We start from the raw sequence: 70,133 nt of genomic DNA on the forward strand, positions 1-70,133 counted from the left end.
TCTCTCATAGCCTGAGTCGCTTTGGGACGTTAAACCCCATAAACCAACCAACCATAACAGCCTGATGACACAGGGTAGACAAATTTCAGTCCGCCCAATCAGGTCGACGCTACTTGTTAGGCGAGTTTAACATTTTAATGATTTTATTGCAGTATAATTAAGAATTTCCCACCCCAAACATTAAAATAATAACAGTAGTACGATCTTAGGCAAACAGAACTTGGACATCATTCAGTACAGTTAAAAACGCGGCAGCAAAGGCTTATGGAGGCAAAATTTCCATTTGTAAACAACAGCTGCCTTGGACATGCATGGCTTTACACGAAGAGAAATATCTGCACAATATATCAAAAAAATGAAGCGACGCCCAACGTGGGGCTCGAACCCACGACCCTGAGATTAAGAGTCTCATGCTCTACCGACTGAGCTAGCCGGGCGACTGGCGAGCATTAAGGAAAACATAAAAGTAGAAAAGAAGACCCTGCTGTGAATGATGAATATATACCAACTCGCCCAACTTTCTTCTCTCACGAGTCCTTAGTACACTTTTCTTTTTCTTTTTTTGTTTCATTGCAGTAAGTGGTTAAAAACATAATCGTGCAAGATCAAAATGGCATCTATGGTAACGAAACTACGGAGCTGGTAGACAGTTAGCGCGTGATACCAGCCGCGCTGTCAGCAGCAGCCTATAGCTTTATTTGGCACGACCTAAAAAATCAGTAAGCAAAACGCAAAGAATGAGAAGCAAAAAAAAACAAACGCCCAACGTGGGGCTCGAACCCATGACCCTGAGATTAAGAGTCTCATGCTCTACCGACTGAGCTAGCCGGGCTTTTTTTTTATTTATTGCATGGAAGAACTTCCGTAAAAAGGGGGAAAACTTCAATCAGACTGGTTCGCGTCTCAAGTTACCGGGCTGCTTAATAGCAGCCTGCCATAGCCCTAACTCAATACCGCATCCCCATCAAAACATCAAAATTCAGGGAGGCACACACATGCGTCTAGGCACGGCAGCCAGCTTGGAGGTTCTTCGCGTGCAGCATATACACTCCTCACCAAAGCACAGTGTTCACGAAACAGATTTGGACGATCTTGGTGGCTCGGCATGTCTGTCCATCATACGGCTCTCCCAAAGACTGAATAGTCCCATCAACACAAACAGATCATAAGGCACAAATGAGTTTTTGCCAACAGGCAGAAATCTAATAGTGTATGGTGTAATTTCAATGGCCTTCTTAAGAGTTCGTTGTAGTATGTCCCAAAAGAACATGGCATCACGGCACAGGATGAAGCAATGATCAATTGTCTCAGGCACGTTACACAGACGGCAATTCACATTCCAGGGTACAAACATCCCCTTGTCATTAAGAAATGTCTTGACAGGCAGCGTCGCTGAGTGTAGTTTGAAAAAGAAAGTTTTAACGGCTGCCTGAATGCACATCCGCCTAACACGCTTTAGAACACTGATGTCCAAATACCCCAGATAAGGCTGCCGGGAACAGGAACACGAGCCGCTTTCTTTGCTCAAGTGTGACGTATGCAGGGAAAGTAGCATGCAGGCTTTACTTTCACACGACAATGGGTTCAGATGGCTTCTGCTCTCAACCTGGGCTATTTTATTTTTCCTACGATGTGCTTTGAAGGCAGCTTCATTACTTGCGTCTGGTTGGCATTGTATTCGCTTCATTTTTTCTCTTGCTTTTTCGATATCTATTGTTCATTAAGCGTTATTGGCGAGCTCCCGGCGCATGTCGCGATTCAGAATTCAAAGAGAATGCAAGTGCTCTCTCTAGAATCGTTTCCTTCTTTTCGTGGCATTCGGACCTCTCCATTCATTCTGCTTTCATTTCCTGCTCGTTTTCAGGTTTCAGCTAAGCACACAAAGAAGCCGCAGAGTAGGCACCTCTAGTACTCGTCAAATGGAGTCTCGAGGATAGAGTTGGATATTTAGATGCAAGACGTCCGAATCCGGACACAACGATAACCAAGCCCATTTGCATGAGATTAGCTTGTGATCAATTTTCGTCCAGTATGTACTGTCGTGGGGCATGTCGCTACGAGGCCATTAACAACAGAATAACAGCTATTACAATATCTTAAGAAAAGTACTAAATAGAATACAATTATCAGGTCAGTGGTGCGAATAATAAAATAAGTAAATGAAATACATTAATCGCAAGTAGCAATTCGTGACGAATGAAAGAGAAAAAATTGTTTAATTCAAATCCGTAGAAATGTCATAATAGCAACATGACACCAGGCAGTCAAACTTCAATTAACGCAATAATGTCGATATGCTACTTGTTAGGCGAGTTTTACTTTCTTATTGATTTAATTGCAGCATAATTCCAAATTTCCCACGCGTGAGATTAAAATAATAAAAGTAGTCCTGTCTTCGGTAATAGAACTTGTACGTCACTGTTATGTGACGTTACGTCGTTCAGTATAGTTAAAAACGTGGCTTGGAAAGCTTACGGAGCCAAAATTTCCATTTGTAAACAATAGCTTCCTTGGACACGGTGTAATGATCGGAGGCCCAGCCCGCAGAGAACGGCGAGCCCAGACGGGCGCCATCAGGCCACTTCGGGAAGCGCTGCTGTTTTTCGGAGAAGACGCAAGGAAAAGGGTGCCTGGGGACGGCTTCCGGCGACGGCGTCGGCGGACAAAGGCTGTAATCCCCTTCGCCGGCGATGCTGACTGCGGCTCTGGTGCCGAACTACGCTGCTGGGGACTAGCAGCGGAAACCGGCGAGCCAGTCAGCCGCCATCAGGTATGCGGCCGAAGCGCTGCTGCTCGGGGGAGACAAAAGAGACACTGCGTGGGGCAGCTACTGGCGACGGCATCGGCGTACACCAAGGCGTCTAATCCCTTCGCCGGGGAGGCTGAGTGCTTCGCTTCTCCCGGACTGCCGTGGACCAACAGACGAGACCCAGTGGCGACGTCGGCGGGGCGACGGCGCCGTTAACTTTTCCCGCGTACGCCCTGGGCAGCAGACAACGCGGATGGGCGACACGGCTGATTTGTCCCTTCCAGCGAACTGAAGAGGTCATCGGTGTGAGCGGTCAGCGCTCGCCTCCCCATCGATCACGATCGTCACTCAGCAGCGAACGACCTTTTGGCCTGGTCAAACAGTTCGCGACTCAGAGACGCCAAGTTCCTCCTTTCCCGTGTGTGTGTGTCTGTGCGGTGTGCGCGATCACGTGGGGAGGGCGGAGCCTAAGAAGACGCTAGCAGCCCATTGGACGCTCAACCAGAGATCAGATTCTCTAGCTGGGTGCCTGGGGAATGTGATCTGCATATAAGCAGCAGTCTGTGGGGTGCCAGAGCATCCTCCCCCATTTTCTGACTTTGGTCTACTTGCTACTGTACAAAATGTAAAATAAACCTTCAAGCTTTGCTATTCCTCCCGAAGGCTTCCCTCCGTAGTCTGCCTGCTTCGCCCTATGCGGTGAAGACCCCCGGGTCCGATCCCCGAGCACATCAACGGGTTTAGAGGGAAAATATTTTCAGAAAAATGGCAGAAAGAAAGGTGACGCCCAAAGTGGGGCTCGAACCTACGATCCTGAGATTAAGAGTCTCAAGCTCTACCAGCTTAGCTAGCCAGGCGAGGATCGGCGCAGGTGAATATCAGGTATTCATGCAGTGATTAGGTCGACGCTGTGCAGGGTATTGTTGCGAAGGTTTCTGCGTTTGTGGCACGGTGTGTTGCGTAGCGAGTGGTCTACCGGATCCTAGCAAGCGGCTCCTGGCTTAAGTTGGATTATAATGAGGGCGCCAAGCATACTTCGTCCGACGTAGACAGCACAGTAGTGTCCACGTTATTATCTCCGCCGAAGGCGCAGGCCAGAAGAAAGGAAAGGAATCCCAAACTCGCTACAACTTCCCGGTAAAAGCCGCTGATTTTCAAATGGCTTTCTGTCGACTGTGAAACGGAAGAAACTGTACCGTGCTTTGTGCGATATACCTTTCCCAGTGCCCTTGTACAGGGCCTTGTACAGTGGAGGCCCAGGCATAGATCTTTTAAAGAGGGTTAAAAAAACGCAGGTGCCGCTAGGACCAAAAACCTTCTTTTTTAAGCTGCACACCGGAACCTTACCGGATAAAAACTTTTAGAGGCAAAGGAATTTTTTTTACCCTGGAGATCTCACTGTTTAGGTTGCAGAAAGCCGGAAACAATAGACCACGTTTTTTTACCCTGTTGGGAGGAGGTTTATTTTTGGGATGTATTGCAGCGAACCCTAAAGAAAGAATTACCACTAGATACGTATGGCATCCGGTACTTATCTGTAGAAAATGAGGATGGGATACCGTTTGACTTCACGATGCTGATAGGCCTTCAGTGCATATGGCGCTCCAGAATGGCAGGCTACCATTGTGACAAGGACGCAAGGCCTGCTAGAACTTACTTTCGGGAAAGCATGGACTGGTTTCTGGCCATCCAGAAAGAGACTAGAGCAGCTGTGCAATTTGCGTGAATTTTAATCTGACGAAGCCAGATTCATGCTGGCTGACCACGACAGCGCCGTTTGTATGTACATAGCGTTTAGTGTGTTTTGTTGACTGTTTGTTTTGTTGAATTTTACGTGTCAAAACCAGGGAATAAAGAAAAAAAACGAGCAGGCTTGAATAACTGTGCCTCTCTGTTCATACGCATTTGGATTTATTAAAGAATTATTTTAAGGATTAAGAAATAGATAACACACATGACGAAGCTACGAGGGATGGAAGGCATGATCAACACGGGCGCGGACTTTTTTTTATAATAATTCAATGCAGGCAATATATGCAGGCATTCAGTGATTATCTCGCCAAATCTAAAGTCGAACATTAAGTGTCCCCTACAATTTTCCTCTAATTTCTGTCAATTTTCCACCTAGACGCTTAAGCAGCAAATTTTATAGTGCAATCAACACGACACGAAAGAAAACAAGTACATTCCCCAATGTATTGCTTGGTGCCAGGTACTGTTGGCTTCTTTCATTCACTGTTGGCTTCTTTCAAAAATTAATCGGGCAGTTTCTCTTACAGTCCTTAGTATACATTGGCTCTTCGATTGTTTTGTTACTGCAACAAGTAAAAAAAAAACGCACGAATTCAAAGTGTCACCTTTGCTAAAGAAACTTTCGAGTTGCAAGCAGTTAGATTTTGCAGCTAGCGCCGCTGTCAGCAACGGCCAATTATTTTATTTGACAGGACTTTCAGAAAGTACAAGAAAAAAACGCAACGCCCAACGTGGGGCTCGAACCCACGACCCTGAGATTAAGAGTCTCATGCTCTACCGACTGAGCTAGCCGGGCGCCGAGCGACGAGGGAGAGTAGTATCAGTTACCTGCACGGTCGGGAGGCAATTTTTTTGGATCTTTGCCAAGGTCTGTCAGAGTTCACTGGCCGATGTCTTAGCGGCCGCCACAGAGCAGCGGTACTACTGCAGCCCCGCCGAGCAAATGTGTGCAGCACCTGGAGCTGTGCCAGCTGAAGGAAGGAAGGGAAAACTTTATTTACACTAATGGTTTTTCCTGCGGTTTGGGGGCATCTTCAGAGACGTCTTGGTTCTACCCCCAGGAGACTTCTCTGCCGAAGTCGTCCGCCTCTAATCAGTGGACGGTTGCCCTCAGTCCAGAGCTCCGCTGGCCACTGCCGCCCGTTGAGCTCGCTGCACCAGACCTTGTTGGTCTTCACAGCGGTCGCTGGACAGCAGAGTCTCCCACTGCTCCGCACTCGGGTTTTGTATTTTGGGGACCACGTGTATGTTTTGGCAGGCCCATGTGATGTGGTATAGAGTAGGTTTTTCGTCGCACCAGGGACATTTGTCCGTGTATATCGTAGGGTGCATTTTGCTTAGTATATGTAGGTTTGGGAAAGAGCCTGTTTGTAATTGTCTCCAAGTGACAGCTGAAGCCAGAAACGCAGATACGGCTCAGCAGAGAACGAAAGAAAATAACAAATATTCTCGGTGGCTGGATGAGGCAACTAACCTGGCTCTCGCGTGCAGTCCGATGTCGCGGGCACACTTCGCGCTGATTTAGATTAGGATCGCGGGTGTTCTGCCTCGACTGGATGAAAGGAGCAGCGCAACCGCGTCCACGTTAGCACCCTGTAAGATGAGCTCAGGGAGAAGTGTGCCTCCAATTTGCACAAAATATTTGGTTTAGATAAAATATTACTGAGGCGGATGAAGAAACAGATAATCGCGATTGACCACGAAGTTCTTTGGCACGGAAGCCTCGAGCGACAAAGATACAACTTTCTGCGTATGCCAGGGAGCTAGGTGGTTGAAACCGTAAATCTTTTCGAAAGGTTACGAAGGAAATTAATTCTGGCTAAGGAAGCCCTATGCAGAAACATCTTTGCGCATCTAGTTTTCAAGGCGTAGGATAAGGCTTGATGTAAAGATTCTTGCCCCGTTCTAAAGGCGTTGTTCATATGTGTCATCCTTCGTTGAAAGCCAGTGTTAAGTTAACAAATGCTTCGTTCGTTCTCACACTTATGATTCTAGCTTACCATGCCTTCCTTTCTCAGGTTCCGCGGTGGCCCAGTGGTTATGGCGCTTTGCAGCTGACCTGAAAGACGTGGACTTGATCCTGGCGGCGGCAGTCGCATTTCGACTTCACGGAAATGCGAGCAGCCTGTGTACTGTGCCACGTCGGGGCATGTTAAAGACCCCAAGATGGTAGAAATTATCCCCAGCCCTCCACTACAGTGTCCCTAATAACCTGAGTCGCTTTGGGACGTTAACCCCATAAACCAAACCAAAACCACGATTGTTTTTTCTTCAATTCACCCAAGAAACCAGCCAGCCACGCATAATTTTTCCCTTCTGCTACAACATCGAAGCACAGGGTGCTTGCTAAGAAACATGTTACGACATCTCGCGGTAACGATGACGACATCGTCGAATTTCACCAGCGGCGCGTCCTTCGTTCAGATCCTCCTGCTAGACGTTGTAGTGAAGGAAAATTTCCTGCAGTGTTGCCCATCATTTTGTCTCTCAGTTTACTTCGAGCGCAGAGAGCTTCGCTTGAGGCAGTATTTTTGCTTCGACAAATTGACTTTTTAATCATGCATTTATGTCCCCGGCCGCCATGCAGAGAGTCACTTCAAAAAACTGTAAAACTGTGAGTGCTGCTAGGCGGCGCAACAGAACGCTGTTTCATTCGTGGGGAAAGGGCAGCGTCAAGGGAGCCGCAACAGCAGTCCGCCATAACTGACTATAAGGTGACAGCGTTACATTGCGCCCTTTTTATTTTACGATCATTTGAACGTGCGGTGAAGACCATGCTACAGATTCGTTTTTCGTTACTTCTACATTACAGACCGCTTCAGATAAGCTTTATTACGCCCCTCTGCCTTCAGGTGCTAACGTGACCGTGTTCCGTGAGCACGATTTGTGGAAAGCTATATAGCTTGCGGCTGCCTTGGTACTGCACAGTTACCGGGCCTTGAACTAATGTGCGCAACCAGCTTCAAGCGGTATAACTCTAAAAGGCAACGCCCGATGATGATGAAAACTTTATTTGTAACAAGGGAGTTTTGGACACGTCGGTCCTTGGGCCCCCGCACGGCCCCACTGGACTCAAACGTTCATGTCCCGGAGGCTCATGACGCTGGCAGCCCGGCCGGTGGCGATGGCTTGCTTGGCCGGGTCCTCGGAGCGCAGTAGGGTCTCCCAAGCCTCCCATGAGGTAAGGTGCTCCAGGCCCCGCGGGGGAGGATCCGCCGGGCAGAGGAAAAGAATATGGTCGAGGGTGGCTTTGGGGTGGTGGCAGAGGGTACAGGAAGGGTTCGTGTGGACTGGGTGATATCGCGAGCATATATAAGGGGAGGGCAAAGTGCGTGTTTGGAGCCGCCTCCAAAGTGTCTGATGGTAATTGTCGAGGGAAGGATGAGGTGGGGGGTAGAGCCGACGCTCGGCTTTGTAGGCCTGCGTCATTTCACTGAATAAGTGCATGCGCTCCCGCGAGAACCCCAGGTCGGAGGCCACCGGTGCCCGGTTGAGAGAAGCTCGGGCTAAAGCGTTGGCGGCCTCGTTTCCGGGATTCCCGGAGTGGGCAGGCACCCATATCAGCTCCACATGGCGGGGCGGGTGCGCGGCGAGGGAGTCCAGTATGTGAAATGCAGGGACGTGAACTCTCCCGCGAGCAAAATTTAGTATGGCAGTTTTGGAATCTGACAGTATATATCGCGCCTCCGTGCGGGTGATGGCTAGGGCAATGGCGGCCTCTTCGGCCTCCTCCGAAGTGGCAGTAGGGGTTATGTGAAGTGTGGCAATGGGTTGGAGGGAGGGGTTCGTGATGGCGACAACCGCGTCCTCGCCCGTGCATGCGGCATCCACCCAAACGGCATACGGTTCCGTGCCATAGTATTTGTGGAGTGCCCGTGCGCGAGCTCTGCGGCGGGGTTCGTGGTAGGTGGGATGCATGTTTTTGGGGGGAGGTTTAATAAATAAATCGCGGTGAATGAGGCGGGGGACCTGGAGCTGTGTGGGATCGGTAACTGGTAGGCGTATACCGAGGGTGTGTAGGATGTGTCTCCCGGTGGTGGTTCTCGCGAGACGTATGTATTGTGTCTGTCGGTGGGCCTCAATAAGCTCCCCTATCGTATTGTGCAGGCCTAGTTGAAAGAGTTTTTCGGTTGAGGTATTTTGGGGTAGGTGTAATGCTGTCTTAAATGCTGTTCGAATCATGGCATCCAGGGTGGAGATTTCCCTAGCCTGGAGTTTCAGGTAGGGGAGCGTGAAGATAAAGCGGCTGAGGACGAAGGCATGAATGAGACGACATAGGTCATGCCCCTTCATGCCCCGGTGGTGTGCAGAAACGCGGCGGATTAGGTGTGATATCGACACAGTTGTCTGCTTGAGTTTTCGTATGGTGAGTGTGTTTTTCCCGTTGTTCTGGATGTGGAGGCCAAGTACCCGGAGAGTGTTTACCTCCGGGATGGGCCGGTTTTCCAGTGTCACGGTGATGGGGGCTGTGGGACAGTTTCGTGTTATAGGGCGGATTATGAGGAGCTCCGACTTCTCCGGTGAGCAGGAGAGTCCGATACTCCGCGCATGCGTTTGGGTGAGGATAGCCGCGGACTGTAGGGTGTTCTCTATGTCTCCATCACTGCCATGGGTGGTCCATAGCGTGATATCATCGGCATAGAGTGTATGCCGAAGGTGAAGGATGGTTTGTAGCTTGTGGGCAAGGGGAATGAGAGTGACATTGAAGAGGAAAGGGGAGAGGACGGACCCCTGGGGGGTTCCGACCCCACTAAGGGTGTATGGGGGGGAGATGTGGGGACCGAAGTGAATTTCGGCCGTGCGGTTAGTAAGGAATGTTTGAATATAGGTGTACATACGTTCACCTATGTTCAAGGGGGAGGAGCCTCCATGATCGCTTGATGGTCCAGGCGATCAAAGGCCTTGGAGAGATCCAAGGCTAAGACAGCTTTTGTGTGACCCGGAATGAGGGGGTCGAAAATGTCCTGCGTGAGTTGGAGCATGGCGTCCTGTGCTGACAGATGGGGACGGAAGCCCACCATGCTGTGCGGGTAGAGGTCTTGCTCCGCCATGTGTTGGGTGAGTCGAGCGAGTGCGACGTGTTCGAAAAGCTTGCCTAGGCATGAGGTTAGTGAAATGGGACGGAGATTTGAGGGTGTAAGTGGTTTGTGGGGCTTTGGTATGAATATGATTTTGGCGTGACGCCATGATTAGGGAAGAGTGCCCTCCTGCCAGCATTTGTTGAAGTACTCCGTGAGCTGGGCGATCGATTGATCGTCCAAATTGCGGAGCATGGCATTAGAGATCCGGTCAACTCCTGGGGTAGAGTTAGAACGGAGAGTCAGGAGGGCCGCTCTGACTTCTGTCTCCGTGATCTCTGCGTCGAGGTTGGCATTCGGGGCGCCTGTATAGGGGGGCAGGGGGTTTGAGGTACCGGGAGTTGTATGTGTGTTTCTAAGTATATTAATGAGTGCGTCAGGAGAAAGGCCGGTCTTGTGTATAAGGCGTGTGACGTGGTGTTGTGTGGCTGTTTTGGATTGCGTGGGGTCAATTAGGTGACGGAGGAGTTGCCAGCTACGTTTGGAGGACAGATTGCCAGCCAAACTGTCGCAAATCTGACCCCAGTTTGATCGGCAGAGCTCCTCAGCGTGCTCAGTAATTTGTGTTTGCAGCGCGGCCAGCCGCTTTTTAAGGGTCCGATTGAGCTTTTGCCCCTTCCAGCGCTCTAGAATGCTATGGTGGGCCTCCCAAAGGTGGGCCGGGCGAGTGTCGAGGGTGGGCGTATCTGATGTTGTGACAAGGGTTCGCGTGTGTGTGGAGACATCGTTCATGAGTGATGCCACCCACTGGTCGATGTCTATAATGGAAGCGTCAGGGAGGGCCGCCCGTGCGGAGCGTACAACATCCCAGTTGGTGATTTTGTGTGTTAGGTGACGGGCCTGTCTTTGCTTGTACGGTACTGTAACGGAGAGGATGTAATGATCGCTTCCTAATGTATGACGCGTTGTGGCCCACGTAATACCAACAAGGTTGCGGCTCAGTGTCAAATCCGGGCTGGTGTCCGCGCTGACACTGTTACCAATCCTCGTGGGGGTGTTAAAGTTGTTGTGTATTGTGAGGCGGAGCTCTTGTACCAAGGACCAGAGACGCCGGCCTCGTCCAGTGGTGGTGCGGTAGCCCCAGTCAGCATGCTGAGTGTTGAAGTCTCCTCCGATAATCAATGGATGCTTGCCTGCAAGACGGTGGAGATCTCGCAGTAGCGTTTCCAACGAAGCCATCGGGTGAGATGGTGGGTGGTATATATTGGCGACAAACATCGATGGTAGTGAGTGTGTATCTTGTATGATTTCTGTAATTACGCAGGGCGTCTCGGAGGTGATGTAATGGGTTTGGTGTGTAATGGAGCGATGTATGAGTGTGGACGCCCTGGGTGTATTCGTGGCGTCCGAGTGAACAGATGTGTAGCTAGGAAGTGTGGCAGGGCTATGTGTGTCCTGAAGGAGAAGGATGTGGGGCGTGGGAAGTGTGGGGAGGAGGAGTTGGAGGGGTGCGCGCTTGCCCCGGAAGCGGCGGCAGTTCCACTGAAGAATTGATAAGGAATTAGGAGGGAGCCCCGCCATACTGGAGCTTTGGTGGGGTGAGTGCAAGTGGGTTGTTTGGGGAGTTCTGTGGGGTAGGTGGGCTGGATTGATGCGGCGGATTGAGGTGTAGCGAGGGAAGGGCCTGCTCTATTGTTTGGAGGCGGGCGTCGTACTGTGCAAGGCTCATCTCTAGGGTGTGCACCATGCGCGTAAATGCCGCTTCAATTTGTTGCTCGAACCGCTGGGAGAGGTGGTCGATGAGGTGATTGAATTTTGCCTCTATACGCGCCTCCATCTCAGCGAGTTTAGCATCCAGGCGGGCCTCGAGGGATGTCAGGTCGGTCTGGGTAACGGGTGGGGGCTCTGTTGTTCGTTTTTTTCTTGGGTGGGGGTGAGGGTGGGGATTGGGAGACGGACTCTTCCATGTTTTCTGTTGTTGTTTGAGGTAGTGGAGTGTGCAGGGCGGGAGGGACGGTTGGTGTAAGCTGTGGAAGGACGGAGGTGGGGGTCTGGATAAGAGAGGTAAGACGACTCACCTCGTCTCGCAGGGCCTGGAGCTCCCGGTCACGGGGATCCACCTGTGTGGGCGGAGGGGCCGGGGGCTTGCCGGCATTGTTGACTCTGCCGGCCACTCTGTCCGCCCAGGAAAGTTGACGAGCCTGGTGGTCTTGGCGGCGACGTGATGATGAACGCGACTTGCTGGAGCGACGCACGTCGGTGCGGTCCGCGTCTCGGTCCGGTGTGCGGGAGATGTGCTGTTGCAGTGAGGCGGGTGGTGAGCGGCGTCCCCTGCCTTTGCATCCTCTAGTGCCGGTCATGTGGGCGCCTCCACATAGTATGCAGGCTGGGGTGCATGTCGGAGTGTCCTCTCGTGGGTGGGGGACGCCACACCTTGGACAGTTGTGTGTGCGCTGAAGGGTGCACACGTCCGAACGGTGTCCAGGTTGACGGCAGTTTGTACATGCGTCGAGGTGTCCTCTGTAGGGGGTGCAGTTGTGGAGGCCGCCTCCGTAGGAGATGGTTCTGGGCACCGGGCCCCCCCGGAAAGTAATGAGGATTGAACGGGTCTGTCCCATGCGGCGTGCATCAATGATGGGGGCCGTAGGGTTGCCCACGATGAGGTCTTCTAGAACCTGTGTCGGGGTTTCCTCCCAGTAGGCGTTGGTAATAACTCCCCTTACTGCACCATCCGGGGGGGCGATGTAGGCACTGACAGCGTAGGGTTGGTTTCGAATTTTGAGCTGTTGAATGGCGACCAGGCGAAGCGCGTCAGCTTGGTGAGGGGTGCTCATGGTGCATGCGTTGTTTATGGGGTGAATGCGCAACTGGGTGGCGTCTGGATCTTGGATGTCCTTGGCCGCAGCTATCAGGGCGAGGCGAAGCTGGCGCAGTTGAAGGTCGGTTAAAGAAAGGCCTCCGTTCGAGCGGAAGACAATCTTGTAATCGCCCGCAGGTAACGGTGGCTGGCGTTGCGACCTTTGCGCCGCGAGACGCGCCGCTCGCAGCTGGGACGTTTGGTGTATGGAATGTGTCGGTCGTGAGCCGGCGCTGGCGTTCGCCTTGTCCTGGATCTTCGGCGCATCTTTTTGGCGGGTGGGTAGGTTCAGGATATGAGTCCAGTCCCTGGGATTGTAGTCCTTGGGGTTGATGGTCTCCCCGAGCACCTGGACCTCCATGCTCTCGCTGTGGGTGAGGTGGTAGGTGAACGCACGGTGGCGCGAGGCCTAGTGCGGCAGCTGGTCGGTTAGGGGTGGTTTGCGGCCCGTGGGCCCACGTAGGAGAGACCGTCGGCCACCAAAGTAGAGCTGATCGTAGTGCTCACCTTTACGAACGGTGTAGTGAAGAGGTGGGCACTGCGGGGCTCGTACTTCGAAGAAATCGCCGTGTTTGCACGGAGCCGATGCGTAGCGCGTTCGCACTCACCGGCCCAGCTGGTCGGTTCGCAACGCCCGAGGAAACTCAATATTCATCTTCGCGGTTTGCGAAGACGACAACTTCGCCGTTTTGTTCCCCAAGATGAATTTCGCACCTTAACACTAACGTAAAACACTTTATAGCAGGATGCAACTTTAAACAGCAGTTTCTAACACTGGGCCGCGGTTCGCGCCCTCCTGTATTACTCCGGCGGCCAACCGCACTGTAAACTTAATCAGCTTTTAATGTTCGACTATATAAAACAATCCATGTATCAAAATTGTAGAGCTCATAATATTTTGCTTGCGATAAGCTTCTTTTTTACGTAGCAAGAAACGTTTAAGCAGCCGACTACTTTTTCGTCGTGGAGGAATTCTGTGCGCGGAGCTTCACTGAGTCTGAAGTTGTATCCGACTATGATAAAAGTTTAGATTGGACGAATATTGTACCTGCTGAAGGTAATCAACGTTGTTCACTGCGCAAGAATGATCGGAATGCTAGGGAAAAAAATTTCCTCCGTCGAGCCGGATTCGAACCAGCGACCTATGGATGTCCATAGTGCGCAACCTCCTACAGTCCACCGCTCTACCAACTGAGCTATCGACGGGAACGAAGGCAGAGCCGGCTTTTTTTCCTCAAGTGTGCCGTGTGTAGTGGCACTTGCAGGAAAAGCCATCGCGGCAGAGTACCGTTTTACTTTTGACGGGACAATGGCCTCGAGCTGCTTGGGCCGCTATTCACTTTCCTCGCTTTCTGCACTGAGTATTTTTGTTTTGTCTCGTTTTGTTTTACCGCCAATGTGACTGCTTTTAGGAAAGAAAATGCACCGCAAGTGCCTCACTCTCACTGGACCACTTAACCTGGCCAATGAAGGAATTAAAGGAGAGGGTAGAAAGAAATAGGTAGAGGCGCCGTATTTGTGGTTCCCGATTAATTACGGCCACCCGAGGTTCTTCAACACTCGCTTGTACTTTGAATTTCGGCTCCGTCTGAATGCGGCCTCCGCAGCCGGATTTCTTTTTTTTTTTGCACTTCAGTGATCACCCTTATCCGTCTAACCAGCCGATTTTCATGAACTTGGTAGCAGAGCCTTTTCTAATTGAATACCAACGAAAATGGCTGGAGTTCAATGTGGTTTGAAGGCTTGAACCTAGTTATACGAGCGAAAGCTCTGTTAAGCATGATCTCAAATCAAATTTGAATGTCTGGGTCAAGGTCAGGAACTCAATGTTCATGTCATATGATCACCCGGTCATACTACCGTAGCTACTATCATAATTTGGACCATACCACCCCGCAGTTAAGTTCGGTTAGATTTTGTGAAGCATTGAAAGTCATATTCGATGTGGTGCCCACTGTCTCAAATGAAATTTCATGGTCAAGGTCAGCGGTCAAGCTTCAGTGCCCAATGGTCATAGTCATATGATCACGTGGTGCTACAACCATAACTTGGGCCATACCACCACGCAGTTATGTTCGGTTTCACCATGTGAAGCATTGAAGGTAATTGTCAAAGTGGTGCCCACTGTCTCAAATCCAATGTCGAGGTCAAGGTCAAAGATCAAGGTTAGTACCCAATGGTCAGTCATATGATCCCGTGGCCACACTACCATAGCTTGGGCCATACCACCAAGCAGTTAATTTCGATTTGACCTTGTGAGGCATTGAAAGTCGTTGCCGATGTGGTGCCCAGTGTCTTAAATCAAATGTCAAGATCAAGGTCAAGTTAGATAAGCAATCGTCATAGCACGGCCGCTAGATAAAAAGCGCAAAGCTTTGCACTTTGCATCAAGCGGCCGTGGTCATAGTCTTATAATCACGTGGTCATACTGCCATAGCCTGGACCATACCAACACGCAGGTAAGTTAGGTTTGACCTTGTGAGGCATTGAAGGTCATTGTCGATGTGGTGCCCACTGCCTCAAATCAAATGTCGAGTTCAAGGTCAAGGTTAGGTAAGCAAGGGTCATAGTCATGTGACCACCTGATCATACTACCACAGCTCGGGCCATACCACCACTTAGTTAAGTTCGGTTTGGCCTTGTGAGGCATTAAAGGTCACTGTCTCATCCACATCGAAGTGGAAGTTGTACCCCGAGGAGTAGAACTCTCTCTCTAAAAGAACGGATAAGTGAAGCCTCCTCCCATTACAGCCTTTGGCTGTGTCCAGCGCCTGGCCCTCGTGCGTACCACGCGCATACAGTGAGGAACTAGAGTACCCCATGACTGTCGTCATACCACGAGACGTGGGTGAATAATTTTTTTTGCCTTGTACATCGCGAGGCAGCACCTTTTGAAGGAGCATGATGTAGCCACCTCTGGCCTAAGCTAGAACCGCCCGGTGATAAGGAACTGTTTGTTTTTTTGTTTCCCTTATTCTTCGTCCCCTTATTTTTCCACAGTATATATTCTGTTAACCCTTCCAATAAAAAATTCAGGGGGCACTTTGGCTCTGTAAAGTGCTGCGCGGCGAAAGCGTTCCCTGGCGCACTGTTTTTTTTTTCACAGTTGTTTTTTTTATTTTTTTATTTTTATTTATTTTCTTATATTTATATTTTTAATTATTTTAGTTTATTTATGAAACCCATGCATTCACTAGATGCGCCTTTACTCATGTTCAAACCCTGAGCCTTCGTGGCGGAAACATCAAGAGCCGCCACGACGGCTCAGGGCTTGAACATGAGTAAAGGCGCACAGTCAGGAAAAATTTGTACAACCTGTATGAAATAGAATGCGAAGCACCTGATTTATATACGGATGAATTTGCTAGTATCAAAAGTCAGTTACAAAGATTTGATTCAGAACGCTACAGGGGCGCCCGTGTTCGATCTCGTACCAAGCGCGATCTGCAATGTGAGCACCCGACACAACAGGCTTTCCTTGATTAGCGCCGTCATACGACTGCAAAGTTTATTTCGGGGATGTTGTCAAATGGCACACTAGTGTTCAGTACAAATGAGGTGATGACCGTATTTGTGGACTATTACACAGATTTGTTTAGTGCTTTACCTGATGCGGATAGTTCGGAAATTTTGGCGCATTTCAGCACCTCAGTGAGCCCTTTATCAGAACACGATTGTTCTTTCATTAGCGGCTCCTTGACGCAGGAAGAGGTAGAACATGCGATTGATCAGTTACCTGTCTCAAAAACACCTGGTCACGACGCAATTTCAGGCGACTTTTACAAGGCTTTTAAATCTATTCTCACTCCTGTCCTGCTGCGGGTCTTCAAGGTGGGGCCCGATATAGGAGCCCTTCCTCAGTCTTTTACAAAAAGCCACACAGTGCTAATTCTTAACACTACTGATGAAGAAAAACTGCGCTCCTTAGAAGGTTACAGGCCCATTACTTTAGCAAATGTGGATTACAAATTTTTTGCTAAAGTCTTGTCAAATCGCCTGCAATTCGCAATGCCGGTACTATTGGATCTCACCAGACGTGCGGTCTTAAAGGCCGCTCCATTCAAAGTAATGTTCACACTGCGCGTACAATTCTTGATTATTCCTCCAGCTGTCATGAGCAGCTTGCCCTGATTTAGATCGACCTTCCGAAAGCATTTCACCGCGTTCACCATTCATTAAAGTTTTCACTTCTTGAGCGAGCAACCGTGGGTTCTACTCTACTTAATGGGGTACAACTCTGCTACAGCAACTGTTCAACACGATTAATCGTTAATCGCCAGCTCTCGAACCCTGTGCCAATCCGCTCTTCCGTGAAGCAAGGCTGTCCGATGTCTCCTCTGCTTTTTGATCTTTACCTGGAAGCGCTTTGTTTGAGTCTTTTACGTAATAGTAACATCCATGGGTTCCCTGTTTTGGGTAATGAAGTCAAATTGCTAGCATATGCTAATGATCTTGCATTTTTCTGCATCGACAAGCCCAGCATTGATGATGTGTTGTCCACGATAGATCGATTTGGCATCGTTTCTGGTGCTCAAATGAATCGCTCCAAAAGTTCTGGCTTATGGTTTGGTTCATGCAGCACAACCCCGCCCCTGTATGCTGGAATAGAATGGTCTTGTGTGCCTGCTAAATATCTTGATGTTCCCCTTCATGCCTACAAATCAAGTGCGCATTACTGGAGAGAACGAGTTCCGACCGTTGAGCGTTATGCTCAGACGTTAGTACCGCATCGGTTTTCAATTTTTGGTCGAGCCCAGGCTTGCAACACCTTTCTGGCAACAAGGGTTTATTACGTATTACAGGTCCTTCACTGCGCCAGACATTACATACAGCGTTTCCATCGTATATTTGCGACGTTTATTTGGTCTTCCAAATTTGAGCCCATGCTGCGTGATAACCTTTTCAGACCTGTGTGTGCAGGAGGACTCGGCCTAGAGCATCTGTATGTGAGACAGTTGGTTGTCCGTTTCTTCTTTTAAGGCGGAAGCCTTTAATGCCTCATTGTTGTAAGCAGGGGTTGTCGACAGAAATGTCACCCTTCTCAATTGGTCGAAACGGTCGTGACGTCACAGTGCGCGAATTTCAAACGGGGCCAATTGTACTTTGGCTACTAACCATGCAACCAATTAAAGGGATCGTATAGTGATGCTCCAAGTAAGTGAGACTGAGTTTAGTTAACTGCTTACTTAACCAATTAGCCTAATTAACATTTCAAGTCAGACCAGACAAATAAATAAAACCGAGTAGGAAATTGGCCGAGCTCCGGAATCGAGAACACTACAATCGCCACATGGGAGAACCTGGGGGATACCCTGGGCAGCGACCACTGCCTTCTCCGCATCACGCTATTGGCGAAGGCAGCCCGTAAAAAATATGGACAGGCGAAAATAACTAATTGGCAGCAATATCGAACTCAGGACATCCCTCCCGTACTTTTCTCTGACGGCTATGCGGAGTGGGCAACACAGGTCACCAACATACAGAAACAACACACGCAAACACTTCACACCACCGACGAGATCCCCGCAGTGGACAGTCACCTCCTGCATCTATGGGAGGCGCGCCGGAGCTTAACAAAACGATGGAAGAAACACAAGACGAATCGCAAGCTGAGAGCTCGCATTGCACAACTTACGGAGCAGGCTGCGGCATATGCCGCCCAGCTCACAGACACCAATTGGATAGAACGCTGCAACTCGGCAGCGCGTCAGATGAGCTCGAAGGGGACTTGGCGTCTCTTACGCAGCCTCATAGACCCTTCTCAAACGAACATTGTCGCGTAGACCCTGGTGGCCAGGAGCCCAGATCACTTTTGTGCGAGTTGGATCGGCGGGAGCGCGTCTTAGAATTTGGGAGGCAAGAGGTGATATTTCGCCTGCAAGATAATGTTCACAGGCCCGGCGAGAGTCTGTGATAACCATTCTCTATTTTGGATCGGCGGCAGCGAGAGCTATTGCGACTTCCTCCGCTCGTGTTGAATTTGGGGCCCGAAAAGATAGCCCATCGACATTCATTCCCCGGTGGACTACGGCAGCCGTGAAGAATCCCGTGGGCGACGGCCCTGTGATGTCCACGTAGTAGACGCCCTCTTTATATCCATACTGCCTCTCAAGCGTGCGAACCCGCGCTTGTCGTCTGCCTTCATGTGAAGCCATGTCCATGTCGCGGGAGCGGAGCGACCAAGAGCATGTGGCGCCACAGCACCGGGATGTTCTCCGTCCCCTCTGGTATGCATGTGTGTTGGATCTGTAAGCAGTTTAGCAGGCGGCACCCAGGAACCGTCTGCGATAGCCGGGCAATGAGGCCGCTGATGCGGTCGCCCGAGCGCTCACACACCGGGCTCCTCATCCTAGCTCTCCTGGCTCAGAAGCTCATAAACCGCTTCTGTGGTTCCGCGAAATCCTAATTCATTATTTCGACTGCCACCGTCTCTACCCAGTACCTGCCAAGGGGCTGAGTAAGGCGGAGGAGCGAACTCTGCGGCGCCTGCAGACAGGAACTCTTCTCTGTTCTGCCATAGCAAAACACTTCGATCCGAACACAGATGGGCGCTGCCCGCACTGTGGAGAGATCTGCGATATCTTTCATATGGTGTGGGCATGTACTCAGAATCCTTACCTTGCCCCTTCCCCCACCCCCACCCCCACCCCCACCCGAGAGGCATGGGAGACTGCCCTCCTCAACTGCTCCACACTGGAGTCTCAAAGGGCTCTAGCCCTTTCAGTCACGGTGTCTCCATATGGAGACGCGACTTTCTTCTCCCTTTTTCTCATCAAAATGGGTATGGTTCACGCTGCAGCTTGGTGCGACTAATATTCGAGACACATGGCTAAGCAATACGTAGCGCCATCTGATGCGAAGCGGTGGAACGCTACTCCGAAACAACGCTTCAAGATGGACGCCGCAACGTTTTACGGGAGCAGTGGTGAGTTGCTGTTCGAAGTTCTTTTTTACGGTGACGTACAATATATATTAATGGTAAAATACACCTGTTTCATGTACAGAAAGCTCTATTCGAACGAAAAACAGTCAATGTTTCATTTCGGACGATTTTACCTAATAGTTTTACCGCTGATCAGAACCGCGTGTACAAATGGACACACCGTGACCTAACCCATACTTGTTTTAGCATCGCCGGGGAAGGTCAGTTTGCTATGCCAGTTGCTGTATGTTGATATTTGCTTGCATTCATCTCCTCTCAGCCATCGAGAATCATCTAAAGAGTCGCCGCTGGGCCAATATCTCTGCAGCTGAGAAAATATTTTGGCTATTGCGGACGGCAACGAGTCAGACGCTAACCTGTCGTACGACGAGACCGAAGCGTGCGACGATGTTGTGGATGTGGTATGTATACTCAGCAAAAGTATTTCGTTGTTTATAGCAGAACGGGGCCCTAAATGATTGCATTCTATTTTTTTATATCGTAGGACATTGACTTTGGAGGCGCAAGCAACGCTTATGGTGGTGTGACGCATCAAAGGAGCGGGTTGAAATACCCTTCCCAGAAGCTATTCTGGAGTGCAAAATTACGAGGAACTTTAGCGGCTAAAGTGGTGAAAGGTGAAAGCCTGAGTGCTGTATTCTGCTACGCGATTGTTCACATCACATTCTGTTAGTGCATTAATTTACTGTCAATTAATGATGCTTAATCGCTGCCTCTGAAGAAAAGTTTATTTGGACCCAGGAGCCTTTAGAGGTGGAACGCGATAGCGTGTAGCGCTGCCAGGGAGTCCACGGAACGCCACCACCCGTTCGGCGCGATGCGTTGCCCTTTGAACGCAACGCTTTTTGAGGAAAGGAAATGGCGCTGTAATTCTCTGTCATCTCGGTGGACACCTGAACCGCACCGTTCAAGAAGGGAGGAAGTGGAGTGAAAGAAGAAAGTGGGGGCGTAATGAAGAAAATGAAAACTGTATTTGAGGAAAGGAAATTAGGCAGTTACTGTCTCACATATCTCGGTGGACACCAGTCGAAAATTGTATTTGAGGAAAAGAAATTGCGCAGTAACTGTCTCACATGTTTCGGTGGACACCCGCCAAAATTCACGCGCAGTGACGTCAGGACCATTTCGACCAATCTGAAACGCGGACAAATTTGCTAACACGTCTTGGTCACGACAGTATGAGCCATTCAAGACATTCGCCTTGATAGATTCATGGGAGGAGTGGACAAGCTGGACTTTGTGATGGCCCTCTACCCTATGAAAGCGAAAACCAGAAAATAGTCTGTCAGAGTAATGTGCCACTTCACATCACTGGCTTTGGCCAACTCATGGCTGGAGTATGTGCGAGACGCCAGCAGCCAGGGACTTCCAAGAAGAAAGGCCCTCGACATGCTCGCCTTCCAGACTGGTGTGGCTCTCACTCTAGTTCAGTGCAACAAAGGGGCACCAAGGAAGAGAAGGCGGCCGAGTGTTGACTCAGCTGAGCCACCACCACGTCGCTCACACAATGCTCGTCCGTCACCACCAAACACTGTGAGCTACGATGCCAAGGAGCACTGGCCTCATCAGGTTCAGATTCCGTTTCCACAGCGGTGCAAGTACGAGAAATGTTCGGCAAAAACCAGGGTCCACTGCAGGAAATGCGATGTTTTTCTGTGCATTGCAGCTGAGAAGGACTGTTTTTTCCTTTACCACAATCAGTGAACCTTTCCATGCACCATTCGCACACTCTACAATAAATAGTTTGCCTCCTTGTTGCAAAGTGCTTCCGTATAATTATTATATATATTTTTTAAGAAAAGCAGGATTCAATCACGATGTCTCCCTATGAGGACGCGACCGCAATTGCATAATAATTATTCTAGAGGGATGAAACCTTCTTCTTTAGCCTCTGGACATCGAAAGCATCGAAACCTGCAAGTATGGAATTTTTCAACATTATGTACAGCGCGAAAAACTAAGACAGGGGAAGAAACACGCAAACAAACAAGCGCTGACTATCAACTGAAAATTTTATTAGGAAACTCGTGGTTATAAAGGCTTCAACCTTGCACGCGCAGGCGCACAAAGCCTGAAACAACAAAACAACAAAAACAGCAAAACCGAAACAGCAAACCAAACCACACGTGTGCATTAGCCTCATTGCACTGCCGCAGTACTATCAATATATTCCAGTTCTACCTGGTGTAACGCCACCGAAGGTTTAGCAACGCATGGAATGCGCGATGTGGCGATCAGATACGCCTCTACTATTTCCCGGCACTTCTGATCCCTGTGCCTGAAGACAACGTCAGCACTCCCCAAGTCCGGAGTACACACGCTGTCATTTTTCTTACTGCAGTCACGGCAGTGCAGAGCGAGATTAGAAGAAGCGGCAGACGCCCCCAGCGACCTCTCGTGTTCTCTCAGGCGAACGTTGAGGCACCTTTTAGTCTGCCCATAATAAATTTTCCCACATGATACGGGTATTCTGTACACAACGCCCATGTTGCACGGCACGTATCTGTTGGCGTGTCTGACAGCGCATGCTCCTGCAATGGGCCTCGACTCTTCCATCCTTCTCCTGACCGCGGCACAAATCTTGCCAACCTTATTTTCAGCAGTAAAAACCACTTGAATGCCAAACCTGCCTGCGACTTTCTTCAGACGATGGGAGACCCCATGCAGATATGGAATGGGAACAACCTTTCTGTGGTCGGAACTTTCCTGGGCTTTTTGGCAACCCCCTTTGATCTTCACCAAGAGCCTCTCCGCCAGACGCGCGAGGCTCTGTACCGGAAAGCCAGCCTCTTTGAGCCTAGAAACCTGTGCGTAGAAGCTTTCCTCTACCAAGTGTGGGCAGGACTTCTTCAACGATGACCCAAGGCATGACATTGCTATGCCATCTTTAACAAGCCTCGAATGACCAGACTCGTGGCTGAGAAGGGGTTTCTGCGATCGTGGTGCATATTTCCAACACACGTGATCTTCCGTAAAGAACATATTGATGTCTAGAAACTGTATATGTCGACTATCTGGCAACTCAAACGTGTTTCTTCCCCTGTCTTAGTTTTTCGCGCTGTACATAATGTTGAACCTTCACCAACTCGCCCAGTTTTCTGTTCTACTTATGGAATTTTTCTCCAAACAATACAATAATTCGTGACTGAAAGGGCTAGTAAAGCGGGCGCGAGACGGGGCCTCGTCGTGCGGTGTCCCGGACTAAGGATACCGACCATGCAGCAGGGTTTTTTTAAGCATGAAATGCTTTTAGCTCCCGTTGTCGGCAGTGTGGTGACGTCACGCCGAGACCGAGAGCCATCATCCGGGCACTGAAATCCACTCATCCGGGCACTGAAATCCACTCATCCGGGCACTGAATTCCAGTCATCCGGGCACTGAAATGCACTCATCCGGGCACTGAAATCCACTCATCCGGGCACTGAAATCCACTCATCCGGGCACTGAATTCCAGTCATCCGGGCACCGTACGAGACTTAACGAGATTTGTTGTTGTTGTGACTGAGAGAAGGATGAAAAGGAAATTGCACGGGCCTGCTACTAGCTCGAGCCAAGCCACCACCGCTGCCACGTGCAGATAGAGGAGAGTTAAAAGATCAGAGGAAGGAGAGAGAGGAAAGGAAAGACGCGCGTCGCAGCAACAACTGCGTCCGCCGGAGCGGACGCTGCTCAAAAAACAGATAAGCGGCCGAAGCCGCGCTCGCCGCAGCGAGAACAGATAAACGAAGCTTAACGAAATTACACTCTCTAAGCCCTCCTACGCGACCGGCATGCAAGCGCCGGTTGGTCTCCAAACGAGACAAAAAATAACTGCTGCCAGTGCCTTCTCAATGTTTATCAAGATATCAGTGGAGCTGTGGGTTTGATAATGCACGGAATTATAATTTCCGATTTCTAATAACGCGTGCAAAAAGCACATAAATGCCACGTTACACTTCGTTGTCATACGTGATCCGGGGGAGAAGCGCTGCGTTCAAAGGGCAAGGCATCGCGCCTAACGGGTGGTGGCGTTCCTCCCTTCCATTACGGTGCGGTTCGGGTGTCCACCGAGATGGCAGAGAATTACTGCGCCATTTCCTTTCCTCAAAAAAACCTTGCGTTCAAATGGCAAGGCATCGCGCTGAACGGGTGGTGGCGTTCCTCCCTTCCTGTACGGTGCGGTTCGGGTGTCCACCGAGATGACATTAGGCCCGTAAACATTTCATGCTTACTCTACTCTCGGTTACGGGAGAGGCAGAGATTTTTTTGACCCTCAAACTCTTTCTGAATATTAAAGTTTTTCACCACCACCACCGGAGTGCGAGACGAGCACCCTACCACTCCGCCATCCCAGCTCGGTGGTTTGGAGTGAACAAAGGCGCGTCTAGTGAATACGGTTTCTTCGTTCACTCCCATCTTCCTCCCTTCCCATTACGGCGAGGTTTAGGTGTCCACCGAGATATGAGAGACAGATAATTTCCTTTCCTCATAAACCAATTTACCGACGAGCAAGGCGTAGAACCGAATGGGCGATGGCGTTCTATGAACTCCCTGGCAGCGTTGCAAGACGCTGTCGCGTTCCGCTCTTAGAGGGATAGAGGCGAAGCTTAACATCTTAACCACACATCAGTCACACGTGCAGCAACACCACGCTTAAGGCTTTCGCCTCACCGCACTTTAGGTCAACAAAGTGCCCCCCGGAATTTTTTTCGTGATTGTTCCCATCCGATTATTAGAGCATGCTTGCAGGTTAACTTCATGACTCTACTTCCATCAGGTACATAATGCCACTGCGGCTAGAACGCCACCCACCGCGTCCCAGGCTTCGACCAATAATGCGATGGAAACAGACGCCATTTGCCACACTCCCTCCACCGCGTCCCAGTCTTCGGCCCATAACGCGACGGACACAGACGCCAGAATAGCAACTAAAAGACCGCTTCCTACAAAAGAAGGCGAGGAATCCAAAAGAAAGGCCGAGGCTTCGGAAGCCGACACCCCGCAGCCGTCGAAAGCGCCTACCAAACTCAGGGCAGACATCAATACTCTGTCAGAGAGAACTAGCGCTATATCAACAGAACAAGCAACCTTCCAAGGCCTCGTTACTACCAAATTTGCAGAGATAGATATTCGCTTTGCAACACTAGAGGGACAGGTATCCCAAATAGCCACGTGCATGCAGCAAATAATGGATAGGCTTACAACTATCGAGGCCCGCCTACCCCCCATCTTGAATCTGTCCACGACGCCACAACCATCTATAACCCAACATGGCACCACGCTAAAAATTTGAAATTTGGCAATGGAACTGCAGAGGCTTCCGCCGCAAGCGGGCCCACTTGCAGCTCCACATCCAACAAGCACCGTCTGTTCCAACCCCAGACGTGATTGCATTGCAAGAAGCTAGCGGCAGGGCTACACTGCTAGGCTATAAAGCATATCTGCCACCTCATTATGATACTAGTAACGCAGCCGGATCCTTCACAGCCACTCTGGTGCATAGAAATATCACCGCAATTCAACATTTTATAAATGATTCGGAAGAAGATTACACCCTACTTGAAATAGTACCAAGGCAAAAAGGAGACTCAAATCTCTTCATCCTTAATGTATACAACCCGCCCAGAAACAAAGGCAATGGACTCCCACACTTGTTGATAAACACAGTAAAGCTGGCTGCTAGGGCTCAACTAATAATTGTGGGAGATTTCAACGCTCAACACCCAGCATGGGGATATACCAAAGCAACTCCGAAAGGGAACCTGGTCTGGCAAATCATACAGTCACTGGGGCTCACAACGCTAAACAACCCGAGCGACCACACACGCATGGGTAACAGTGTATGTGTAGACACATCTCCAGACTTATCCCTCTCTAAAAACGTCAAGGATGCAAAGTGGGTCAACACCGGGCAAAACCTTGGTAGTGATCACTTCATCCTTAGGATCACCTTCCCCACGACAAAACTTAAAAACAAAGCAAAAGAAATACGAACCACGGATTGGGACAAGTTCAGGCAACTTCGCGACAAAACAGCTCCAAAGGAGATCTCTAACCTTAGCGACTGGGTTATCTCCCTGAATGAGGATGTCAGCTCCACTAGCGTTGTGGTGCCAGTTGAGAAGGAGGAGCAGATTGCAGACTCAAAACTGTTACACCTGTGGCAGGCACAAAAAGGCCTCCAAAAACGCTGGAAGAAGCAAAAACACAACAAGCGACTACGCAAAAAGATCGCTGAAATCGAGAGGCGAATCGAGGAACATACACTTACTCTCCAAAAACAACAATGGAACCAAATATGTGAAAGCGTCAATGGGCAGCTCGGAAATAAGAACAACTGAAGACCTAATCAAAGAGCTAGCAGAACGTTATCTAAACACAGATGATGGTACCACTCAACCAGACTACCGGGGGACTCCTAATCCAAATTTAGACGCAGACATCACAGACGCAGAGGTCTGGTACGCAATTGGAAAACTGCGGACAACATCTGCGGCAGGACCAGACAAAGTAACAAATAAGACTCTCAGGAACTTAGACGCAACGTCGATCGCGGCGGTTACAGACCTTATGAACAAATACTGGCATGCAGGCAACATACCACCAGAGTGGAAACACGCGAAAATCACATTTATTCCTAAAGCAGGTAAGAAACTCAGCACTGAGAATCTACGCCCAATTATATTAACATCATGCCTAGGCAAACTCATGGAGCATGTCATCCTCAATAGGCTCCAAAACTATGCGGAGGACATGAACCTCCTACCTGAAACAATGTTAGGATTCAGGGCCCAACTATCTACCCAGGACATACTCTTGCAGCTTAACAAGGACATAATTGAAGCTGACGAGGGAACAGGAACGAAAGCAATATTGGGTTTAGACCTTGTTAAAGCTTTCGACAACGTCACCCACAAAGCCATTTTGACAAACTTGTCAGAAATCAACCCCGGAGAAAGGACGTACAACTACATCCGATCCTTCCTCACTAACAGAACAGCAGTGATAACGGTCGGAACAATAGAGTCTGCCCCAATCACACTAGGAAGTAAAGGAACGCCACAGGGCTCCGTCCTGTCCCCTTTCCTTTTTAACCTCTCCCTCATCAAAATTCCCCCCAAACTGGCACAAATACCAGACCTACATCACACGTTCTATGCAGATGACATCACACTTTGGGTAACCAAAGGATGCGAAGGCTACATAGAAGACACACTCCAAGCAGCAGTGGACATCATTGAGGCATGCGCATGGGAATCCGGCCTCACTTGTTCTGAGCAAAAATCTGAACTCTTCGTGATCCGTCGTAAACAAAGAGGTAGGCGTAGCACGACACCCCCCCCCCCCCGCAAATAAACGTCTATGTTAATGGACGGTCTGTCAAAGAGGTACAGACCATGAGAATACTGGGGTTGTATTTACAAACAAATGGAAAGAATACTGACACACTAACTAAGCTAAAACGCACGGTAGAAGCGACGGCGCGATTAATCCGCCGCATAGCTAACCGCAGACAAGGGGTGAGGGAGAGATTTATGCCGACTAGTGCAGGCCTTTGCGCTAAGCAGGATACTCTATCCCTTATCTCAAATTTTCGAAAGCAGAAAAGAACAAATTGGATAGTATGATACGGCAGGCCTATAAGGCTGCGTTAGGACTCCCACTAAATGCCTCAACCGAAAGAAAGGCTTATGAGGTTAGGAATACATAACACCCACAATGAACTGAAAGAAGCCCATTTAATGGCTCAAACAACGCGATTAGCCAATTCCAGAACTGGCAGGAGTATTCTTACCAGGCTTGGAATTAACTTTCAACCTACGAATAACGATGCTAAAGTATACTTACCCCGCGACTATAGGACGGCCCTACTAATCAAACCACTCCCCAAAAACATGCACCCCTTACACCATGAGGGTAGAAGACAAGCAAGAACCAAAGCCTTACATAACAAATACAGACAGTGCGCTGGAACACTTTATGTAGATGCGGCAGAATACAAAAATACCAATGCCTTTGCAATTGTGGTTGTGAACGAGAATGGTGACCACATCGTCTCGGCGACAATCAAAACGAAATCCTCTGAAACGGCAGAAGAGGCGGCTATAGCCCTCGCCCTAGCGCATACCCAAGGGAGCATCATCTTCAGCGATTCCAAAATGGGTATCAATAATTTCGCTAAAGGGCGAATTACAAACACCTCCCTTAGAATCCTTAACGCAACCAAATTCTCACCAAATTATTCCGAATTGATATGGGTCCCAGCCCATTCGGGGAATCCGGGGAACGAGGCAGCCCACAATAAAGCCCGAGGTTTCGTCGACCGGGCAGTGAATGAGTCTGGCTCCCTGAATTTCACGAAGGACTCCATGATCACATATCATGATCTCACCAATCATTTTAAACTAGAGAGGAGAATTTTCCCCCCTCCAGACAAAAGACTTACTAAAGAACAAGAGATTACGTGGCGTCGTCTACAGACGAGATCGATACGCACCCCATCACTCCTCGCGCACATTTATCCAGATCTTTACAACCCCAACTGCAAACACTGTGGCCAACGTGCTACCTACGATCACATCCTGTGGGACTGCAAAATAGAGCCACCTCCGGGTGATCTAGTTACAGCTCCTTCTCTCGAGCGGTGGGAGACCGTGCTGGCTAGCTCTGACCCCAGAACGCAAGTTTTGGCGGTGGAGTGGGCTGACAAAGTCGTCGAGGGCTATGTACCCTCGACCACTTAACGCGACCTCTTGCCAAGCTCTTCCCGGCGAATAAAATGTTTTACAATCAATCTACTTCCGAACTTAGTAGTTTCTTCCAATTTTAATGAACGCCCCTGTTTACTAGGCTTTATGCAGGAAATATATGCCTCCGTGCGTTTTCTGACAGTTCGGCTTTCAAATGAGTTTACTTATATTCGGTTTCGCGCAAAAATCTGTAGAGGGATTTTATATCGACGCTCTTCCCGCCCCAACTGTATTGTTCTGGCCGTATGGGTGGACGCTGCCTGCACGGGTGATGAAGCGACAGCAGCTGTGGCGGATTCCTCTTTATCCGCCCTCCTCACACTACCTCTCCCTCCAGACACCTCCCCAGAGGCTGCAGAGGAAGCCGCCATTGCACTTGCTATCACCCGCACGGAAGCCCGGTACATTTTAAGTGATTCTAAAACTGCGATTCTAAATTTTGCTCGAGGCCGAGTTCATGTCAATGATTTTGACATACTGGACTCGCCCGAGGCACCCCCACCCCGCCAAGTGGAGCTGACATAGTTGCCTGCGCACTCCGAGAATCCCGGAAACGAGGCCGCCAACCTTTTAGCCCGAGGTTCTTTAAACCGGGCTCAGGTGGCCTCGGATCGGGGACTCACGCAGGAGCGCACGCACTCATTCAGTGAGCTGACCCAGGCATACAGAGCCTCACGCCAGCTCTACCCCCCGCCCCACCCCTCCCTAGATAACAAACACGCAGCACTGTGGCTCAGGCTACAGACACACACTCTCCCCTCACCCCTTAACCTAGCCCACTATCATGCCTCCTTCCCCACTCCGGCATGCGCCCTATGCCCAGAACCCTTCGCCTCTTCCCTCCACATCCTTTCCCTCTGCCCGGCGGACCCTCCCCCGCGGGACCTAGAGAACCTCAAGACCTGGGAGGACTGGGAGACCCTGCTGCGCTCGGAGACCCGGCCGTGCAGACCATCGCCACCAGCCGTGCTGCCAGTGTTATGGACCTTAGGAACATAAACACCTGAGTGCAGTGGGGTCGTGCGGGGACCCTGGGGCGTGCCCCGAATTCCTGCTGAAATAACGTTTTTCTCTCTCTCTCTACTTTGGGCTCATGAGTCATGATGTTTTAAACCGAATGCCAATTTCTCTCCTTGCACCAAAACATTTTTCTATAAATTACACACCGAAACTCTACCTGTCAACACGTGGCTCCATAAGAAAAACATTTTTGTGTCTTCTGTAAACTGTCGCTTGTGCAGTACGTCTGAAACAATTGAACTTCGGTCGGTCGGTCGGTCGGTCGGTCGGTCGGTCGGTCGGTCGGTCGGTCGGTCGGTCGGTCGGTCGGTCGGTCGGTCGGTCGGTCGGTCGGTCGGTCGGTCGGTCGGTCGGTCGGTCGGTCGGTCGGTCGGTCGGTCGGTCGGTCGGTCGGTCGGTCGGTCGGTCGGTCGGTCGGTCGGTCGGTCGGTCGGTCGGTCGGTCGGTCGGTCGGTCGGTCGGTCGGTCGGTCGGTCGGTCGGTCGGTCGGTCGGTCGGTCGGTCGGTCGGTCGGTCGGTCGGTCGGTCGGTCGGTCGGTCGGTCGGTCGGTCGGTCGGTCGGTCGGTCGGTCGGTCGGTCGGTCGGTCGGTCGGTCGGTCGGTCGGTCGGTCGGTCGGTCGGTCGGTCGGTCGGTCGGTCGGTCGGTCGGTCGGTCGGTCGGTCGGTCGGTCGGTCGGTCGGTCGGTCGGTCGGTCGGTCGGTCGGTCGGTCGGTCGGTCGGTCGGTCGGTCGGTCGGTCGGTCGGTCGGTCGGTCGGTCGGTCGGTCGGTCGGTCGGTCGGTCGGTCGGTCGGTCGGTCGGTCGGTCGGTCGGTCGGTCGGTCGGTCGGTCGGTCGGTCGGTCGGTCGGTCGGTCGGTCGGTCGGTCGGTCGGTCGGTCGGTCGGTCGGTCGGTCGGTCGGTCGGTCGGTCGGTCGGTCGGTCGGTCGGTCGGTCGGTCGGTCGGTCGGTCGGTCGGTCGGTCGGTCGGTCGGTCGGTCGGTCGGTCGGTCGGTCGGTCGGTCGGTCGGTCGGTCGGTCGGTCGGTCGGTCGGTCGGTCGGTCGGTCGGTCGGTCGGTCGGTCGGTCGGTCGGTCGGTCGGTCGGTCGGTCGGTCGGTCGGTCGGTCGGTCGGTCGGTCGGTCGGGTCGGTCGGTCGGTCGGTCGGTCGGTCGGTCGGTCGGTCGGTCGGTCGGTCGGTCGGTCGGTCGGTCGGTCGGTCGGTCGGTCGGTCGGTCGGTCGGTCGGTCGGTCGGTCGGTCGGTCGGTCGGTCGGTCGGTCGGTCGGTCGGTCGGTCGGTCGGTCGGTCGGTCGGTCGGTCGGTCGGTCGGTCGGTCGGTCGGTCGGTCGGTCGGTCGGTCGGTCGGTCGGTCGGTCGGTCGGTCGGTCGGTCGGTCGGTCGGTCGGTCGGTCGGTCGGTCGGTCGGTCGGTCGGTCGGTCGGTCGGTCGGTCGGTCGGTCGGTCGGTCGGTCGGTCGGTCGGTCGGTCGGTCGGTCGGTCGGTCGGTCGGTCGGTCGGTCGGTCGGTCGGTCGGTCGGTCGGTCGGTCGGTCGGTCGGTCGGTCGGTCGGTCGGTCGGTCGGTCGGTCGGTCGGTCGGTCGGTCGGTCGGTCGGTCGGTCGGTCGGTCGGTCGGTCGGTCGGTCGGTCGGTCGGTCGGTCGGTCGGTCGGTCGGTCGGTCGGTCGGTCGGTCGGTCGGTCGGTCGGTCGGTCGGTCGGTCGGTCGGTCGGTCGGTCGGTCGGTCGGTCGGTCGGTCGGTCGGTCGGTCGGTCGGTCGGTCGGTCGGTCGGTCGGTCGGTCGGGTCGGTCGGTCGGTCGGTCGGTCGGTCGGTCGGTCGGTCGGTCGGTCGGTCGGTCGGTCGGTCGGTCGGTCGGTCGGTCGGTCGGTCGGTCGGTCGGTCGGTCGGTCGGTCGGTCGGTCGGTCGGTCGGTCGGTCGGTCGGTCGGTCGGTCGGTCGGTCGGTCGGTCGGTCGGTCGGTCGGTCGGTCGGTCGGTCGGTCGGTCGGTCGGTCGGTCGGTCGGTCGGTCGGTCGGTCGGTCGGTCGGTCGGTCGGTCGGTCGGTCGGTCGGTCGGTCGGTCGGTCGGTCGGTCGGTCGGTCGGTCGGTCGGTCGGTCGGTCGGTCGGTCGGTCGGTCGGTCGGTCGGTCGGTCGGTCGGTCGGTCGGTCGGTCGGTCGGTCGGTCGGTCGGTCGGTCGGTCGGTCGGTCGGTCGGTCGGTCGGTCGGTCGGTCGGTCGGTGTTTAACGTCCCAAAGCGACTGAGGCTATGAGAGACGCCGTAGTGAAGGGCTCCGGAAATTTCGACCACCCGGGGTTCTTTAACGTGCACTGACATCGCACAGCACACGGGCCTCTAGAATTTCGCCTTCAAGAAATTCAGCCTCCGCGGACGGTTTCGAGCCCGCGTCTTTCGGGTCAGCAGCCGTGCAGAGGACGCTGCAGAAAGATTTTCTCCTGAATTCCTACAGTGTGCGCTACCTTGTTGTTTCCCAACCTGACTCGAGCCCCTATGATATGATTCTTCTGATTGGACTTCATAGTCTTTGGAAAACGCGCATGCAAGACCGCAACGTTGAACCTGTCGTTTCGCCCAGAATTCATTTTAGCCGAATGTTGCTGCAGGTAACGGATATTTACAAAGAATTGGACGTTTTACCGGATTGGTTTCCTCTCCTGGTGCGCTGTATATCCTTACCGGCCTTTTAGTTCCAATATCTGTAATATCATGTTTGTGCTATGTAGCGCCTACCTAGGCTCTGTGTAAATAGTTGTTTGTGTGTGTGTGTAAACACACACACACATGTATATATATCATTTCTGTACAACACTATATAAATAAATACCAATAAACAAAAAAGAAGCCTTCGTGGCGGAATGGTCGAGTCTCCACTTCAAATGCCAAGGGCCCTGTTTCGATTTCCAGTCTCGACGCAGTTTTTTTTTTTTAAGTAGTGACGCCGAAACGCGGACACACATGCTAACTTTCCTTGGTCACGAGAGTATGAGGCGTTAAAGGCTTTCGCTTTAAAATTGTTGTGAGAAAGCGCTCGTGTCGCGTCTCTGCCTTCCTCTCTGTCCTCGATTTTTTTTTTGCGCTACGTGTCGCAAAATGATAAGGAACTGAGCCCGAGAATCCTGAACGGTGCCACAGCTGAACAAGTGATGTGACTCACACATAAAAGTCTGTAGATAGCGCTATCAGGACACACCCTTTCTATGTGATAAAAGAATTGTCAAAAGAGCGTCAAGAAAAAATATATTTTAGATATTTTTCATTTTTGTTCTAAAGCGAGCACCTTCGACTGATCAAAGAGAGAGTACCCAGTGAAGAAATAAATAATTTCCGACATAAGTATTGTCAACTTTCTATGCCGTCTGGCGTAGTTTGCAGTATCTAATTTATTTGGCACGAGGACAATTGGATAAAATTCGCAGTTCGGCAATATGTACGTACGGTGGCAAGATTCTTGGTCGTTGTTGGTGATCGCATCAGGGCACGAGATCCCCTTTCTCTCCCCACAATCACCCCTTCCCCTACCCGAGAGGACTGGGAGGCGGCCCTGCTCAGCTTCCAGGAACTATCGGCCCAACAGGCCCTGGTTCGGCGGACTTGTGTAGCGGTCTCGACCAACGGGATCCCGGAATGAGGGACTCCGCCTAGTATTGTAAGGGGTTAGACCCATTAGGGGCCTCTCCCCGAACACCTCTCTGTAAAATACTAAATAAATGCTTTTCACCACCACCACCACCACCCCACCGCGACTGTCCCTGAACCGTGCGGCGGGCCGTGAGGTCGGGCAGCTCGGTTGCCGGTCGCCGTTTTCCGGGAACTCTCACTGTCCAAGGTGCGGAGAGGCCGGAACGGCGGTGGAAAAGGGAGAAAGCAGGACTCGGCCTAGCATTGAGTGACAGTGGTTTTGTGAGACGCTCAAAGGAAATGCCGTGCTTCCAATGCTCGCACTACGTTGCGCTTGTGCTCCACTGGGGAACTACCAGTGGTGGTGGTGGTGAAAAACATTTATGGGCAATTAAATATTTTACAGAAAGCTGATTGGGGTAGGACCCTATTGGCCCTTTCCCCTCACAGTACTAGGTGGAGCCCCTATTCCGGGGCCCCATTGGCAAGCAACGCCGCCCGCGTCCGTTGAACCAAGGCCTCTTGGCTCTTTAGGTCTTGACAGCCGAGCAGGGCCGCCTCCCAGTCCTCTCTGGTGGGGTTGGGGTTGGGGGGATAGATGGGTTTGATTGACAAGCCCAAACCATGTGGAAGGTGTCAGACACCTCCCCACAGAACTGGCACGTGCCATCAAAGGATGTATTGAAATGTTTAAGCACCGCCGGGCACAGTACAGTGTTAGTGAGAATTTTTATAAGGAGGCGCTCGTCAGCGCGATCCAGACCCTTACAAGGGGCCGGGTAGCGCCGGTGCTCCTCCTTGTAGTAATCGGTGATTTGTTTGAATGTAATGGCCAGATTGTCTGATTGGGAGTACCCTTCCAAGGACAGGGAGATAGCCCGGGGAGAGAGTGCGCGGGCGGCCTGATCGGCCTGTTCGTTTCCCTGGAGTCCCTGGTGACCGGGGGCCCAAATCAGGTTGCGTGGAGTTGGATCTTCAGATCGACAGCTATATTCTAGTATGCGCCAGGCAAGCGGCGGGGCCCAGCCCAACTCGTAGTTCCGACAGGCCCCTCGCGAGTCGGTGATGATGTGTTTTGACTTGGGATTCGTGAGAGCCAGAGCAATGGCAATCTCCTCCGCATGTGTTTCGCTGTAGGCTTTGAAAGTGAGACCGTTAACTGTGTTTGTGTTGTGTACGACTGCGGCCGTGTACCACCCCCCGTGGTGTGGGCCGGCAACGTCTACGTAATACACATGTTCTTGGCTACCATAGTATCGCGCCAACGCTTCCGCGCGCGCCTGGCGACGACCGCTATGGTCTTCTCTGGACATGTTGCGGGGAAGGGGTCGGACCCGGAGGGCGCGTCTCCAGGGTTCTGGCACTCTCTCCCTTTCCTCAATGTGGTAGTCGCGTTTGATGGGTAGCCGGTCCAAGAGGCGGCGACCGGACGTGGTCTGTGCAAGACGCGTGTATTGGCTGACTAAGTGGGCTTCTCGAAGCTCCCGAAATGTGTTCACCACGCCCAAGGCCAGAAGCCTCTGGTTGGACGTGGTGACCGGGAGATCGAGAGCCCGCTTGATGACTTTCCGCAGGATGACCTCCAGTTGGTCATCATCGTGTTTGCGCAGGTGCAAGTGGGGAGTTGAGTAGAGGATTCTACTCGTTACGAAAGCATGGGCAAGCCGCAGTGCATCCTTGCTTCGTAATCCGCCCCGCTTGTTGGAGACCCGGCGGACCATTCGGCCCACCTGGTCTCCCACCGTGCGAAGTTTGGCTAGGGTGGTGTCGACTCTGCGTTGGTGGTGTATGAAGAGGCCAAGGACGCGGATCTCCTTGGCCTCCCGGATCGGTCCCGAGGGGAGACTGATGCGAAGCGGAGTTGTGTCCCGAGAGGAGGGACGTAAGTGCACAAATTCTGATTTAGCTGGGGCGCACTGGAGTCCGCAGTAGGCCGCGTAGTCGTCGACTAGGGTCGCCGCTGCTTGCAGGCAGGACTCCATGTGGCCCAGGTTACCTTGCGTGGCCCAGATTGTAATGTCATCCGCATAAAGAGCGTGATGTATCCCGGGCAGAGAAGACAATTCGGAGGGAAGGCGAAGCATTGCCAAATTGAAGAGCAGGGGAGACAGGACCGCGCCTTGAGGTGTTCCCCTCGAGCCGATGGTGTATGGCCCGTGTTCCGCATCTTGTGTGCGTATATAGGCTTGACGGTCTGTAAGAAATTGACTTATGTAATGGAATGTTTTGTGGCCACAGTTGGTGTTACTGAGGTGGTCCAGGATTACTTCATGTTTGACGTTGTCGAATGCGCCTTTAAGATCCAAGGCCAGGACCACCTTGTCGTTGTGGGGACATTCGACAGGATCTAAAATGTCGTGGTGGAGCTGCAGAAGTATATCCTGTGCTGACTTGTGAGAACGAAAACCGAACATGGTGTCCGCGAAAATGCGCTGTGTTTCCAGATAATCGGAGAGTCTGTAGCGGAACGAAAATGCGCTCAGCTAAAAGTCTCTAATCTCTGTGTAAAGCTTTTCTTGTTTCACCGTTCGGTCAATTAAATCAGTTGTTTTCCCGTAGTTTCTTTGTGAACGAAAGTAACGAACGCGTACGTAGAGCCAAAGCATTACGTAGAGCATGAACTCTCTCACGGACAGATATGGGCAGCGTCACGACTTGTCAGCAAAACCGGAGCAAAATTCAAAAGCTTCCAACAGAACGTACGAAATACCCGTGGATATTAATTAAAAGCCGTACGCTAAGAAATCCAATGAGCCGAGTTCTGCAAACTTGGTCTGAGTGTGCTATTTTTCATCCTAAATTTTTGTTCAAATGAAAGGGAGTAAGTGGCACCCCTTGGCATCCTGAGGATAATGGCGTCTCTGTGGTCTCAGCGGTGCTCTTACGCTCAGGCCTCTCCCCACTATCGCACCAGTCTTTCGCCTTTTACTAAAGACTGCCGTGTGGAGGGGCATACCAATGAGCCTATAGGCCAATTTTTGGGTGGCCTTGCCCGTTTGGGTGAGGCCTAATATTTCAATCAAAAGAAAGAATGATACCTAGGTATGGATCATCTATTTAATTTAATACTATTTTGTCCGTGGTCTTCCTGGTGCTGCTTGTTTTAAAGGAGTGAGCGGGAGCTTCGAAAGCAAACGAAAGGCGCATAACTGGCCTTCCTGGGAAAGTGGACACCTCAGTCGCGCTTTAAGTTACGTAGTGGTAGTGGCAGATGAGCGCTGCATACGTTGGCACTGACAACGTTGTGGCAGAAACGCGGCAAAAATTTTCATTTCTAGGCCGTCGGCGTTCTGTGTTGGTGTTGCCGTTGATGACGTTCGAGACTCCAAAGATTTTGAGGAAAGGAAGGGCGCATTACTGGCTCCCTGGGTCAGTGGACGCCTCAATCACGCTTTGAGGTCTGTGGCGGTGGTGAGAGAGAGAGAGAGAGAGATGTGGGTTTGTTTTATGGGGGTTTAACGACCCACAGCGAGTGAGACTATGAGAGACGCCGTAAGGAAGAGCTTTGGAAATTTCGACCACCTGGGGTTCCATAACGTGCAGTGACATCGCACAGTGCACGGGCTTCTAGAATTTCGCCTCCATCGAAATTCGACCACCGCGGCCGAGATGGAACCCTCGTCTTCTGGGTCAGCACCCGAGTGCCGTAACCACTGGTGGGTGGTGGTGAAAATATTTATTACGAATGAACAGGAGGTATGTTTGGATCAGCCCGTAAGGGACCGATCCTTACAAACACTAGGTGGAGGTCCCTAGTATGGGACCCCAGTGGCGGTTGCCGCCGCCCGGGCGCGCCCGACTAAGGCTTGTTGGGCCTGTAAGTCGTGGCAGCCGAGCAGGGTCGCCTCCCAGTCCTCCCGGGTTGGGTTGGGGATGGGTGGAATAGCGGGGTTGGAGGGGCAGGCCCACACCATGTGATAGGTGTCAGAAGACACTGCACTACAGTGTGGGCAGCTGCCGCTAAAGGAGGGGTCAAAACGTTTTAGCGCTGCCGGGCACAGCAAAGTATTGGTGAGAAGGCGGAGAAGGAGCCGCTCATCCGCCTTCTTCAGGCCTTTACATGGGCTAGGGTAAAGGCGATGACAATTTTGATAATATGTTGTAATATCTTTGAATGTATAGACCGGATTAAAATCGGGTTCCTGATCGGATGGGGAGGAGAAAACAGCCCGGTGAGAGAGCGCGCGGGCGGCTGCGTCTGCTGCCTCGTTTCCTGCCAACCCCTGATGAGCAGGGGCCCATATGAGGTGGTGGTGGTGGTGAAAACATTTATTAAGAAAGGACAGGAGGTAAGCTTGGATCAGCCCGTAAGGGACCGATCCTTACAAACACTAGGTGGAGGTCCCTAGTATGGGACCCCAGTGGCGGTGGCCGCCGCCCGGGTGCGCCCGACTAAGGCTTGTTGGGCCTGTAAGTCGCCCATATGAGGTAACGGTGTGCGGGGTCCGTATCCCGTATGCAATTTTGGTATATTCGATAGGCTAGGAAGGGAGTGCAGCCTTGTTCGACGTTCCGACAGGCCCCTCGCGAGTCGGTAATTATGTATTTTGAATTGGAATGTGAGGCCGCGAGAGCAATCGCGACCTCTTCTGCTTGTGTTGCACTGCGGGCTCTGAAAGTTAGGCCGTTAACTGTGTTGCTGTTGTGAACTACCGCAGCCGTGTACCATCCCCCGTGGTGAGGGCCGGAGGCGTCCACGTAGTATACACCTGTTTTGTTGCCATAATATCGGGCTAGCGCTTCCGCTCGTGCCAGGCGCCGACCATTATGGTCTTCATGTGACATGTTTGCTGGAAGAGGCCACACGTGGAGGGCACGTCTCCACAGTTCCGGGATGCGAAACCTGTCTTCCATTGGAGGGGTGTGTTGGATATGGAGTCGAGCAAGAAGGCGGCAACCCGACTCCGTTAGCGACAAGCGCGTGTACTGGTTTGTAAGGTGCGCCTCCCGGAGCTCCCGGAAAGTATTCACCACCCCAAGAGCCATAAGCCGGCTGTTTGAAGTAGTGATAGGGAGATCAAGGGCACGTTTAACAATTTTGCGAAGGATGACCTCAAGGGCGTCCTCCTCTTGTTTCCGTAGGTAGAGATAAGGAGTTGAATAAAGAATTCGACTAGTTACGAAGGCGTTTGCCAGCCGCAAGGCATCCTTACTTCGTAACCCTCCGCGTTTGTTGGAAACCCGGCGGACCATGCGGCCCACCTGGTCCCCCACCTCTCTTCAATCACTTCGCTCATGGGAATGGGTCAGCTGCATGGCCTTCGGTACCTGCTGCTGCTGCTGCATTGCGAATATTCCATGCTGATTGTGCGAGTCGGGCGTGGAGTATGTGACATTTTCCACTTTCGCTCAGAGACCCTGGAACAATCCCCGCAGCCACCACTGAGCCACCGCGGCTAGTGCATGCGTTAGCGCTGACAACATTGTGGCAGAAACGCGGCACTGCAGCAGTAGGCCGCCGCGTGACTTCACGCTGGTTATGCATGCATGACTCAGCGTTAGGTGAGCTAAGTGGTGATAGAAAACATTTATGCATGAGATGACCCAGAAGGGGCCAGCCCTTACAAGTAGTAGGTGGAGGCCCCTAGTTCGGGACCCCAGTGGCATCGGCCGCCGCCCTGGCTCGCGCGACCAAGGCCCGTTGAGCGTGCAGTGCAGAGCAGGCGAGCATGGTCACCTTCCAGTCCTCCCGGGTTGGGTTGGGGTGAGAGGGGATAGCAGGGTTGGAGGGGCAGGCCCACACCATGTGGTAGATGTCCGAAGACTTATCCGCACAGCGCGGACAGCTGCCCGAGAAAGAAGGGGCGAAGTTTTTCAGAGCTGCCGAGCACAGCAAAGTATTAGTATACAGACGAAGAACAAGCAGCACCTGCGCCTTGGAGAGACCTTTACACGGGCCGGGCCATGTTTACAGCACGATACATCAGTTGATGATTAACCGTGAATTTCTTTTGGGAACAGCTTTCACAAAATAAGAACTCCTAACCTCTTCCTTCTTTCAGTCCCACCTTCCTCCCTTCCCTTACGGCGAGGTTCGGGTGTCCATCGAGATGTGAGACAGGTACTCCGCCATTTTTCTTTCCTCAAAATCATTTTTATAAATGCTTGTCGTCGCTGTGCATGCCCAAATGTAGGAAATGTAAGATATATCCTGGCCTTCACGCTCTTGTGAACTATGCTTCTTAGCCGTGCGGATCCTAGCCGGAATCAGCATTATGAAAACCAGAGAACTTATTTAAGCGTTCTATATCAACAAGACAGACAGTTTGTTTGGTAGCGAAACATCTGTATCTTTGTATCAGGCGGAAAAAAAGCTTTTTGAGCGATGTTTACATGCGGAAATTGATGCGTAAATTTGTTCCTTGCGAGGCGCTGGCTGAGTGTGTATATGTATCTGGGTTCTTCAAAATAAAGCAGTTGTGAGTGGCGCTCTGTCTCGTTCTCTTGTCTTGTGTGTGTGTGCTTTTGGTGCCTTTAAATTACAGCTCTCATGTTTCACGTCGCGTGAGACGGTAAACGGTAGGGTAATTTTCAAATTGCCTCGGACAAAAAAAATTACCGAAGACACTTCGGAAATTCTAAAGTGTGTTTGGCGAAAGCCTTGTGGTCAACCCACTGCAGCTTCCCCGAACCGCTTGGCGCGGAATCACTGGGCCTCTTCGGAGCCATGCGTCTCACTCGACTGTAGCGAGACGTCTGGCGAAGGAGCGGCGATGCAGCGCCACCATCGTAGCGCGCGCTCATTGTACCTGTGACGTCATGGTTGCTAAGCACAGCTGCGCCCCCCACTGGCGCGCCGGTTGCTAAGGGGGGGGGGGGGGGGGGGAGATTGCGCAGCTGCGCGGAGGAGAGACCACAGTTGGCACGATTGCAGCCACGGACGGACACCGCGAGCATGAGCCATCAAAGGCTTTCGCCTTAAAAAGCACCCAACGATTTAATGACACTCTGGTGCAGCCGTAATAGCGCCACTTCAGATTAAGCATGCGCTAACGGTTCGTAAGCATGAGCCCATATTTTATGCTCTTTATGCAAAGATACTTGGCTTGGGCAATGATTTCGGTGGTCAGCAGAACCTTAACTTATTATGCATGACATCTCTGTAATTCAGATTAAGCATGCGCTAACGGTTCGTAAGCATGAGCCCATATTTTATGCTCTTTATGCAAAGATACTTGGCTTGGGCAATGATTTCGGTTGTCAGCAGAACCTTAACTTATTATGCATGACATCTCTGTAATTCAGATTAAGCATGCGCTAACGGTTCGTAAGCATGAGCCCATATTTTATGCTCTTTATGCAAAGATACTTGGCTTGGGCAATGATTTCAGTGGTCAGCAGAACCTTAACTTATTATGCATGACATCTCTGTAATTCAGATTAAGCATGCGCTAACGGTTCGTAAGCATGAGCTCATATTTTATGTTCCTTATGCAAAGGTACTTGGCTTGGGTAATGATTTCAGTGGTCAGCAGAACCTTAACGTATTATGCATGACATCTGTAATTCAGATTAAGCATGCGCTAACGGTTCGTAAGCATGAGCCCATATTTTATGCTCTTTATGCAAAGATACTTGACTTGGGTAATGATTTCAGTGGTCAGCAGAACCTTAACGTATTATGCATGACATCTCTGTAATTTACTTTCCGAAAAAAAAATTCCGTCGAGCCGGATTCGAACCAGCGACCTATGGATGCCCATAGCACAAGTCTTCTACAGTCCACCGCTCTACCAACTGAGCTATCGACGGGAACGAGACCGCGTCCCGGTTTCTTTGCTCAAGTGTGAAGTAGACAAGGACAGCAGCGTGCAGGTTTTCCTTTCACGTGGCAGTGGGTTTCTGCATTCAATCTGGTCTATTTTCTTTTGGCTACTATGTGTTTTGAAGACAGCTTCATTGTTTTCGTCTGGTTTGCATTGTATTCGCTTCATTTTTTTCTCTTGCTTTCTCGATACCTATTGTTCATTTTCTTATGCGTTATTTGCAAGCTCACGATGCAGGTATACATTCAAAATTCAAAGAAAATGCAGTTGTTCATTCCAGAATCATCTGCGTTCTTTGCGTGGAATTCAAAATTCTTTATTTGTTCTGCTTTCATTTCCTCCTCTTCCCTTTTCTCGCAGTCTTCAGGTTTCAACTCGGCACGCAACGGAGTCGCAGAGTGGGCACAACTGGAAGCAACCTAGTAATGTCGCCCGTCATGTTTTCAGAAGGTGCCTACGCCTTGAAATATCTAGTGCTGGTCAAATGGAGGCACAAGAATAGAGTTGGATATTTAGGTGCAAGACGATCAAATCGCCACACAACGATAACCACGCCCCTTCGCTCTCAAGGCTAAACTGGGAGGTGTTGGCGCGGCAGGACACGTCGATGAGATTATCTTGTGATCAATTTTCGTCATGTATGTACTGTCGCAGGACATATCGCTACGAGACCGTTCTTCGTGCTTAGACTGCGAAGACTTCACAGTATGTGTCATAAACCAGACACACTTAGGAAAGCATTTGTTACGCCTCATTTGCCGTTTTGTGACGAATAAGATTTGGCGCACCTCTGCGAAGATTACCGGGAATCATTTGCCACAGTGGTACTTTCAAACAGCCTGCTATGGAAGTGTAGATAGATGATATATGTACGGGAAATGTCGCCTTAATGACTTTCCAAGTAATGGCAACAAGGATAATTAAGCTTCATTCTCTGCGACATGATTGCCTGCTGGAAGAAGCTCCAACGAGGAAAGGCAAACGTTTAGCTTAGGACGTCAGGTGATCATTAAATAAAAAAAAAACATGGGTACCGCAACGAAGCGTTAAATGTCGATCAAATGCACAACGAACAGAAAGCGGTTACTTTATTCTCCAATAAAAAGAAGGAAAAATTTTGTTTCGGCTGTTTCTTTTATATTCTTCAGCGCTTTTTTACTATTACCTATTTTTATTGCCGTAACAGGACGAGAGCACGTACGAACAAGATCATTTTACACTATCCGCGATACTAAAACTTGCTTGCTGTTTGATGCATTTACAGACATGGCCACAAGCAAAGTTACGACGCTTTTTTTAACTCCTTTCTTTCATACTTTTGACACCTTTATTTAGCACGGCGAAAAGGAAAACAAAACTTGGGGCTTGAAACCGCGACCGTGTGTTAATAAAGAGCATAAGATGCTCTGCTAACTCTGCTGTCTGGGCGATTCGCAGGTCTTTATAACACACGGTTATCTAGAGGAAATGGCTGTATATACAAACTATTTACAAAGGACTCGTAAAGTGGCTGAACTGCACAATCGTAAAAGCAAACATAACTACCAACAACTGAAAGGGCTGCAAGGACAGACTACGCATCAATGGAGGAGACCAGTCCAGTTAAACACCATCCCTTTAAAGGTATGTAGTCGCTATGATGTAGAGACCTGTGCGCATGCTCATTGGTAGGCAGGGCATACGCTGTTCATATCTGCGGTGTAAAATTTTGGCGCCTGCAGCACAGCTACTTGCCATTCTTTCGGGCGAAGAAGTACTCGACGCACCGCTCGGCCCCACTTCAACTGCACCACAGGATGGAAGTGCTCTCCCTCTGCTGGCAATGCGGCACAAGAGTAGCGTAGTCTCAATGCCGAGCTTTTCTTGTATTTGCTTTATTAAGGATTAGCATACCGGCAATACTGTCACAAGGGTGGACCACATTATTGTCTTGTTAACGAAATATAAAACAAAAAACACTCGTGTACATTGTGACAGAATCATCCTGTTTATTTATTTACAGTATGCTGCAAGCCCTTAGACGAGCCCTAGCCGGAAGGGCAAGAATAACAACTATTACAATAACTTACGAGAAGTAGTAAACAGAATAAAATTATCCGGTCAGTGGTATTAATAACAAAATAAGTAAATCAAATACGTTAATCGCAAGCAGCAATGAGTAACAAATGAAGAAAAAACTTGCTGAATTCAAATCCATAGAAATTCCATAGCAGACAGATGACACAAAGTAGACAAACTTCAGTTAACCCAATCAGGTCGATGCTACTTGTTAGGCTAGTTCTGCGTTTTAATTGATGTTATTGAGGTATTATCAGAATTTCCCACGTGTAATATTTAAATAATAAAAGTTCTCCTACATTAGGTAACAGAACACGGACGTCGTTCAGTACAGATAAAAACGCGGCTGCAAAGGCGAAATTTCCATTTGTAAACAATAGCTGCCTTGGACATGGCTTCACGCGAAGAGAAATATTTTTATAGAATGTCAAAAAAAAAGCAACGCCCAACGTGGGGCTCGAACCCACGACCCTGAGATTAAGAGTCTCATGCTCTACCGACTAAAAAAAAAAAAAGACTAAGCTATCCGGGCGACGGGCGAGGCGCCAATGAAGCTTCTATTCACGCATCTATTAGCTGGACGGTCAGGCGGCAACCCTTTCGGAGTCTTGCCAAGGTGTGGCACAGTGCACTGGCCAACGTTATAGCAGCCACCACAGAGCAGCGGTGCTACTGCAGCCTTGCCGAGCAAACGTGTGCAGCTCCTGGAGCTGTGCCAGCGGAAACCAGAAAGGCGGATACGGTACAGCAGAGAACGAAGGAAAATAACAAGTCTTTTCGGTGGCTCGATGAGGCAACTAACCTGGCGCTCGCGTGCAGTCCGATGTCTCGTACACACTTGGCGCAGATTTAGATTAAAATTGCGGTCGTACCGACCGCAGTCGCGTACACGTTAGCGCCACGGAAGATGAACTCGGGGAGAACTGAGGTCGGGGAGAACTGTGCCGCCAATTTGCAGACAATTTTCTCTGGCATCGAGGATACCATCTTCAGCGTATCCGCGACCTAATTGATTCAAACCTACACCGCTAATCTTTCTGAATGGTTACGCGAAAGAAATTTTTCATGGTGTGTTATTCAGGGTAAGGGAGTCCGGATGAAAAAGCATCTCAGCGTCTAGATGTTGTTTTGAAAGCGTAGGATTAGGATCGGTGTAACCATTATTGCTGCGTTCTAAAGGCAGTGTTCAAACAAGTCATCCTTTGTTTAATTCCGCTGTTGAGTGCACAAATGATTCATTCATTCATTCATTCATTCATTCATTCATTCATTCATTCATTCATTCATTCATTCATTCATTCATTCATTCATTCATTCATTCATTCATTCATTCATTCATCCTTTTAAAGCCCAAGAAACCAACTAGCCACGCATTATTTCTCGTTCCTGCTTCAATTGTGCGCTTTCTAACATAAATGTTGCGACACATCGCAATGATGATCGCGACATCGTTAAATTCTAGCCCCGGCGCGCGTCCTTTGTTCCGAAACTGCTGCTAAACGTTGTACTTAATAAAAATTTCTTGCAGTGTTCCCATAAATTTGTCGTCCCGTTTTCGTCAAGCGCACAGAGCTTTGCCTCAGGTGGTGCCTTTGCTTTGACAAACTGACTTATTTCCCATAACCCTCTTCCCTTTAATCGTGCATTTACGTCCCCGGCATACATGCAGAAAGTCGCTTCTTAAGAATGTAAACCTGCGAGTGCTGCTAGGCGGCGCAGGACAACGCTCTTACTTTCATGGGGAAAGGGCAGAGTCAATGGAGACGCAACAGCAGTCCGCCATTCGAAAACGCCCATTGCTGAAGACATAATTAAGACAAAATGAAGATAACGTTGCTTTGAGCCTTTTTTAGTTTATGATCATTTTAACGTGTGGTGAAGACCATGCTACGGATTCGCTTTTAGTAATTTCTACGTTCACAGAGCGTTTGAGGTTAGAGTTAAAGCGTACCGCTGCCTTCTGGCACTGCCTCGGCACATGTTCCACGCGTGTGATTTGTAGAAATGTTTAGCCTGCGGCTACCTCAGTACTGCACAGTTACCGCACTGGGAACGAACTGCGCATGCGCGTGGCACACGTGCGCAACAAGCTTAAGACGGCAAAGCTCTAAAAGGCAAAGCTCGGTAATTCGAGGCTGTGTATTCAGCTTCGCCGTTTAGAATGGAAACTTCGTTATTCTGTTCCCCAAGCTGAATTTCGCAGTCTAACACTGATGAACAACACTTTAACAATTGATAGCACGACAGTGATAACTGCTGAAGGTAATGAGCACTTGTTCTCTGCGCAAGAATACTCGGACAGCTAGGAAGAAAACAAATCTTCCGTCGAGCCGGATTCGAACCAGCGACCTATGGATGTCCTCCATAGCACGAGTCCTCTACAGTCCACCGCTCTACCAACTGAGCTATCGACGGGGACGGATCCTGGACCGGCTTCTTTTCCTCAAGTGCGCCGTATGTAGCACATGCAGGAAAAGCCATCGCGGCTGCGTATCGTTTTACTTTCGACGGGACAATGACCTCGAGCTGCTCAGCGCCGCTATTCACTTCCCTCGCTCTCTGCACCGAGTGTTTTTGTTTTGTCTCGTTTTGTTTTGTTTTACTGCAAATGTGAATGTTTTTGAGGAAAGAAAATGCACCGCAATCGCCTCACTCTCACTGGACACCTGAACCGGACAATGAAGGAATTGATAAAGGAAACGGTAGAAGAAAATATAGGCATCGTGTTTGTGGTTCCCGATTAACTTCGGCCAATTGCGGTCCTTCCATAATCGCTTTTATTTCGCAGTTTGGCTCCGTCTTATATGCGGTCATAGCGACCAGCATTCGTTTCTCTGTGCCCTTACACGATCGCTATTATCCGTCCAATTGGGCGACTTTCCCGAACTCGATATAGCAGCGCCTCCTCTAATTTGATACAAGTAATAGGAGGGAGTAAGTGAGCCCCCTTCCCATTACAGATTTCGACCCTGCCCAGCTCAGTATAGCCTTCGTGCCTGCCGCGTGAGTACGATGAGAAGGACCTAGGACACCCAATAACTATCTATATACCAGAAGTGGGCGAATAAATTCTTTTGTACCTTATACATTGTGATGCAGCGCTTTGTAAACGATCATGACGTAGCCACCTCTCGCACCTCGCGGTGGTAAGGAGCTGAGAAGAAGCATCCTGAACGGTCCCTCAGCGAAACAAATGATTCAACTTGCACTTAAAGTCTATAGAAAGTGCTGTGAGGACACACGCTTTACATGTGGTAAAAAGTGTCAAAAGTGTATCGAGAAAGAAATGCGTTTATTATACATTTTTTTTTTATTCCAAAGCGACTGCTTTTGAAGCATCAAAAAGAGACTACCAAGCAGAGAAATAAAAATATGTTCTGACATAGTCATGGTAAACTTTCTATACCGTGTGGCATAGCTCACAGCATTTCATTTATTTCTCAGCAAGCAACATGGAACAACACTTGCTGTTTATTGTTCTCATTGAAAAATATATCATCATAACCTCTGACGTTGGTGCCTGCACTTTATTCAGCCATATCTGCAGCCTCTCTGCTGGTTTCTCTGCTCACTTCTTTCGTTAGCAGCCTTGGCCCGCTCGTTCGTGAATGGTCATCAGGTGCTGCAGCAGTGTGCTATAAAGCGACTTTATGCGCATACTGCTGCTGCTACTTGTTCATCTCCTCTCGGCACAACCCGAATGCGCTGTTGAATCCTGACGACTAAAATGGCGCAATAACTGACCTCACTATAGTCTGATAGAACTCAAGAACGAAGCAGCAGATTCCCCAGGGATTAAGCACGGATTAATCGCGGCGTCAGGAAAACCGTGTGTGGGTGTGGACCCCTGTCCGCCAAAAGGGATTGTCCGAAAAACTGCTGCACCGATATTTCGGACCTTATGAGGTGCTCCGTCGTGTTGGAAACGTGGATTATGAGGTTGTTCCACGTGGAACTGTGTCTACCGGTCGTCGGCAACCACGGACTGACATTGTGCATGTAATGCGACTTAAGCCATACTTCTCGCGTGAGAGCGACGACGCTCCACTTTAAACTGTGTTCGGGTTCTGCGTTTTAATTTATTTCTTTTTGTTCGTTTTTTTTAACATGGTCTTCCTGCTTTTCCTGTTCGTTTTCTGCTTTGTACATACCCTCGCATCGGGACGATGCTCTTCTTTTTCGGGGGACTAATGCCACGGACCTGGCTCGAGCTGCCTGCGCGCTAAGCCGTGACGAGGACGAAGTGGTCGCGTTCGCGTGAGGCGCGCTCTAGCTGGCTCTGTTCTGAGCGATTAAAACCCTCGGCCGTTCTGCGGTCCCCCTCTACGTCTACGACTGTTCTCCGTCTGGCCTGTGACAATATGTTCACTGCTCTCCATTAGTTCATGCCGTATAGACCAGAGCCTCTACGCCCGCCCATGGAAAACGTTCACGCCATCCGTTTAAATGCATGTAGTCGCTATGATGAGACCTGTGCGCATGCTCATTGGTAGGCAGGGCATACGCTGTTCATATCTGCGGTGGGGTTCGAAACAACGGACGCCAGCGGAGAGATCTGGTCAAAGGGACGCTGAGCAGCTGAACGGCGAGTCGGGGGCAGTGCAACAAGCCCTGTGTGTTGACTGGTTGCCTGCAGTGGAACGACTGCGCTGAATTCTTGGCTGCGAGGTTTGGCGAGAGCGGGACTTTCTTCTGCTGAGTTCTGCCAGGCTTTTGTTAGAGTCAGAAACAGAGCTGGTAATTGGGGTTGTCGTTGCTGCCGGGTTAGTGCGGCAAGACAATAGCGGGCAGTAGAGAAAGCAGCACTCGGAGCAGCCATGGATTTGAAGACGCTGCGCTACGTAGGCAATATTTGCAGTTGCGAACAATCAGTGCCTGGGACACCGCTTCGCACAAAGAAAAATATTTGCACAAAATGCTAAAAATGAAGTGACGCCCAACGTGGGGCTCGAACCCACCACCCTGAGATTAAGAGTCTCATGTTCTACCGACTGAGCTAGCCGGGCGACGGGCGAGACACCAGAGAAGCATGTATTAACACATCCATTGGATGGCCGGTCGCGCAGCAACCCTTTTGGAGTCTTGCCAAGGTCTGGCAGAGTTCACTGGCCGATGCTTTAGCAGCCGCCCCATAGCAGCGCTACTACTGCAGCCTCGCCGAGCAAATGTGTGCAGCACCTGGGTCTGTGCCAGCGGAAACCAGAAAGGCAGATACAGGACAGCAGAGAATGGAGGAGAATAACAATTCTTCTCCGTGGCTCGATGGGGCAACTAACTTGGCGTTCGTGTGCAGTCCGCCGTCTCGTACACGCTTCGCGCTGATTTAAATTGAGATTGCGGGCGTACCGACCGTAGTCGTGTCCACGTTAGCGCCACGGAAGATGAGCTCAGAGAGAACTGAGCTCGGGGAGAACTGTGCCGCCAATTTGCATACAGTTTTCTTTGGCATCAAAGATAATATCTTCAACGTACCGGCGACCTAAGTGATTCAAACCTCCACCGCTAATCTTTCTGAATGGTTATACGACAGAAATTATTCACAGTAAATTATTCAGGGTAAGGAAGCCCGGACGAAAAAACATATCAGCGTATAGATCTAGTTTTCACTTCGTAGGATGAGGCTCGGTGGAACAATTCTTGCTGCGTTCTAAAGGCACTGTTCAAACATGTCGTCCTTTGTTTAATGCCGCTGTTGGCTGAGCAAATGATTCACTAAGTAATTCATTCACTCATTCATTCATTCATTCATTCATTCACTCACTCACTCACTCACTCACTCACTCACTCACTCACTCACTCACTCACTCACTCACTCACTCACTCACTCACTCACTCACTCACTCACTCACTCACTCACTCACTCACTCACTCACCCTCTTGAAGAATCTGGGTTACCAAGATTCACCCAAGAAACCAACCAGCCACACATTATTTTTCGTTTCTGCTTCAATTGTGCGCTTTCTAACAAAAATGTTCCGACATCTCGCAATCACGACGGCGACATAGCTAAATTTTACTCACGGCGCGCGTCATCTGTTCGGAAAGTACTGCTAAACGCTGAACTTCATTAGAAATTTTCTGCAGTGTTGCCCATGATTTTGTCGCTCATCAGTTTCCGTAAAGCGCAGAGAGCTTTGCCTCAGGCGCTGTCTTTGTTTTGACAAACTGATTTACTTCAAATAACCCCCTTGCCTCTTTAATCATGCATGCACGTCCCCGGCAGCCGTGCAGAAAGTCGCTGCTTAAGAATGTAAACCTGTGAGTGCTGCAACACAACGCTCTTACTTTCATGGGGAACAGGCCGCGTCAAGGGAGCCGCAACAGCAGTACGTCATTCGAAAATGGCCATTGCTGAAGACATAATTAAGACATAATGAAGACAACGTTCCTATCAGCATTTTTTAGTTTACGATCATTTGAACGCGTGGTGAAGACCGTGCTACAGATTCGCTTTTAGTGATTTCTACGTTCACCGAGCGCTTGAGATTAGAGTTATATAGGGTACCGCTGCCTTCTGGCGCTACCGTGGGTGATGTTACGCGCGTATGATTTGTGGAAATGTTTAGCTTGCGGATGCCTCAGTACTGTACAGTTACCGCGCTCGGAACGAAGTACGCATGCGCGTGGCACACGCGCGCAACAAGCTTAAGACGGCAAAGCTGTAAAAGGTATTGAAGCTCAGTATTCAGCTTCGCCGTTTGGGATGGCAACAACTGCGTCATTATGTCACCCAAAATGAATTTCGCACTCTAACCCTATCGTAAAACGCTTTTATAAATGTTCTGATAGGACGACAGTAATAACTACCGGAGGTGATCAGCACTTGTTCGCACTCTAACCCTATCGGCAGACACTTTAATAAACTTTCTGATAGGACGACAGCAATAACTGCTGGAGGTAATCAGCACTTGTTCATTGCGCAAGAATACTCCGAGAGCTAGGAAAAAAAGATTCCTTCGTCGAGCCGGATTCGAACCAGCGACCTATGGATGTCCATAGTGCGAAGCCTCCTACAGTCCACCGCTCTACCAACTGAGCTATCGACGGGGACGGAGTTGAAACCGGCTTCTTTTCCTCAACTGTGTCGTGTGTAGCACTTGCAGGAAAAGTCATCGCGGCAGCGTATCGTTTTACTTTTGACGGGACAATTGTCTCGAGCTGCTTGCGCCGCTATTCACTTTCCTCGTTTTCTGTACAGAATATTTTTGCTTTGTCTCGTTTTGTTTTACCGTAAATGTGAATGTTTTTGGGTAAAGGAAATGCAGCGCAAGTGCTGCACTCTCACTGGACACCTGAACCGGCCAATGATTGAATTGATAAATTAGAGGGTAGAGAGAAAACAGAGACACCGTGTTTGTGGTTCCTGATTAACTTCGAGCACTCGGGGTTCTTCCGTAATCGCTTTTATTTCGCAGTTTGGCTCCGTCTTATATGCGGCCATCGCGAGTAGCATTCATTTATCTGTGCACTTATACAATCGCTATTATCCGTCCAAATAGGCGCTTTTCACAAACTTGATGTAGCAGCGCCTCCTCTTTTGATACCAGTAACAGTAAGTGAAGCCCCCTTCCCATTACAGTCTTTGACTCTGTCCAGCTCACTAGCCTTTGTGCCTGCCCAGTGCGTACAATTAGAAGGAGCTAGGATACCCAATGCCGAGCTTGTCTTTCGTTTTCTTTATTAAGCATCAGCATACTGGCAATACTATCACAAGGGTCGGACGATTTTTGTCCTGTGAACGAAACATAAAGCAAAAACCACCAATGCTAAAAACCACACTGCAGGCCCTTAGCCGAGCCCTAGCAGGAGGGGCAAGGATAGCAACTATTACACTAACTTCAGAAAAGTCGTAAACAGAACACAATTATACGGTCAGTGGTAAAAGTAATAAAATAAGTAAATAAAATACCTCAATCGCAAGCAGCAATGAGTAACGAATGCAGAAAAAACTTCCTGAATTCAAATCGATAGAACTGCCATAGCAGCCAGATGACACAAGGTAGACAAACTTCAGTTAACCCAGTCAGGTCGATGCTACTTGTTAGGCGAGTTCTGCGTTTTAATTGACGTTATTGCAGTATGATAAGAATTTCCCTCGTGTAATATTCAAATAATAAAAGTTGTCCTACATTAGGTAACAGAACGGACGTCGTTCACTACAGAAAAAAACGCGGCTGCAAAGGCTTACGGAGGCAAAATTTCCATTTGCAAATCGCTGCCTTGGACACGGCTTTACAGGAAGAGCATTATTTCCACAAAATGTCAAAAAAAGGAAGCGACGCCCAACGTGGGGCTCGAAGCCACGACCCTTAATTAAGAGTCTCATGCTCTACCCACTGAGCTAGCCGGGCGATGGGCGAAGAGGAAGAAAAGCATAAAAGCAGAAAAGAAGACCCTGTTGTGAATCATGAATATACACCAATTAGCCCAACTTACTTTCTTCTCTCACAAGTCTTTGGTACACTTTTGGTCTTCAGTTTTTTTTATTGCTGTAACTGGTTAGAAACATGAGCGTGCGAGATCAAAATGGCATCTTTGCTAACGAAACTACGGAGTTGGTAGGCAGTTAGAGCGTGATACCAGCCGCGTTGTCAGCAACGACCTATACATAGGTTGCACGTGACGTCACCTCTGCCCCTCATCAAGCGCTTGCGGCCATGCTGCCGAACCATTCGGCCGTCCCTTCCCGCCTGCCCTGCGATTCCTGATTAGTCCTCGGACACTCAGGATTATTTTGTTATCTTTCGGGCGCGATGCCTACTGCACAGAGGAATGAACCATTCAGTGCAGGCTACTGGTCTGAATTTATTCGATCGGCGTGCGTACGCTACGCACACAAAGTGAAAATTTGCGACGATACAGATCCGTCCACGCTGCGACGGAAAGTCGACGCGACGATGGGCGTTCATATGTTCCTTGAAGTGGCCCACGGGGATATCGTGTACTCTTTCCAACTTTGTAGAGTTGGAAGAAATGAAAGCCTTCGAATCAATGGAGGCACACAATGATTTCTACAGCAGGTGGCTGAGAAGCCTGCCTGCGATGCGCAAGCAACGAGACGAAAAGCTCGGCCTCGGCACGCCGCTTTCTCTGCCGTCATTGCTCGCTGCGGTCGTGGCGATCCGAACCGCCTTGCATGGTGCTGTAGCTAGGATGCAGCGACACGGGACCCAGTCTGGGTTTGTGTTGTAAGACAAATTAGACGGCGTCAATCAAAACCGCAACATTCAAAAGTGCAGCCATTGCTTCCCACGTTTTCGTAAACATTTAGTTGACGACACAGGCCTCTTCCCTGTCACAAAGTGCACTCCGCACAGAAGTAAATTTGGGTTGACGGGTTCCAAATCGTTGCTCTTAATGCGAGCCGCAGCAACAGCTCGCGCAGATTCGTACTGTCATGGAACGCTCGCACTTGCATGCCTACGATTATCTTACGAATGCAGATGAAGTTCGTGTTAAACGGCTTCTTCTTTCACCTGGAGCTGTCGCTACGGTCGTAGCAGCCAAGGGTGGCACACAAAACCATACCGAATCTACGGATGGACGAGACCCGACACGTTGCGAGCTAATATAGGCAGCGGAAAGCTAGACGTGGTCTGGTGTTGGTTCGGCAGCATGGCCGACTCGCAACCGACGGCCACCGGATGTGACGTCGGTGCAAGCTATGTATAGCTTTATTATGCGAAGCATATTACTAGAGCTACACTACAGCCCGTCGAGCGCGGCGGTGGATCTACCATTGACCTTTAGCGTGACCACGTGACACCACGAGACATGACGTCACAGCAGAGGAGAGATGGGCTGCCGGCTCGCGCGGTCGGCCGCGGCGGTGGAGGCTTCACATCAGAGGCGCGGCGGCTGACCACGTGACAACATGACGTCACAGCAGAGGAGAGATGGGCTGCCGGCTCGCGCGGTCGGCCGCGGCGGTGGAGGCTCCACGTCAGAAGCGCTGCAGCTGACCACGTGACGCTACAGCAGCGGTATAAAGCTGAGCTTGCCTCGCTCTCCGGGCACTTACGAGGCGGCCAGGTATTGGGATGCCGCCTAGAAGCAGGGCTGATTTGAACGAGAAGCGAAAGCTTCAGCGTGCCACAGAGACCGATGAAGAGCGGGATGAACGTCAACCAAGGAAAGCCATGTATTACCAAGCCTAGCCATCAATATGCTTCGCATCTGACTAGGCTTAACCTTAGCTAAGCCTCAGCCATTTTTTTTTGACACGACCTCAAAAATCAGTCAGAAAAACGCAAAGAATGAGAAGCAAAAAAGACAAACGCCCAACGTGGGGCTCGAACCCACGACACTGAGATTAAGAGTCTCATGCTCTACCGACTGAGCTAGCCGGGCGACGGGCGAGGCGCCAATGAAGCTTGTATTAACGCATCCATTAGCTGGACGGTCAGGCGGCAACCGTTTTGGAGTCTCGCCAGGGTGTGGCAGAGTTCACTGGCCAATGTTTTAGCGACGCTACAGAGCAGCGGTTTTACTGCAGCCTCACTCGTCTCACAAAGACAGGGTCGGGTCGCCGCCTTTTAGCCCGACTTCACATCCAGCACACTCAATTCACAGAGGAGAGATGCCGCCTTCCCGTACACTGGAGACGCGCCCTCCACGTGCGGCCTCTCCCCACCAATATGTCCAAAGAGGATCATAATGGCAGGCGCCTGGCGCGGGCGGAAGCCTTGGACCGCCATTTTCGGAGCAAACCAGGAGTCTTCTACGTGGACGCGTCCGGCCCGGACCCCAGGGGATGGTACACGGCCGCGGTTGTCCACGAGGGTAAAACAGTAGACGCCCTTACTTTCAAGGCCCAGTCAGCAATTCACGCAGAAGAGGTTGCCATCGCTTTGGCAGCCTCTCACACCTCCTCCAAATACATAAACACCGACTCGCGAGGGGCTTGCCGTAACATCACGCAAGGGTGGGTTACTCCCCTAGCTTATCGCATTTACCAAAATTGTAGCCGAGACTCGGATCCCGCGCACCGATCTCTCGTTTGGGCTCCAGGTCACCAAGGCGTCCACGGAAATGAGGCAACCGACGCCGCCGCCCGCGCGCTCTCTCTCCGGGCATTTCCCACGGGACCCGACGCCGACCAGGACACTGATTTCAATCCGATTTATACTTTTAAATAAATATGCGAGTATTACAAATCCACGCACCAAACTCTTCCCACCCCGTGCAAAGTGCTGGGGAAGGTCAACGAGCGGGTACTCCTGCGCCTGCTCACCAACACGATGTTGTGCCCGGCAACTCTGCAACATTTCGATCCTCAATTCGACGGGCGGTGCTCACACATTGGGGAGGTGTCTGACACTTACCACATGGTGTGGGCCTGCCAGCAGAACCCATCCCTACCCCCTATCCCAAACCACACCCGAGAGGACTGGGAGGCGACCCTGTCCGGTTGCTGCACCCTCGAGGCCCAAAGGGCCTTAACGCAGCGCGCCCGGGCTGCGGCAAACGCGAATGGGGTACCTGTCTAGGCATCCCACCTAGTGGTTGTAAGGGCGTGAGCCTTCAGGTCACGACCCCCAACACCTCTCCCTATGATTTAATAAATGTTTTCACCACCACCCACCCACCGAGCAAATGTGTGCAGCACCTGGAGCTGTGCCAGCGGAAACCAGAAAAGCAGATACAGAAGAGAACGAAGGAAAATAAGTATTCTCGGTAGCTCGATGAAGCAACTAACCTGGCGTTCGTGTGCAGTCCGACGCCTCGTCCACTCTTAGCGCTGATTTAGATCAAGACTGTGGGCGTACCGATCGCAGTCGCGTCCACGTTAGCGCCACGTGAGATGAGCTCGGGGAGAACTGTGCCGCCAATTTGCGTACAATTTTCTCTGGCATCAAGGATACAATCTTCAACGTATCCGCGACCTAAGTGATTCAGAGCTCCACCGCTAATTTTTCTGAATGGTTAAGCGAAAGAAATTATTCATGGTATGTTATTCAGGATAAGGGATCCCGGATGAAAAACTTCAGGGGGCACTTTGTCTAAAGTGCGTAGAGGCGAAAGCGTTTTCCGCACCACTTTGCCTGTGTGACACTGGTGACGTCAGCACTGGATGACGTCCCACATAACTGATGACAAAGTAATGACAAATTACTAATTAACGGCTAATTACTAATGTATCACTCAGCACTAATTGACTGCTAATTATTGGCGCTTAAGCTTCGCCTTTAGGACTAGAACGTGACAGCGTGTTGTAGCGCTGCCAGGGAGTCCACGGAACGCCACCATCCGTTCGGCGCAATGCCTTGCCCTTTGAACGCAACGCTTTTTGAGGAAAGGAAATGGCGCTGTAATTCTCAGTCATCTCGCTGGACACCTTAACCGCAACGCACAGAAAGGGAGGAAGTGGCAATGAAAGAAGAAAGAGGGGCTGTAATGAAGAAACTGAAAACTGTATTTGAGGAAAGGAAATTACGCAGTAACTGTCTGACATATCTCGGTGGACACCCGTCAAAACGCGGACACATCTGTCGACACGGCTGCCGACACGGCTGTCGACTCGGCTGCAGACAGGGACGGAGACACGGATGCCGACACGGATTACAACCGACAGCATGAGGCATTAAAGGCTTTCGCATTAAAAACATCTCAGCGTATAGATCTAGTTTTCAGGGCCTAGGATGAGGCTCGGTGTAACGATTCTTGCCGCTTTCTAAAGGCACTGTTCAAACATGTCGTCCTTTCATTTAATGTCGCTGTTGAGTGAATAACGGTTCATTCATTCATTCATTCACCCTGTTAAAGAATCTGGGTTAACATGATTCACCCAAGAAAACAACCAGCCACATATTATTTTTCGTTTCTGATTAAATTGTGCGCTTTCGAACAAAAATGTTGCGACATCTCGCAATGATGATGGCGACCTCATTAAATTTTACCAGCGGCACGCGTCCTTTGTTACGACTGCTGCTAAACGTTGTACTTAATTAGAGATTTTCTGCAGTGTCGCCCATGATTTCGTGGCCCAGTTTCCGTCAAGCGCAGAGAGCTTTGCCTCAGGCGGTGTCCTTGCTTTGACAAAATGACTTATTTCCCGTAATCCTCTTGCCTCATGCATTTACGTCCCCGGCAGCCATGCAGTAACCTGTGAGCACTGCTCGGCGGCGCAACACAACGTTCGTACTTTCATGGGGAAAGGGCAGCATCTAGGGAGCCGAAACGGCAGTCCGTCATCCGAAAACGCCCATTGCTGAAGACATAATTAGGACATAATGAAGATAACGTTGGTGGTGGTGAAAATATTTTAATGAAACTATTTAGGAGGTTGTAGCGGCGGGTGGAGCTCTCAGTCCGGAACCCTATTGGCGTAGGTTGCTGTCCGCGCTCTTTCGATGAGTCCTTTTCGACTAGTTTCGTCCGAGCTGGTCAGAGCTGCCTCCCACCCCTCCTGCGTTGGCTGGTTATTGACACTGACCGCCTGATTTCGTTGGCAGGCCCATACCATATGGTACAGGTCCGCCTTCTCCCCGCAGAACTTGCAGAGTGAGTCAAATGATTCCGGGTCTATTGCGTGTAGTCTTCATGGGTTGTTGTAAGTGTTGGTCTGTAGCTTTCGGAGGTGTAGTTCCTCCCCTTTGTCCAGTGTCTTAGCCGCCGGAGGGTATACCCGTCGGGATAAACTTAAGTGCTGAAGTATGTCGTTGTAAGTCAGTAGTGGGGTAGGAGGTTCCACGGCATCCGCAATGGGTGCCCGGGGGAGAAATGCTCGGCTGAGGCATGTGCGCTCTCGTTTCCTGAGATGCCCTGGTGACCTGGTACCCATATTAAGTGTTTGTGTGTGGGTTGGTAGCCACGGGTGTAGCTGTCTTGCAGGACTTTAGCTGCTAGTGGTGCGATCCTGCACCTGAGGTAATTGCGATACGATGTTTGTGAATCTGTAAGAATATATTCCGAGCTAGTGTGTGTTGCAGCTAAAGCAATCGCCACTTCTTCCGCAGCCAGTATGTCCTGGCTAGCCAGTACTAGTCCGTCCATTGTTTGTTTTGGTGCACTACCACGACGGCCGTCATTCCCTGCTCGGGACCCGCAGCGTCAACATAGAACACGCCCTCGCGCCCGCCGTAGTGTCTTTTCATGGCTTCGGCTCGCGCTTGTCGTCTTGACTGGTGAAAATCGGGGTGCATATTCCTGGGTAATGGAGCTGCCTTGAGTTGTCCTCTCCGTGAGGCTGGGATGTCGGTTTTGGTGTCTAGCTGTCGGGGGCAATCGATGTTTAAAGCAGTGAGGACTTGTCGGCTTCGAGCCTTTTTTTAGTTTACGTTCATTTGAACATGTGGTGAAGACCGTGTTACAAATTTGCTTATAGTGATTGCTACGTTCATCGAGCGCTTGAAATTAGAGTTATAGCGAACCGCTGCCTTCTGGCGCTACCGTGGCACATGTTCCGCGCATATGATTTGTGGAAATATTTAGCTTGCGGCTACCTCAGCACTGCGCAGTTACCTCTCTGGGAACAAAGTACGCATGCGCGTGGCACACGCGCGCAACAAGCTTAAGACGGCAAAGCTCTAAGAGGTATTGAAGCTCAGCATTCAGCTTCGCCGTTTAGGATGAAAAAACATCCCCATTGTGTTCACCAAGCTGAATGTCGCACACTAACACTAACGTAAAGCACTTTAATAAAAGTTCTCATAGGACGACAGTAATAACTGCTGGAGGTAATCAGCACTTACTCGCTGTGCAAGAATACTCGGATTGCTAGGAAAAAAATTTCCTCCGTCGAGCCGGATTCGAACCAGCGACCTATGGATGTCCATAGTGCGAAGCCTCCTACAGTCCACCGCTCTACCAACTGCGCTATCGACGGGAACGAAGGCGGAATCGGCTTTTTTTCCTCAAGGGCGCCGTATGTAGCACTTGCAGGAAAAGCCCCATCGCGGCAGCGTATCGCTTTACTTTTGACGGGACAATGGCCTCGAGCTGCTTGCGCCGCTATTCACTTTCCTCGCTTTCTGCACCGAGTGTCTCTCGTTTTGTTTTACTGCAACTGTGAATGTTTCTGAGAAAAGGAAATGCACCGCAAGCGCCTCACTCTCACTGGACACCTGAACCGGCCAATGAAGGAATTGATACAGCAGATGGTAGAAGAAAATAGAGGCGTCGTGTTTGTGGTTCCCGATTAACTTCGACCATTCGGGGTTCTTCAATAATCGCTTGTATTTCGCAGTTTGGCTCCGTCTTATATGCGGCCATCGCGACCAGCATTCGTTTGCTTCACCCTTATACGATCGCTATTGTCCGTCCAATTAGGCGATTTTCCCGAACCCATTATAGGAGCGCCTCCTCTAATTTGATACCAGTAATAGGAGGGAGTAAGCGAGCCCCCTTCACATCAGAGTCTTTGTCTCTGTCCATCTCACTAGCCTTCCTGCGTGCCCCGTGCGTACAATGAGAAGGACCTAGGGTACCTAATTGCTATCGACATACCACAAGAAGTGGGCGAATAAATTCTTTCGTGCCTTATACTTCCTGAGGCAGCGCTTTGTAAACGATCATGACGTAGCCACCAGTGTCTTAAGCTGGCACCTCGCGGTGGTAAGGAGCTGAGCAGAAGCATCCTGAACGTTCACACACCGAAACAATTGATTCAACTTGCACTTAAAGTCTATAGAAAGTGCTGTGAGGACACACGCTTTACATGTGGTAAAAAATGTCAAAAGAGTATCGAGAAAGAAATGTGGTTATTAGACATTTTTGTTTTACTCCAAAGCGACTGCTTTTGACGTATCAAACAGAGAGTACCAAGCAGAGAAATAAAAATAAGTTCCGACATAGTCATTGTAAACTTTCTATACCGTGGGGCATAGCTCAAAGCATTTCATTTATTTCGCAGCAGGCAACATGGGACAACACTCGCTGTTTATTGTTTTTATTGAATAATGTAACATAATAACCTCTGACGTTGTTCCCTGCACTTTATTCAGCCATTTCTGCAGCTTCTCTGCTGCTTTCTCTGCTCACTTTTTTCCTCAGCATCCTTAGAGGCGCGATCTTCGGTCCGATCATTCGTGAATTGTCATCAGGTGCTGCAGCAGTGTGCTATAGAGCGACTTTGTGCGCATACTGCTGCTGCTACTTGTTCGTTGTAAAAGTAAAGGCGCCAAAAAACCACACACACACACAAGACAAGAGAACGGGACAGAGCGCCTGTCCCGGGAGGCGCTCTATCCCGTTCTCTTGTCTTTTGTGTGTGTGTGTGGTTTTTTGGCGCCTTTACTTTTACAATGAATTACCAACTAGCCCAGCAAGAAGTTCTTTTAAGCTACTTGTTCACCTTCCCCCGGCACAACCCGAATGCGCTGCTGAAGCCTGACGACTAAAGGGGCGCAGTAACTGACCTCACCATAGTCTGACAGCTCAAGAACGAAGCGGCAAATTCCCCAGGGGATTAAGCACGGATTAATCGCGGCGTCAGTAAAATCAGTTACGCCATTACAGGACGTCCTTTGAGGGCCATTCGCCGCTTGTCTCGAGACTCTTGCGGTGGCACCGTGCACTGAGGGTTGGAGGGCCTTGCACTGGATAAGAATACTCTATGTCCTATAGATTGTCTTTCTTGCATATAGCAATGACAGATGTCATCTGTGGTGCCATGTTTTTGCCGGTAACACTTCGTGCTCAAGCCCCCAGCTTTAACCTCGAAAAGTAAACCACTTGATCCCTTTGGAATTTAACAAAAAAAATCCCTTAATGTTTTCTTAGTCGTCTAATAGAGCCCCAGCGTTAGCTTGCACATAGTTTTTTTTTTCAAGTATTTCCCGAGCACCAGAATTTATGTTCCAAAGTGTTTTTCTTAATACTTTTTTCCTCACTTTGACACTGTATTTATTACCAAGCCGTCTATTCTTCTCTTCCATGTATTATTGGTACTGCATCTGCAAAGCACCTGAAATTTCTCGCCATCCATCACTCCCCACTCATTTACCTCAACCTTTCTTCTCACTGCACCCTACTTTTTGCCTCACGAGCTTCGAACGTTGACCACCTCTTATAAGCTTGAGCTGCTTCATTTGTATTGTTTACATGAACCCCGCAGGCTAGCTACCGACTGCCCTCTGCCTTATTTCAAGCGCAGAAGTTGTGGCAGATCCCAACCAACCACAGCGTTCGCAAAGTTCAAGCCCAGTACTATAGCTCCTTCCCAGATTCTCCTAATAACTCCATATTGGTTATATCCCCAAATCACGGTATTCTACATGACAGCTGCGTTTTTTTTTGCTTTCTTCAATCTTTCTTCCTTTTTTCTCTAACGTAGTTTCTACCATCCTTTATCCATATCCCAAGATACTTGTACGTCCTAACTATAACTTTCTCCAAGTTTTGTTGCGTGATTGTTCCGGGCTGAACATTAAAAACCATGACCTCCGATTTTCCTGCGCTAAATCTCCGTCCAAGGACTTCCGCTATTTTCTCGCGAATGTCTGCCAATGGCCGTGCCGTCTCCTAGAAAAACGATATTATCGGCGTACATCAGTCTCGGTATGCGACTTGACGTCAGTTGTCTCCTTCGCCGCCACGACATAATAAATCTCGATCCGCTCATTTCCAATTTCCATTCAATCTCTCTGATGCAGGCCATAAATAGAATAAACCGCAATTCTTGTAGCACCTTTCATTCATTGCCAACTCACTCCTACGTTGTTATCCTTTTACACTTAATTCATTCAAGACATTGTTTCACAACGCACATCTTCTCTTTCCAAGCTCTCTGTAATAAGGCCTGGTTTACACTGCCGTAAGCCTCCGTGATGTCTAAAAACGCCATCCACTTTGATTGGTTTTCCCTTGCTGCAATTTCAATACATTGGATGACTGCGAACAAGTTGTTCACTAAGATACGACGTTGTATGGAGCCTTTTCTCAGTACATCCTGCACCTCTGCATCTTCAGTCTGACCTTGCAGCTGATCCTTAGTAACTTGCATTTGTAATCAATACAATACCGATGTCACCATTGCAGACCTGTTGGGTTTAATGGGATCTTTTTCACCTTTGGCTTTGTATATCGGGCTCATTCTACTCTCTCGCCAGCTTGCTGGGATTGCTTTAGTTTTCTGTATGTCGCTTAAAGCAGCATACAAAGGCTTTCTTGTATTTTTCCCCAGCATTAGAGTTAACCTCATTGGTATGTTGTCCCAACCAATTGCTCTATGCAAAGGCACCCTATTCTATGCTTTTTCCCGATTTAATTGGTCTATATCAACGTCAAAAAAAAAACCTTTGCGGTAGCAGCTAGCGTAACTGCAAAAATTTATTCCAGAGACTTTTCCAGTCACTGGCAAATTTATTCCAGTGACTCCAGTAGCAGCCTGATACGCAGGGCCCCCTGGTGCCTACGACGCCTCACACCGATCATTATACTCGTGTCATGACGTCACTACTCTGTCATATGTCCACCTCTCCCCATTGGTTCATGACCAGCACTTCTACGCCTGCCTACGGAACACGTCCACGCCATTGGTTTAAAGGTATGTCGTCGCTACGACGTAGGGACCTGTGCGCATGCTCATTGGTAGGCAGGGCATACGCTGCTCATATCTGCGGTGTAAAAAATATTGCTCCTGCAGCCAAGCTGCTTGGCATTCTTTCGGACAAAGAAGTACTCGACGCTGCGTTCGGTCCCACTTCAACTGCACCGAGGATGGAAGTGCTCACCCCAAACCCCACCAGAGAGGACTGGGACGCGGCCCTGCTCGGCTGTCAAGACCTAAAGACTCAAAGGGCCTTGGTTCAACGGACGCGGACGGCGTTGCTTGCCAATGGGGCCCCGGAATAGGGGCCTCACCTAGTATTGTGAGGGGTAAGGGCCAATAGGGCCCTACCCCAATCACCTTTCTGTAAAAATTTAATAGGCGATAAACGTTTTCCATCACCACTACCTCCCTGTGCTGGCAATGCGGTACAAGAGTAACGCACTCTAAATGCTGAGCTTCTCTTTCGTTTTCTTTATTAAGGATCAGCACACCGGCAATACTATCACAAGGGGCGAACGCATTTTTGTCCTGTGAACGAAATATAAATAAAAAAAACTTATGTACGATATGAAGGAATCATCCTATTTATTTATTTACATATATACTGCGGGCCCTAAGAGGAGCCCTAGCAGGAAGGGCAAGAATAACAACTATTATTATAACTTCAGAAAAGTAGTAAACAGAATACGATTATTCGGTCATTGGTCAGAATAATAAAATAAGTAAAGAAAATACATTAATCGCAAGCCGCAATAAATGAGATGGTGGTGGTTTATGGGGTTTAACGTCCCAAAGCGACTAAGGCTATGAGAGACGCCGTAGTGGAGGGCTCCGGAAATTTCGACCACCTGAGGTTCTTTAACGTGCACTGACATCGCACAGTACACGGGTCTCCAGAATTTCTCCTCCAAAGAAATTCAGCCGCCGCGGCCGGGATCGAACCCACGTCTTCCGGGTCAGCAGCCCAGCCCCATAACCGCTGAGCCACCGCGGCGGCGCAGCAATGAATGAGGAATGAAAAGAAAGAAAAATTTCTTAACTCAAATCCATAGAAATGTCGCAGCAGCCAGACGACACAGGGTAGACAAACTTCAGTTAACCTAATCAGGTCGATGCTATTTGTTAGCCTAGTTCTGCGTTATAATTGATGTTACTGCAATACGATAAGAATTTCCCACGTGTAATATTAAAATAATAAAAGTAGTCATGTCGTCGATAACAGGACTTTGACGTCGTGCAGCACAGGCAAACTTTCCTGTACGGAGGCAAAATTTCCACTAGTAAACATAGCTACACTGGGCAAAGGTTTACACGAAGAGAAATACTTTCGCAAGCCAAAAAAGGAAGCGACGTCCAACGTGGGGCTCGAACCCACGACCCTGAGATTAAGAGTCTCATGCTCTACCGACTGAGCTAGCCGGGCTTTTTTTTTTTTTCTTTATTGCCTGGCTTTGACACAAAAAACTGGACAACACAAACAATCAACAAAAGACAATAACTATGTACACACGACTTGTGGTCAGCCAGCATAAATCTGGCTTCGTCCAATTAAAATTCACGCAACGTGCAGAGCGGCCCTAGTCTTGAGAGCCACTCCGGAGGCTCCGCAGCGGCTTTCTGAATGGCCAGAAACATCTCCACACTTTCGCGAAAGTAAATTCTGGCAGGTCTTGCGTCACTGTCACGATGCCAGCCTGCCATTCTGGAGCGCCATATACAGTGGAGGCCTGTCAGCATTATTAAATCGAAAGGCACCCCATCCTCATTTTCAACACATAAGAACCGGATGCCATACGGGTCTAGTGGAAATTCTTTCTTTAATGTTCGCTGCAATACATCCCAAAAATAAACCCCTTCCCAACAGTGTAAAAATACATGGTCTATTGTTTCCAGCTTTCTGCAAATTAAACAGTGAGATCCCCAGGGTAAAAACAATTCCTTTCCCTCTAAAAATTTTTTAACCGGTAAGGTCCCGGTGTGCAACTTAAAAAAGAAGGTTTTTGTTCCAGGCGGCACCTGCATTTTTTTAACTCTCTTTAAAACATCTTTGCCTGGGCCTCCACTGTACAAGGCCCTGTACAAGGGCTCGGGGAAAACTACATCGCACAAGGCACGGTACAGTTTCTTTCGTTTCACACTGGACAGAAAGTCATTGGAAAATCGCGCGGACAGAAACCTTACACTGGCTACGACTTCCCGGTAAAAACCGGTGACCCTACTATACACCTCAGCAGTTCCGACTATGTACTCTGGAAGTAGATGCCGCAGCCTAACTTGGCATACGGTACGCAAAAAAGGGTCTCTTGTGTCCCTAAAAAACAAAAAACGATTGACCAGCTGTCTCAAAAACAAATGGCCCAGTCCCAACCCGCCGTCTTGTACCCGTCGGAACAGGTTGGTCCGGCTGCAGCGCTCCCATTCAGACGACCAGATAAAGACGGCGAAAATTCGGTGTAGCTTTTGAATACTTAACCGTGAACAGTGCAACACCTGCATTACGTACCAGAGCCTGCTGATAAAGAACAGGTTGCAAACAGTGGCTCTGGCGAAAATCGACAAGGTCGTTCCTTTACACTTATCAGCTCTCTCCCGTGTCTCTTTGACCTGTCCTGTCCAATAATGTTCACTGTCACGGTAAGCATCGAGCGGAACGCCCAAGTACTTATCTGGTGTTGTCGTCCACGGCACACTAGCAAACCTTTCAGGCGTAGATGCCCACCTTCCATGCCAAAGCCCGAGGCACTTCGACCAGTTAACCCCGCTGCCTGTAGCTTGGCTGAAATCGCGTACACATTGAACAGCCTCGCTTATGCCTCCCTCGTCAACGGCAAACACAGCAATGTCATCAGCGTACGCCAAGAGCTTCACTTCGGCTGCTTGTAATCTGAATCCGGTAATACTCCTGTTTTTCAGTATCTTTAAACAAAGGGTCTCCACATAAATACAAAATAAAAGGGGGCTGAGGGGACAGCCCTGGCGCACCGAACGCTGCACGCTAATGGGGGCCCCCAGACTCTTGTTAACGATCAATCTCGTCGTGCAGTTCCGGTATGCCAGGGCCACACCCTCGCGAATAACAGAACCAACGTTAACATGGCCTAATACTGCAAACAAAAGTTCATGGGCAACGCAGTCAAAAGCCTTTTCTAAATCTATCTGGAGTATAGCTACCTGATCATTAGTGTCATCACAGCATTCTAATACACTGCGCGCAACGTGGATATTGGTAAAAATGGACCGCCCTTTAATCCCGCAGGTCTGATGCGGACCAACTAATAAATGGATCACGGTCTGCAACCTTCGTGCCAAAACCTTCATGTAAATTTTGTACTCGACGTTAGTGAGTGCTATGGGTCGATATGCTGCTACCAGTCGTAATCTGTCTGTGTCGTCCGTTTTCGGAATCAGCACTGTATGGGAAGAGCCATAGGACGGAGGCAGTGATTTTAGTTTAAAGGCTTCATTAAAGATGACTGCCAAGACCGGGGAAATTACATGCTTAAATTCTTTGTAGAATGCCGCGCTGAACCCGTCCGGCCCAGGCGACTTACCAGGGTTTAAGCTGTCTATTGCTTGCTCGACTTCCAATTGAGTTATCGCCTGCTCTAATCTGTCTTTAGTTTCGTCGTCCAGGCGCGGCATCTCGGCCAGAAACGCCTCCTTAAAAGTGACAACGTCTACCGGATGCAATGCGAAGAGCGCCTGGTAATGCTCGAAAAAAGCTGCTTTGATATGATCGATGTCCGTTTTAGAAACACCTCTCCATTCTATTTCGTCTATGTGGTTTCTTTCGGCACGGGCTTTTTCTAAACCAAGCGCTCGTTTCGTTGGCGCTTCCCCTGCGGCCATGTCTTCTGCCCTTGCCCTCACCAGCGCTCCCCGATAACGTTCTTCTTCGATAAGCTGTAACTTTTGTTTGGTTTTCCTTATGTCTTCTATCCATTTACCAGGCGCTCGGCATTCCTGTTTTATCATCTTCTGAAGCAGTGCCTTTAGCTCCATTTCCTCTTTTTTTGCTTCATGACGTATACAGGTGGCTCTATCTATTGCTTTTAATTTTAAAGTTTCTTTAGTGAGCTCCCACTGCTGCCAAATCCTCATGTTACTACTTGGTTCTATTTTTGCTATTTCTTCCCTTACAGCTCGGTTATAAAATTCGTCCTGGAGTAGCTTCTCATTTAACTTCCACATTTCCCATGAAAAACCATTCCCCTTCTTAATGAATCCTATGCAGCATTGAACCAAACAGTGGTCAGAAAATGAAACCGGCAGAACTATATAACTATTGCATTTAGGGACCGTTTCCGCGGATGCATAAATTCGGTCTAGCCGTGCGTGACTTGTGCCCTCGAATCGTGTGTACCTTACAGCACGCGTTCCATCAAGACACTCTGCTACATCCTCGAGGTTGCAGTTCACAATCATTCGTAACAACACTTCGGTGCTTTTATCCCTGAAACCTCGGACGCTTGTCTTGTCGCGCGCACTAAGAACACAGTTGTAATCGCCCATAACAATGAGCTGCCTGTCCGTGCGAAGCCGTTCTTCGACGCTTTCAAAAAACGCGGCTCGGCCATCAACCACATTAGGTGCATACAGACAAACAATGCGCCAGTCGATGTTACAGAGCGAGAAATCGATGGACACGTATCGACCCGACAGGCACGAATGATGACCGTGTACTTCTATCCCCGGCAACTTCTTAACAAAAAGAATACAGCCAGCCGATGTGCCTACAGCATGGCTAACGGCGGCAAAATACCTAGACGTGAAACGTCGCACCATGCTCCCGGTCTCCTCCTCCCCGTCGACTTTGGTCTCCTGCACTGCCAGTACATCGATATCTTGCTCCGTTACAAGTCGGTACAGCTGGCTTTGTTTTCGTTTACCTGCCAGGCCTCTAACATTTAGAGTGGCGACTTTAAACGGAGTTGCAGAAGCCATTTTAACTTAGGAAGAGGAGACCGAAAGCATGGTGCTTACCTCTCGCGTCCAGCATGTCGCTAGACGATGCCGTCGCCGCCGGTGTCACCCGGCGCGAGCACGTGCTCCTGGTCAGGCGGCGCCTTGTCGCCGCCACGCTTGTCAGTCGGGACCTTTGGGCGCGGCCGCAGGCTGGGCCGTCGCGCTTGCGGCGTCTTTGCCGGCGGTTCCTCCTCGCTGGGCTCAGCTGCCTTCTCCCCGTTGGCCTTGGTCTCGGCGTGCGAACGCTTCGCAGGTGTAGTCACGCCGACGTTCACGCGGGAGTCAGCCTTGTCGTCGTGGCTCTCGCTGGCCGCCTTGCGTTCCACGTCCACGTGCACGGGCGGGCTCGCTCCATCGTTGGGCGTTTCCACTGGCGTCGAAGGCGAGTCAGCAGCTGGCGACCCGCTCTCCTGTGCGACAGCCGTGTCGGTGTTGCTACTTGCAACAGCTGGCTGAACCGCCACCTCCTGCGTCTTGCCCGCGTCGTCGGCCCCGCTTGCTGCTTCCACTGCTTCCACGACGTCCATCAGTTCTGCGGAGTCGCTCGCTGCTACATGCCCGGTAGCCGACGCGTAGGTACGAACGCAGTCAGCCTCCGAGTGTCCATAGCGTCGGCATTTCGAACACCTGGGCACCTTGCAATCGCGGCGAACGTGCCCCGTGCCGCCGCAACGAAGGCACTGCATCGGCCGCCCGGGAACCACCACGAGAGCCAACTCGCCAGCGACTCGTATCTGGTGAGGCAGATCGTCCACTTTCACGCCTGGCTTCAGTTTGAGGAGCACGGTCCTCGTGGTGGACCCCTTCTCCTTCATGCCAGCGACGCGCCAACGCTCCCGGGTGACCTCGGTCACGTTGCCGAACGCCGCGAAAGCTGTCCGGATGTCCTCGTCGGCGACGCCGTGTAGCATCCAGTGGAGTCGCAGCTTGACCTGGTGGTCCTCTGGGTCAAAAACGATACAGCGGCGTCCCTTCACTTCTAGCTCCTTCATGGCGGCCAGTTTCTTTGCGGCGTCAGCGCTACTGAAGGTCACCGCCCACACGTGGTTTATCTGGTACGCTCCCAACGCCACGACGTCGGGGAGCGCACCAACGTTGGCGAGGGTGTCCCTGAAGTCTTCGACCCTGTAGGGTCTCACACGCACGTCCCCGTGCAGAAAAACCGTGTTTAAAACAACACGTCCGGTGGGCAGGGTAGGCAGAACGATCTCGTAGTCCTTATCAGCGTCGCTGGCAAACCTGTTTCCACGGCCGGCAACAGCCGCTATCGCCGCTCCGTGGGAGCCCATGATTCTGCGTCCGTCACGCTCGGTGGCTGGAAGTAGAATGACTGAGCTAGCCGGGCGATGGGCGCAGGGGCTGAAAAGCATAATGCCTCCATTGCCTGGTCGGTCAGGCGGCAACCCTTTTGGAGTCTTGCCAAGGTGTGGCGGAGTTCACTGGCCGATGCTTTAGCAGCTGCCCCATAGAAGCGTTACTCCTCCTGTAACCTCGACGAGCAAGTGTGTGCACCACCTGGAACTGTGCCAGCGGAAACCAGAAAGGTGGATACAGAACCGCAGAGAACGAAGGAAAATAACAAGTCTTCTCGGTGGCTAGATGAGCCAATTCTAACCTGGCGCTCGCGTGCAGTCCGACGTCTCGTGCACACTTGGAGCGGATTTAGATTAAGATTGCGGGCATAGAGACCGCGGTCGCGTACACCTTAGCGCCACGGAATATGACCTCAGGGAGGACTGTACCGTCAATTTGCATATAGTCTTCTCTGACATGAAGGATACAATATTCAGCGTATCCGGGACCTTTGATTCAAACCTCCATCGCTAATCTTTCTCAATGGTTATACATAATAAATTATTCACGGTATTCAGGGTAAGGGAGCCCGGATGAAAAAACATCTCAGCATATAAATCTAGCTTTTCTAGTTTTCAAGGCGTAGGACGAGCCTCGGTGAAACGATTCTTGCTGCGTTCTAAAGGCGGTGTTCAAACATGTCGTCTGTGTAATGGCGCTGTTGAGTGAACAAATGTTTCATTCATTCAACATAAACGCGCCACCTCTCAATCATGATGGCGATATCGGCAAATTTTACCCGCAGCGCACGTCCCTTCTTCAGATGCTGCTGCTAAACGTTGTACTTAATTAGAAATTTCCTCTAGTGTTGCCCATGATTTCGTTGCCTAGTCTCCGTCAAGCGCAGAGACCTTTTCCTCAGGCAGCGTCTTTGCTTGGACAAACCGATTTCTTTCCCATAACCCTCTTGCCTTTAATCATGCATTTACGTCCCCGGCAGCCATGCAGAAAAGCACCTCTTGAGAATGTAAACCTGCGAGTGCTGCTAGGCAGCGTAACACAACGCTCTTATATTCATGGGGAAAGGGCTGCGGTAAGAGAGCCGCAATAGCAGTCCGTAATTTGAAAACGACTATTGCTGAAGACATAATTGAGTTAGGTGACAACGTTACATCTAACATTTTTTTGTTAGTTTACGATCATTTGAACCTGCGCTGAAGACCGTGCTACAGATTCGCTTTTAGTGATTTCTACGTTCACCGAGCGCTTGAGGTTAGAGTTATAGCGGACCGCTGTCTTCTGGCGCTACCGTGGCTCATGTTCTGTGCGTAAGATTTGTGGAAATCTCTAGCTTGCGGCTACCTTAGCACTGCTCGGTTACCGCGCTCGGAACAAACTACGCATGCGCGTGGAACACGCGCGCAACAAGGTTCAGCTGGTAAAGCACTAAAAGGCAAAGCTCGGTATTGAAGCTCAGTATCCAGCTTCGCCATTTAGGATAACAGATTAGTCATTCTATTTCCAAAGCTGAAATTCGTACTCTAACACTAATGTAAAACACTTTAATAAAAGTTCTGATAGGTCGACAGTAATAACTGCTGGAGGGAATCAGCACGTGTTAACTGCGCAAGGGTACTCAGAGAGTTAGGAAAAAAAATACCTCCGTCGAGCCGGATTCCAACCAGCGACCTATGGATGTCCGAAATGCGCAACCTCTACAGTCCACCGCTCTACCAACGTCATCCCACCTAAGGATGACAGCTTCCTTATTACTACCATTTCGACGTGAACTTTTGGCTGTGAGTTCGCTTTATTTTTTCCGTGTACGATTTTGTACTGTGTAAGTATCCGGAAATAAAGAAAAAAAAACTGAGCTATCGACGGGAACGGTGGAGTTCCCGGCTTCTTTTCCTCAAGTGCGCCGTGTGTATCACTTGCAGTAAAAGCCATCGCGGCAGCGTACCGCTTTACTTTTGACGGGACAATGGTCTCAAGCTGCTTGCGCCGTTATTCACTTCCCTCGCTTTTTGCACCGAGTGTTTTTGTTTTGTCTCGTTTTGTTTTACTGCGAATGTGAATTTTTTGAGGAAAGGAAATGCACCGCAAGTGCTTCAATCTCACTGGAAAACTGAACCAGCCAATGAAGGAATTGATACAGCAGAGGGTAGAAGAAAATAGTAGCATCGTGTTTGTGGTTCCCGATTAACTTCGACCGTTCGGGACTCTTCAATAATCGCTTTTATTTCTCAGTTTGGCTCCGTTTTAAGATCTGAAGCCATCGCGACCAGCATTCGTTTCTCTGTGCAATTATACAGTCGCTTATCCGTCCGATTAGGCGATTTTCACGAACTCAATATAGCAGCGCATCCTATAATTTGATACCAGTAATATGAGGGCGTAAGAGAGCCCCCTTCCTATGACTCTGTCCAGCTCACTAGCCTTTGTGCCTGCCTCGTGCGTACAATCAGATGGAGCTATGGTACCCCATATCTACCGGCATACCATAAGAAGTGGGCGAATAGATTCTTTTGTACCTTATACTTCGTGAGTCAGCGCTTTGGAAACGATCATGACGTAGCCGCCACTGGCCTAAGCTGGCACCTCGCGGTGGTAAGGAGCTGAGCAGAAGCATCCTGAATGTTCCCACCGCGAAACAATTGATCCAACTTGCACTTAAAGTCTGTAGAAGTGCGGTGAGGACACACGCTTTACATGCGATAAAAGGTGTCACAAGAGTATCCAGATAGAGATGTGTTTATTAGACATTTTTGTTTTACTCCAAAGCGACTGCTTATGAAGTATCAAAGAGAGAGTAACAAGCAGAGAAATAAAAATAAGTTCCGACATGATCACTGTAAACTTTCTATATCG

The 70,133-nt window shown here is 50.1% G+C and overlaps 1 protein-coding gene, 1 long non-coding RNA gene and 12 other non-coding genes across 14 annotated transcripts; 2 read left to right on the forward strand and 12 right to left on the reverse strand.

The window, feature by feature from the left end:
- Positions 1-364: 364 nt before the first annotated feature.
- Positions 365-437, reverse strand: TRNAK-CUU (transfer RNA lysine (anticodon CUU)). Its single transcript has one exon. It is a non-coding gene; the product is annotated as a tRNA-Lys (tRNA).
- Positions 438-759: 322 nt separating this feature from the next.
- On the reverse strand, positions 760-832 carry TRNAK-CUU (transfer RNA lysine (anticodon CUU)). Its single transcript has one exon. It is a non-coding gene; the product is annotated as a tRNA-Lys (tRNA).
- A 4,392-nt stretch (positions 833-5,224) lies between these two features.
- On the reverse strand, positions 5,225-5,297 carry TRNAK-CUU (transfer RNA lysine (anticodon CUU)). Its single transcript has one exon. It is a non-coding gene; the product is annotated as a tRNA-Lys (tRNA).
- An 8,193-nt stretch (positions 5,298-13,490) lies between these two features.
- TRNAY-GUA (transfer RNA tyrosine (anticodon GUA)) lies at positions 13,491-13,582 on the reverse strand. Its single transcript is given in 2 exon segments — positions 13,491-13,526; positions 13,546-13,582. It is a non-coding gene; the product is annotated as a tRNA-Tyr (tRNA).
- Positions 13,583-19,272: 5,690 nt separating this feature from the next.
- Positions 19,273-41,512, forward strand: LOC149363160 (uncharacterized). The gene is made up of 3 exons (XR_016289070.1): positions 19,273-19,301; positions 19,579-19,720; positions 40,814-41,512. It is a non-coding gene; the product is annotated as an uncharacterized LOC149363160 (long non-coding RNA).
- LOC149363161 (U5 spliceosomal RNA) lies at positions 35,571-35,694 on the forward strand. Its single transcript, XR_016289281.1, has one exon. It is a non-coding gene; the product is annotated as a U5 spliceosomal RNA (small nuclear RNA).
- On the reverse strand, positions 40,349-40,439 carry TRNAY-GUA (transfer RNA tyrosine (anticodon GUA)). The gene is given in 2 exon segments: positions 40,349-40,384; positions 40,403-40,439. It is a non-coding gene; the product is annotated as a tRNA-Tyr (tRNA).
- Positions 41,513-44,832: 3,320 nt separating the features above from the next.
- Positions 44,833-44,926, reverse strand: TRNAY-GUA (transfer RNA tyrosine (anticodon GUA)). Its single transcript has 2 exons — positions 44,890-44,926; positions 44,833-44,868 (listed from the first exon to the last, which is right to left on the reverse strand). It is a non-coding gene; the product is annotated as a tRNA-Tyr (tRNA).
- A 2,518-nt stretch (positions 44,927-47,444) lies between these two features.
- Positions 47,445-47,517, reverse strand: TRNAK-CUU (transfer RNA lysine (anticodon CUU)). Its single transcript has one exon. It is a non-coding gene; the product is annotated as a tRNA-Lys (tRNA).
- A 1,949-nt stretch (positions 47,518-49,466) lies between these two features.
- On the reverse strand, positions 49,467-49,558 carry TRNAY-GUA (transfer RNA tyrosine (anticodon GUA)). Its single transcript is given in 2 exon segments — positions 49,467-49,502; positions 49,522-49,558. It is a non-coding gene; the product is annotated as a tRNA-Tyr (tRNA).
- Positions 49,559-52,788: 3,230 nt separating this feature from the next.
- Positions 52,789-52,861, reverse strand: TRNAK-CUU (transfer RNA lysine (anticodon CUU)). Its single transcript has one exon. It is a non-coding gene; the product is annotated as a tRNA-Lys (tRNA).
- A 4,385-nt stretch (positions 52,862-57,246) lies between these two features.
- On the reverse strand, positions 57,247-57,338 carry TRNAY-GUA (transfer RNA tyrosine (anticodon GUA)). Its single transcript is given in 2 exon segments — positions 57,247-57,282; positions 57,302-57,338. It is a non-coding gene; the product is annotated as a tRNA-Tyr (tRNA).
- A 5,016-nt stretch (positions 57,339-62,354) lies between these two features.
- TRNAK-CUU (transfer RNA lysine (anticodon CUU)) lies at positions 62,355-62,427 on the reverse strand. Its single transcript has one exon. It is a non-coding gene; the product is annotated as a tRNA-Lys (tRNA).
- A 3,580-nt stretch (positions 62,428-66,007) lies between these two features.
- LOC149363169 (uncharacterized) lies at positions 66,008-67,271 on the reverse strand. The gene has a single exon (XM_089569901.1). It carries the CDS (start codon positions 67,256-67,258, stop codon positions 66,008-66,010), a length of 1,251 nt encoding a protein of 416 aa, XP_089426027.1. The 5' UTR covers positions 67,259-67,271.
- Positions 67,272-70,133: the final 2,862 nt, after the last annotated feature.

The sequence above is a fragment of the Amblyomma mixtum genome, chromosome 2 (genome assembly GCF_055824585.1).
Source record: "Amblyomma mixtum isolate Tamu chromosome 2, ASM5582458v1, whole genome shotgun sequence".
In the NCBI taxonomy this organism is placed as follows: Eukaryota; Metazoa; Arthropoda; class Arachnida; order Ixodida; family Ixodidae; genus Amblyomma; species Amblyomma mixtum.

Bases quoted from the DNA above. Each gene is read 5' to 3' on its own strand.
- LOC149363169 (XM_089569901.1), bottom strand. From the start codon at position 67,258: ATGGGCTCCCACGGAGCGGCGATAGCGGCTGTTGCCGGCCGTGGAAAC.